Genomic DNA, 54,720 nt, shown 5'->3' on the forward strand with positions numbered 1-54,720 from the left:
ATTTATTAATTAAAATGATTAATATGTTTTATTCTTTAGACAATAATCAGTAACCCTGTAGTTGATATTAAATTGATTGATATACATTAAAAGCAAATTTTATAATTAAAATTTCTTTAAGGTTTGTATAGTCACATGTCTGAATCCACATGTTTAAATAAAAAACAATGTCCTAAAACTAAAGAAAAATAGAAAAACGACATTAAAAGTAATAAAAAAAGTGAATGTCAAACCTCAAAAATATTAGTCTTATATATAATGTTTGAAATTAAATTCATTATATTGACAAAAGATATTAGTAAATAATCTTTCATTCACACATCATTCATAATAAAATTATATAATACAAAGGAAAGACTCAAAAAGACTTTAAAAACCTTAAAATTAAATTATTTTAATATTTTCACATGTTTTATTTTCAAATGAAATAGTAGTAATTATCTCTACCTGAAAAACCTTATAAAAGGGAAATAGTGTATTTATGCAAAAAAAAATTATTATCTTCACAATAATAATACAATATTTTATAATAAATATTTTTATTTGATTTTAAAAATAAAAAATATTTTAATATTATTATATTACATATCATATGTATATAAATTAATAAATTCAGGGGCCAATACCCCTAGCCCCATGTGTCACGGTCTACCAACTTACCATAAATCATTATAACTTTATTAGAAGATAGAACTTTTAAATTTATGATGATGGTCAACTTAATCCATACAATATTGGAATAAATTATGAAACAGTCAGTATAAGCCACTCTTTAAAATATACGAAACATTCAATATTTTATTAAAGTTGATCCTTATGTTTATTTATTTTATAACTTTTTCATAACTTTTGTTTTTTTTTTTGTCTATTTTACTTTTCCAACAATATTAGTTTATAATGTATTAAAACTAATCCCAGTTAGGGAAGATAACTAAGGTGAAAAAGAAATCAATAGGATTGGTAAAATTTTACGTCAAGATAAATACAAAATGTTACAAATTTTACATCAAGATAAATATAAATGTTACATAATTTATTTTTTTTAATTTTTTAAAATAAAAACTTTTATGTTAGACATTATTATGCAACTTGACATCTCAATTATGCTAACACCTTAAGTAACAACAATCATTCGTCATCACATAAAAAAATATTATTAAAAAAAATACAAAAATATGGAGAAATTAGACAAAAACACATACCTTGACAAAAATATACATGAATAAACTATATTTATTCATAAAGAATTTTAAAAACAAACTAGATAATAGTTTATTATACCAATAAAAAGATTCTTTATGAATAAATCCTAAATTAGCCAATTTACTAGCCCACGTATTTCTTTCATGAAAAATATGATTAATCCTGTACCGGTACGGGGCGAGGCCGGGACCCACCTGGCTGCCCGATGCCCAGTCAACCTGACCGAGACCAGGGGAACCTGGCTGACGCCTTAGAAGACTTGGCCGACAGGCCGAGACCTTGGAAGACTTGGCCGACTGTCCGAAAGGTCGAGACCTTAGAAGACTTAACTAAGACGACTGAGACCACAAGGATTTGGCCGATGGCCGACCCACACCACGGGAACTTGGCCGATAGCCGAACCCTGTTACAATTAACACTCAAACAAAGGTCAGTAAAGTTAATCCATCATCAAGAAGTAGGTAATGCAACCCTAAGCGGTATCTACCTCGATAAACGGGCCCAACAAGGTAGGCCCATTAGAATAATATAAATAGCGTGCATCCCAAGGAGTAAGGTATGTCATTATTACTGTTCACCTACCTGAGAGCTAACCACCCGCTTTACTGACTTGAGCGTCGGAGTGCCTTCGCAGGTACCCCACCATCCGGTGTTCACCCGACGACCGAGTGCCGAGTGCCGAAAGATAAGCAGAAGGAAGAGAAGGATCCCAGTTCATCACTCAACCACCTGCCCGACCGAGGGAAAGAGAAGAAGACTTCAACAGTTCTCTAGGTCTCATCTCCCTAGCAGGAACAAATCCTATTTATTTATAAATTGTATACTCACTATTTTCTACAATTTTCTACAATCATTTTCATTCTACTAGACCATAATTTTAGTGATTTTTGGTTTCAAAGAAATTTAATGATGATTTGATGTTGGAACTTTGAATCAGTATAAAAAGATAAGTTAAGTTTTTGTCTTTGATACATCAGACAAGTTAAAACAAGAGACAAGAAGAAGAGAAAAAAATAACAAGTGGCAATTTGAAGTTTAACATGAATAAGTCAACATTCTCGTGGAAATTAAAAAACGAATATGAAAAGGCAAGTGGGGTTTTGTATTTAGGTTTTATTTTAAGACATAGTGATTTTAAAAAATATTATGCGCTGTGGAAAAATTTAACTTTCAAATAATGTTATGACTGAAAATTTAATTATATATAGTTTGAGGTTTAGTATTTGGATATTAAATTCATAAATTGCATTTAACGGTGATATAGTATATATTTATTTCATCCCTAATTCAAAGTTAAAGTAATAAAATCTACGTCAATATTTTATTTTTAATACAAAACTACAATAACAATGAATAAATCAAGAATAGAAAAAATAAGTATTTTTCTTTTGACTTTTTCTTGAGAAGGTGTCACGATGAAACAAAACACATCCATAGAACGCGTTGAAGTGGAATTTTTTTAATGCAACTGTTGAACACTGTTAAAATGCTCTAAACTTCACTCGCTATTTTTTCTTTTCTTTAAATGTTTATATTTAAGATAATACAAACATTACATGTTTTTAATAACTATTTCTTTATTTTAAAAATAATTTTACTGTACTTGAGGTTAACGACTTATTTCACCCCACAGTTTATTTATTTTATTTTATTTGATTTATTCTCGTTATTATAACAAATTATAATTTAGTTTCACTTTTTAAAAAGACAAACGGAATTAAAAAAACAATGTTGTATAAAGGTGATAATATGTGTCAATTGAAAATTAATTTAGGAGTAAATTTAAACATTTAAAATCTTAGGATTCCAAGAGTGTTTGAGTGATGAGAAGAATGTCATATTTTCAAAACTAAATAATTGTTCTTTGGATTGCATTATCTGTTCAACTTCTTCTTAAATCAACAAATACAACATTTGGTGTTTGATCCAAATTAGATGATTTGGAATCACATTAAAATACTAATTAGCTTGATTTTGATAAATGTTTGCATATTTAATTATCCGATCAAAATCCAAAACATTAATTTCAAACTAAAACAATTTGATGTTTATTCTCTTTATGCATTTTTGTAATAAGGCAATAATAATGGAAGAGAAGCAAACAAAAATTAATATGAAAGTGAAAAATAAATAAAGTTTGTCCATACAACATTAGTTATAGTATTCATGCATTGAAGGTATTACTTTGAATATGAAAAGTTATTATTTAAATAAGTAGACATAGTATGTTAAGCAATTAAATTTATGATTTTACTTTTATTGTAAATAATGTAATGTGAATAATATTTTTTTATACATGAAAGTTTAGGTGAATTGGATTTGGTGAAATCATTGTAAAAATTACTAATAATATTAATTGTAGATTTTATTTGACATGGTTACAATGTGGAAATAAAAATGTACCAAACATTGTACTTTATTCAAATAGTTTCTTAAACCTTGCATTGTAGTCTGTCTTTTTAGAGTTGTTAACGTACTTTCAATTTTGTACAATAATAAGGATCATACTTGTTTTTTTTTACTATAAAAAATGAAATAATTATAATTCAGGTACTGTCCTCATAATTATGAATGAGCCCTTTTCTTTCTATACCTTAATAACTCCAAAACTACTCTAAAATTCAAAATATAAAATATATTTTAAATTATAGATTTAGTATGTAGTTTTTAAATTTGAAAATATCTTTTAAAATTTAAATTTCAAAAAATATTTTATATTTAAAATAAAATTTGAAATTTACTTTTTAGATTTAAAAATGTCTTTCAAACTTTATAGTTTTAAATATAAAATTATATTTTAATTCAAAATATAAAATTATATTTAAAATTTAAAATTATATTTTAAATAGTAGAATTTGATATTCTAGAATGTAGAGTTTAAAAATTATTTTCGAACTTGATTTCTAAATGTATAATTTAAAATATAAATTTATTTAGAATAAATTATATATTTTTAAAAAAAATATGAAATTACAAGAATAAGTAAAAGTAACTGGCCCAAAATGTTTGACCTTGGTTCAAGTTACAGACAGCCCAAGTTAGATTAAATAAGACATTGGGTTTAAGAAAACGTTTAGATATTCAAAACTTGAAACCTTCAAATAAACAAAGAGTTTAATTTTGATATACTTTAAATTAAATACAAATTAATTAATTAAGAAACAATTTCACTCTTACTAAGAAGATAAAGTTATTATTAAGATGACTATTAACCAATGTCATACTAAACTTTTGAAATGAAAAGCAAATAAAAATATATTTCTTAATAAATAAATAAAATTACAACATAAAATATCCATCTCTCACTCCCAAGGAAATAAAAGGGGCCTAATCCTAAATCTAAGAGATAAAACTTCAATAAAATAAATAAGTTTGAGTGTAGAAAGTTCCATTGAATAACTTAAAAGAACTTGAGATAATAAATAATACTTCATTCTTGTTCATCAGGAATCAATAATAACATTTCCTAAATGGTCACTCCTAATTAATGATTTTTTTTATAACACAGCTTTTATGTCAAATTGCACTTTCATGTAATCAAAGCTAATTACAACCCTTGAAAGACTCCCATAGCTTAGATGTGCATGTTACAACTAACTACATTATTCTTGGGTAGGCCTTTAATTATATTTTATTGCATCCATTTCTATTGAAAGTGACTTAAAGTACCAATGCTCCATTAGGTTTAGAAAAAAAATAAATTAAAGTAGAAGAAAAAAAATGAAAGTGTGTTAGAAATTGAATGTAAAAAAGTTCATTTGTAAAACACAATAATGATGATTTTTTAAAAAAATATATAAACTTGTGAATTTTAAACTCAACATTTTTCCATCTTTTGTGTGAATAGAGAGATTGAAACGTAGAAACAAGCATATTATATTTTTAGACGTGTTTTGCATGGTGAGTGCCTATCTAACTGTGCATATACTTTTTTTGAACAGATAAAAAGAAAAGAGTAATAACTTTTTGTTATAATATAGTTTTTTAAGTTCCCTTCTTAATTTGTAGTTATTTATGTATTTATTTATCTTTTAATTTTCAAATATTAAATATTTATTTTCATTCCAACATTAACTGAGTTAATACATTTTTCTTTCCTTAACATTTTAAAAGATAAAATAGAATTCTATGTTTTAAACTAAATCATGCATAAAAAATTGACATTAATAATATTCCATTATATCTACATTTTTTAAATATAATTTAAATAGTTTAATCTCCCAAAACTATATTTTAAAAACAAAATTATTTTAAATTAAAAAATATAATAATTCGAATATGATAATTGATTATAAATATACTTTAATTTATCTTACTTGATATTGAAAAAGTTATAAATAAAAAATACTATTCAAATAGTTTCCTTTCAACACATAATTTTATATTTTTTATTAAAAGCTTTTATATTTTCACTATATTACTTGACATAAAATAACGATAAAATTAATTTTATTATAAATCTATAATTTATTTGTTACTTCTTTTACCGATAAAAATAATAACCGATAAAAAAATAATGATTATATTATACCGTGTTCTACTTTATTCTTTTGTTTACATGTGTTCCAGTTTTGTCAGCATATCATAGTTTGTTGAATAATATAATTGAAAATAAAAAAAAGTTAAGCGAGGGTCCAATGTCTGACATGGAATGCGCTGTCCGAAAAGCTTCTTCTAACGTGCGGACATCAAATACCTGTAACCAAACATGTCCGCAGAAAACTGTTCCCAACCAGATAAGCAAGGCCCATCAGCCCATAAAACCACACATTTTGGTTATTAAACATCACAACTCACATCCAGTTTAAAAATCACTCAGATTTGAAAATAATATTTCAGAAAACTGAAATTAAATAAAACTGTTTTTCTTTCCAATAATTTTATTATTTTAATATTATATTTAAATATAATGTTATATTTAAAATTAGTTAATAACTAGTAAACATATGGCGTTTCTTAAATGTTATAATTTGACTGTTTTGTGATTATAATATATTTATATTTATAAGAATATATAGCAATATATAAAGGTTTCCTTTTGGTATAAATACTTATATTTATATTTTTTAAATATATTTTAAAATTAAGTATGAAAATATATACAAAGATATACATTTAATATTTCTAAAATGCTTATATATAAATACAATGCTACTTTTATTAGGATTGTATTTATATATAATATTACATATTTAGAATTAACCAACACGTAATGACTAAACTTGATTTTGTGGCTTGTTTTATGTATTTTATTTATAATAAATTTATATTTATCAATTTTTAATCATGAATTTGTAATAAAGTTAAAATTATAAAATGATAATAATCATGAATACAAAATGTATAACATATTTCTTCACTGGATAATTTTTAACTATTTTATAATAATCAAAATAATGTATCCATGCTGTAAATATTAATTTGATTTGATTTGATTTAAATTTTATATAAAATTACAATCAAATTGCATTTGTTTTTTAATATTTAATTTATATGACTTTTGAATAAAAAAATTAAACTAAATCAAGTTACAAATATTGCTAATGGTAGTGTGTGAAACACCTTTTTAATCGTGAATATTATTACCTTCATTTATTTTAAAGTAGAAAAAAGAAAATATTTAAAAATACTTTATTAATTATTTTAATTATTTCTTAATTTAATGATAATATTAAGAGATTTAAATTGCAAATAAATAATTAATTATATAATTTTATTTGATATCTAGAAAGTTATTTTAACGTTAAGAACGTGTTTTGTTACTATAAGGAAGGAATAAAAAGAATATTTTTTCTTATTTTATTTGGTGTAGATAATTAATGTTTATCTATGAAATTGTAGAAGTTAGGTTCGGTTATATTGGCAGTGTCAGACTGTTAGGTTTCGCATTCTTGCATTATTAATAACTATTTTTACCATAATTATTAGAAAATGTTAACATCAATTTTAATTTTTAAGTATTTGCAACGGTCCTAAAGAAAAGTATTTGAAACTTCAAAGCAAAACATTTTTTACTGAAAAAGAAACCATTCATGGTGTAAACAGTAAAACGTCAGAAAATATTTTTAATAATAATTTAATTGCTAATTATTTTGTAAAAAATAATGAAGAAACTAAACATATTTAAGTATTTTAATACGGGTGGATGCAGATCTGCATATAATATATTATAATAAACTTATTTTTAATTTGATTTAATTTTACATGGGTCACACTATTTGTGTTGTGGGAGAGTAAAGCGTGGGTTGGTAGTGAAGTTGACGATTGCTTTGTTCTGTTTGGCCTTGTCTCCGATTCTTCTTCTTCTTCTTCTTTTTCAAATCCATAGAATAGAATACAAAATTTCCTCACTTAGAAGCTTCTTTGTGCTGTGTGTTTGAACAAAAGTACCTTATTCTCTCCGCAGATTTTTGTCTGCTTTTACACCAACGGTTATTCTTTACAAAAGCCTTTTGTTATTGTTGAGTGAGCTAAGAGCAAGGTTTTGTGGGAAGGAAGAGAATAGATAGATGGAGAGTTACCTGAATGAGAATTTTGGGGATGTGAAGGCCAAAAACTCGTCGGAGGAAGCGCTTCAGAGATGGAGGAAGGCTTGTTGGCTTGTTAAGAACCACAAGAGGAGGTTTCGTTTCACTGCTAACCTCTCCAAGCGATTTGAGGCTGAAGCTATCAGACGCTCTAATCAGGTTTCTTCTTTGTTTTTTTTATTACCTTCACTTTCCTTTACGTTTTTTCCTGCCAGATCAAGACAAGTCAGAACAAAATACACTTTCGCTTCTTCTTTTGGCGTTTTGTGTCCAGGAATCTGAATATGTTTATTTCTTTCTAATTCTTAAATGGTAATTGTTTACTGTTAGTCTGTAAAGATGGAATCTGATATGGTTTGAGTTGAGCCAGGCATTTTTTGGTAAGTGGAATGATCGGAGATTAATGATTTTCCTTAAAATAATTTAACTTCAGCACCAGCAGATAGAGCACTGTTTACTTTGTTCCAGAAATTAGGAGTTGATGTTTGTGGTAGTTCTGATGGAATGGTCGTGGATATTATCATCTTTGCCACGCACTTATGACATTTCTTATGTTTCGCTGTTCTGCTTGGTTGGACTGAGATACCCATCCTTTTAACTAGAATGTGAATTACTTGAAAACTTCCAACTTATTTTCCCCGCATCCTTTTGTTTGCAAAACCGGGAAATGGAATGAATATTTGTTGTAGGTCTAAACATTGTATTTACATTGGTCCATTTTATTTCAAAATTTCACTCCTTTCCTTTTCTTTCTGTCTACCGTTTTAAGACTAGCCTATGTTGTATATCGTTTTGGTTTTGGGGCTATGTCATTACTTTTAATTTTAGGGTAATAAATAATAATCAAATGACAGTGAATAACTATAAAGTACAATCTTCAGTTCAAGAATTACCTATCCTTGATGCTTAGGGGGAATTTATATTATAGGTGATAAATTGCCCATTTTCTCAAACTTGCATTGCCAGTTATTCTCTACATACTTCAGCATTCATACGTAGGTTTGGGCATGTAAAACTCTGAATTCCAATATATGAATTTTCTGAATTTGAATAAGAAAACAAGTCTTGGAAGGATTGGAATATGTGTCCCCTCACTGCTTTGGTGCATCCCAACCCAATATTACTGTAATAGCTTAATTCCATCATCTCTTAATTTCCCTTCTTCCGCTATACGCTACAGGAGAAATTCAGAGTTGCAGTGTTGGTTTCGCAAGCTGCTCTTCAGTTTATTCATGGTAAGGAATTCAACTGGTACGCACTTCAGATTTTTTGTGAAAGTTTAACTTTAAGACAATAAGCAAGTCTTTACTTCCCCAGGTCTAAATTTGTCAACTGAGTACACTGTACCGGACGAAGTTAAAACTGCGGGGTTTGAAATTTGTGCTGATGAGTTGGGATCAATTGTTGAGGGACGTGATGTGAAGAAGTTAAAAATTCATGGTGGGGTTGAGGGTATCACAAACAAAGTCAATACCTCAGTTGATGATGGGATATCAACATCTGAGCACTTGCTCAATCAGAGAAAAGAAATTTATGGAGTTAATAAATTCGCTGAAAGTCCAGCCCGCGGATTTTGGGTTTTTGTATGGGAAGCCCTTCAAGATACAACCCTGATGATACTTGCTATCTGTGCCTTGGTCTCTTTGGTGGTTGGCATAGTAATGGAAGGGTGGCCCAAGGGAGCACAGGATGGAATTGGTATTGTTGCTAGTATATTGCTTGTAGTGTTTGTCACTGCCACAAGTGATTACAGACAATCACTGCAGTTTAAGGATCTAGATAAAGAGAAGAAGAAAATTACAGTTCAGGTCACGAGAAATGGTTTTAGGCAGAAGCTTTCAATATATGATCTGCTTCCTGGTGACATTGTCCATCTAAATATTGGAGATCAGGTCCCTGCTGATGGGCTTTTTGTGTCTGGTTTCTCTGTGTTAATAAATGAATCAAGCTTGACAGGGGAAAGTGAACCAGTGAATGTTGGTGAACTTAATCCCTTTCTGCTGTCTGGAACCAAAGTCCAAGATGGATCATGCAAGATGCTTGTGACTACTGTTGGAATGAGGACCCAGTGGGGTAAACTAATGGCTACTCTAAGTGAAGGGGGAGATGATGAAACACCTTTGCAGGTAAAACTCAATGGTGTTGCTACCATAATTGGGAAAATAGGCCTCTTTTTTGCAGTTGTGACCTTTTCTGTGTTGGTCCAAGGGCTATTTAACCGCAAGCTGCGAGAAGGATCCCAGTGGACATGGTCTGGTGATGATGCAATGGAAATTGTGGAATTCTTTGCTATTGCTGTTACTATTGTTGTTGTTGCTGTTCCTGAAGGCTTACCTTTAGCTGTAACATTAAGCCTTGCTTTTGCAATGAAAAAGATGATGAACGATAAGGCACTTGTTCGTCACTTGGCTGCTTGTGAGACAATGGGATCTGCCACTACCATCTGCAGTGACAAGACTGGCACACTAACTACTAACCATATGACAGTTGTAAAAGCTTACATATGTGGGAAGATTAAAGAAGTAAACAGTTCTAAGGTCTCTTCTGATTTCTCATCAGATATTCATGATTCTTCTCTAGCAATTCTACTTGAATCAATATTTAACAACACGGGAGGAGAGGTTGTCAAAAACAAAGATCAGAAGATTGAAATTCTGGGATCACCAACTGAGACTGCACTTTTAGAATTTGGATTGTCACTTGGTGGTGATTTCCTAAAGGAACGACAAAGGTCAAAACTTGTGAAAGTTGAGCCGTTTAATTCTATAAAGAAGCGCATGGGGGTGGTTTTACAGCTTCCTGATGGTGGTTTCAGAGCTCATTGTAAAGGTGCCTCTGAAATAGTTCTAGCTGCATGTGACAAAGTTGTGGACTCAAGTGGCGAGGTTGTTCCACTCAATGAAGACTCCATCAATCACATGAATAATATGATTGAAACATTTGCTGGTGAAGCTCTCCGAACACTTTGCCTTGCTTACGTGGATATTGATGATGAATTTTCTGTTGGAACTCCTATTCCTACTAGGGGTTATACCTGTATAGGAATTGTGGGTATTAAAGATCCAGTTCGCCCTGGTGTTCGAGAGTCCGTTGCCATTTGTAGGTCAGCTGGTATTGTTGTTAGAATGGTTACTGGAGATAACATAAATACAGCAAAGGCTATTGCTAGAGAATGTGGAATTTTAACGGATGGTATTGCAATTGAAGGCCCTGAGTTTCGTGAGAAGACTGAGGAGGAATTGCTTGACATCATTCCGAAGATTCAGGTGCGTACATGTCATTTAATCGATTTTTGTTGGTTCTCGCTTCTTGTCCTGGACTTGAAAAAGTCTACATAGAGGTTGCTATGACCATGCCAATAACATAAAAGAATAATTCATAACAAAATTCCCATTTGAAGTTTGAGATTTCTATTATGGTTCTGCATTATATATATGCTGTAAATTGCAGTATATAATTGTTTAAAAGATTTCTATTATGGTTTTACATAAAAATGTCTTATAGAATTTAAAAGATTTTGTTAGAATATAATTGTTTTTTAAAAGACTTTTATTTGAGTATGATTTTATAATTTGGATCTCAAAGATTTATGAAATATTAAAATATAAAATCTTAAGATTTGAAACGATTTTATGGATTTACAAAACTTATAAGATTTCATGCATTTTAAAACAAAATCATAAGATTAAGTATCATGTTTCTTTGCCTTTTATGGTGAAATCCAATTTTATCTATTATCCTATTTTACAAAATTACGTTAATCAAAGTGCATTTTAGTGGTAGCCAGCCAATACAAAAAACACTTGATACTAGGTTACTAAGTAGAGGTGACACAACGTGCGGCTTGGTCCATCAGATAATTTTGGTCCACTTTAAAAATTAAAATTAAAATTAAAAAAGTGTATTTTTAAAAATTCATATTAATAAAATTAATTTTAATTTTAGTTGCATATTGCTTTTATTTTTTCAATATCGTTATTATTTTATAAACCGGATAGCTCATAAGCCTAGATGTCAGTAGGCTATGTGATAAACAGGTTGGGCTAAAAATGGTATGATTCGGTTTAGGTCACGATATTTTGGCTTTTGCTTCCTGCCCCCTATCAATTTCTGAAATTTCAGAATTGCCCTTCCACGTTTCCGTGTATTCTGGAAATGGAAATCTGAAATTCAGAAATACATTCCAAAAACCAAAACCTGAAATAGGTTGTTTTGACTTCCGGAAATGAAATTTTGGAATAGAACTGAAAAATCAAAATTTCATTTTAGAAAGGTAAATTAGGAATACAAATAATACCATTCAGAAAAAGGATTCTAGAAAACAAAATCCTAAAACATATTTTGGATAGACTATTCTAAAAAATTGTTCCAGAAAGGTGTTTTGGAAATCCAAAATGTGAAATTTATTCTGGAATACTAAATCCGGAATACATTATAACAGCACTCTGCACCCCTGTTTAAAAACTAAAGAGGACATTTTTGTCATTTCTTATCAGTGATAGGTGCAAGTTTAAATTTGATTGGGTGCAAGAATAAAAGGTCCGCTATTTTTTACCTGGCATGACTTATGTTGCGGTTTTTCCAATCAGTCCATCTGGCCAAGATCATTTCGATATTTCTACTACTAAACCGTTAATGAAAATAGTATGCCAAAAACTTTTTTTTTTGTAACAAAGGGATGCCAGTGATGGACCATTAGAATACACTGGGTGAATGTTGAACATTGAATGTAACAGTTTGGGGTCCTACATTACACTTCTCCAAGAAGAAATTCTTCTACAATTATGTGATGTCTATATCTGCAGGTAATGGCCCGATCTTCTCCAATGGATAAGCATACACTGGTGAAACACTTGAGGACTACATTTCAAGAGGTTGTTTCAGTTACTGGTGATGGAACAAATGATGCTCCAGCACTTCATGAAGCAGATATTGGACTTGCAATGGGCATTGCGGGAACTGAGGTATGCCAAAACAACTCTTGTGGATCTTGTCTTAGTTAAATTCTTTATTTAATTTGTAAGCATGAATGGTTTTGTATGAGCGAGATGTTATTTTTGCTTCTTCTTTTCATGGGGAATTAGGTAATTGGATTTAGCGGGTATGTTTCATCGTCTTTATTTCCAAATGCAACTTGAATGTTTTGGCAGAAATGTTGTTTGAGTTCTCTAATATGTATTACTATATTTAAAGTGCCTATGACTTCCATGTTCGTTTTAGCCTAATTTTCCGATTTTTTTTTTAAAATCTAGTTCAGGGAGTTGATAAAGAAGCTGTTATTTCCTTAAAAGAAGCTGAACCAAATACTTTGCCACGTATTTTTATTACTTATCTGAATTCCTGAACGATTCATTGGTTGCTAGTGGAGGGTCTTGATCTTTGGAATCATTATGCTGAATTGTACTTGATGATATATTTTGTAAACTTTTTTATTTGATCAATTTCAGGTAGCAAAAGAAAGTGCTGACGTAATAATTCTAGATGATAACTTTTCCACTATTGTGACCGTAGCCAAATGGGGCCGCTCGGTCTACATAAACATTCAGAAATTTGTGCAGTTTCAGCTAACTGTTAATGTAGTTGCTTTGATCGTTAATTTCTCTTCTGCCTGTTTGACTGGTAATCATGATGCTGCCCGCTTTTATCTTCCTGATCAAAATTTTCCTTTTATTTTTTTAAGTAATTTATTACTTTTTTGTCTCATTTCCCCCTTTCATATATGAATTACTAGGAAATGCTCCTCTCACTGCTGTTCAACTTCTTTGGGTCAACATGATTATGGACACTCTTGGAGCACTTGCACTTGCCACTGAACCACCTAATGATGAGTTGATGAAAAGACCACCTGTTGGTAGGAAAGGAAACTTCATCACTAATGTGATGTGGAGGAATATCTTGGGGCAGTCTATATATCAATTTGTCGTGATATGGTTCCTACAGACCAGAGGAAAAGCAGCATTTCATATTCATGGCCCAGATTCTGATATGATATTGAATACACTTATTTTCAACTCATTCGTATTCTGTCAGGTAAATCTAAAACCACCGCCGCATTGGACTATCTAAGCTTCTGTCTTTCTTTGCTCTGATATGGTCCTGAAATTGAATGGGCAGAAGTTATATTAATTGAAAATTCTGCCTGGCTTTGGAGACTTCTTTTTTAGTTACTGACTTCTTTTGCTATTATTTCTTTTTCTTGTTAATACCTAATAGGAATATTTGTTTCCTCTTGTCAATTATAAAATATTCTCAATATTTTTGCAAAACCAATGCCCCGACTTCTTTCTTTGAAATATTAAAAATGCTATGGTCAAATATTTTTCTAAATGTTGAATTGAGTGTACGAGGAGTGAAATTTCCTTAATAAAATGTTCTGACTGTAATACCTTCTGATTATGCTTTTTATGATTATATATTGGTAGGCTTTCAATGAGATTAGCTCCAGAGATATGGAGAGGATAAATGTGTTTGAAGGTATATTGAAGAATTATGTGTTCGTAGCTGTGCTCACTTGCACTGTGGTCTTCCAAATTATTATTGTTGAATTTTTGGGCACCTATGCAAACACATCTCCACTTAGTTTGAAGCAGTGGTTCGGTAGCGTTCTATTTGGAGCCTTTGGCATGCCAATTGCAGCAGCTCTAAAGATGATCCCCGTGGGATCTGTCTAAAATCAATGCCGACAAATTAGGTACAATCCCTGTTCTAACTTGTAAATCAAGGGTCTTTTTTGCTCCTAGTCTCTTAAAAGAGACCTATCAAACAAACAGTTTTATATCCATGAAGTTTCCTTAAGCTGACAAATAAGAAGTTAGATTCGGTATTTGTTCCTGGTGTCAAAGTACAAAAGTTATACATTTTGCATTATTATCGTCAAATTAAACTGATTTATTTGAAGTAACTAAAAACATTGTATATAACAACGTGTTGCAGTATAGAGATTCTAATTTCTGTTTGCTTCAGTATCTTATTATTTTGACAACAGCAGTAGCAGGGACGTCCACCCACAATTTCTTTCTATTTAGTCTTTAAGTCATAGAATTGATGAGTTTGCAAAAGGCTTGTTCATTTTCTTGATGCGTCTTTGTTAGATAATTGATTGCTTCTTATGTTTAAATTGCGTTTTTTCGGCTAGACCAAGATCATAATAATAGTTTAAGCTTTTAGTTATCATGACTATCAACAGATCAAGTGCAGGAGCTTATCCTGGTTGGATTCTTCTAGGTAATGAGATTGGAGATCAAAGCTTCTGATATTTCCAATTATGATTTTCCATGAATGAGTATGGTATCAAATTAAAATGCAATGAAGATTTATGCAATAACTTTCTCTTAGTAGCTCATTGTAATTGTGAAAGCAACTTGTATTTCTACGCATTTTAGACTCCAGTTTGCTGAATAAATTATTGGTGTAATTAGTAGAGTTACTTTTGAGAAATTAAACTGGAAGTTCTCGAGCTTTGAAGCTGGCAGGATAACTTCAGTTATGAATATACACGATACTGTTTTGGTGTCTGTCCTAACGAGAAGGAAAAAATCACCAATCTGGTAGTTTGAGAATATTTTCATTGGTCTGGACCAATAAAGAAAACTTGACTTTTGCATATATTAGTGTACAAATTCTCATCAATAGACTGGAGTGGTGAAGTTCTTTCTATTAAGTGTGTTTGACATGATATGCCTCCTCTTTATCCGAAATTATCTCTGGCAGGTTGGTTCCCCTGTCTGATCAAAGTTAATTTTGATTATGCAGTTAGCCAGGAAAATTTGTGGATGCCCATTATTTTTTGAAGACCAGAAGCGCAGTGCCCAGAAGTATAAAGTGCTTCCATTCAATCCTAAAGAAGCAGTGGTGGCTATAGATACAAACTTTGGCTTCTCAGAGTCTTAAGGTACTCAATGGATGGGAGTTCAGTAGGTCTTTTATAAGAGAATTGCATTTGCTCTAGTTCTGCACAATGTACCTTGTTCTGTGAATTGGGCAGCTCCTGCTGTAGCCTAAAGGTTTGATATCTTTTCATCGGTACTCATAATTTTCAGTGCTGAGGCCGTTGGAACATGATTATTTGATTGTTTGAAATTATTGGCTGGTTAAGATTTTAATAGATTTTATTCTTGAACTAACTAAAATACGAAGCCGTTAAAGAATTTCAACACATCTCATTACAAGATCTACTTCGACTCTTTGTGCTTTCACCTGGCTACACACAGGTTGCCTTAAAAGTTACCATCAAATGCAAATTTAAATGTTTACCCTTTCTTGCTTCCTTCATTCTTAGCCCAAACATAGGGTTAATAATTATATCCTGCAATCAACAAAGTAACTTTATTTATTAAATGGGCGAATAAACTTTGTTGGATGGTTAATGGAAAGAGTAAATTAAGACCGAAAACTATGAAGAATAGAGTTTTTATTTTAATATATAGGAAATAGGACACGGTTAAGTGTTGTACTTATACTTATTTTAATCATATCATACTGAAGCCGCATTACACGGATTTTTGTATATACTGTGTCATTTCAAATCAATCTCTGTTTGAGTTATTAAAAGAAGGCATAATAAGGAGTTTATTTTGGCTCAACCATGAAGATACTTCTCCTATGTAGCTTGTTCAGTACAAGTACTACTTTGACCGCTGACACCAATCATTTTTCACGGACTTCAAGTTGACCCTTCAACACTTCTATATTCATCATTCCTTGTTCTGAAACTGAGGATAAGGGAGGAAGCATCAACACCAAGATCTCTCACCCTAGACTTCCAGGCTTATCAAAATCTTAGAAGACTCAATTTCAAGTCTTATAAAACTATGTTTAGATCATTTTTTAAAGTACTTTGAAAAAAGAAACAAGTTTCTAAACTAACTATCAATCTATACTTATAACATTTGAGGGAGCACAATCAGACAACTTTCTACACGTGTCACTCTTATGAGTTTTTGAAAAAAAAAAGAAAAAATGAAATTTACCAGAAGAAGAATGTTTTACAGGTTTGCAGATTGTGAGGCTTTAGTTGAGAAGAAAACGAATCCATGGTTCTGCTGGCCCAAAATGAGTGAACAGGCCCAATATTTATAGATGGAGGAAAAATTAGGGTTTCTGAATGTGTTTTCTGTGTGCCTAGCAATGGCTTTTCCAAAAGCGTGTATGGTTGTGCAAATGTCGATTCCAACAGCTGTGCAGAACAATGACAGAGCACCCTTCAGGTTTTTGAATTTGAATTTGAATTTCCGCTTTCTAGTGTCACTTTCCCCATTCTCTGTATCTCTGAAACCTAATTACTATCCTTTACTCCTTTTCACCAATTCAGCAACTTCAAAGATGCCGTATTTGAAAGCTTTTTCCCCCCAAAACACCATTATTTTTCACTATATATACAGTGTTGTATACAACCATTATTTAATTTTTGTTCGGTTTTGTTCTTTACATTTGCCATCGAACGAGGTAATATGGTAATCTTTATACCGTTTCTAGGGTTGAGTTCGTGTTCTAGGGTTGTAAGCATGTGTTAATTTCATTTCTTTTTATTTTTGCCTTTTTGATATTTTGTTCTTTTTGATTTGTTCATCTGTTCAACTTTTTTAGTGTATTTTATCTCCTTTTTGTTGAGTTCGTGTTCCAGGTTTGTAAGCATGTGTTCATCTTATTTCTCATTTTTTACTTTTTGTTCATCTCATCCAACTCAACTGTTCAGGTTGTATTCTATTACTTTATATTCTATTACTTTATTTTCTGACATGCAAAAGCTTTCTTCAGATTTTTATTTGTTTTTGTTCTCTGTTTTTTTTTATCAAAGTTGCAAACTTTGATCTTCTCTACCATCCTTTCATTTTTTGTTTGTCAATATGTTTTCTCATGTTTTTTTCAATATTTTTTGGTCCTTGGTTTTCTTTTTCTGATAAAAAAAGCTTTCTTTCTCACATGCAAAAGCTTTCTTAAATTTCTTTTTGTTTTTGTTTTCTCTGTTTGCAAACTTTGATCTTCTATGCCATCCTTTCATGCTTTTTCTCAATTTTATTTGTCTTTGGTTCTCTGTTTCTGATCAAAGGTAATTTCTTTTTGAATTTGAATTGTCCATTGTTATTGTTTTTGACTTTTATTAGACTGCATTTGAAGAAGAATAGTCTGAATATCAGTTTGAAGAACACATTGTTGCTTAATGTGTAGCATGCATTTGAAGATCAATGTGTAATTTGAAGATCAATGTGTAGGATCAAAGAACATTCAGATGAGGAGTGATACAAGGATCAAACAATTTTGTAATTGTTTAAAGAAATATTTTTTATACTCTGATGAAAGAAGTCTATATCAATGTAAAATCAATTTCTTTGATTGTGTAAAAAGACATTTTGTATACAAATAGGATTTTATTAAAGTGTTGCTTATAGAAATATGATTAATTACATTTCTTTTATGAATTTATTATTTAATAGTGTACAATTTAAATTTAATGTAATTTCTATGTAATATGTATTTTTTCTTTGTTATTTTAACTTATCTGCAGTGTATTTTATATTTTACAATGTTCACCTTCTTCATTTTCTTCATCCAAAATTTTGGTAACTAATTCATAATATTTTTTTTAAACCATAAATTAAATCACAAAAAAAATAATAACAAATTTATTGGCTTTGATTTTCATTCCATATGATTGTATGAACAAAATATAAATTATAATAATGACAAATTAATGAATAAAATGAAATAATATTGGTAATTAAATAGAAACTTGACAGAGTTATACAATAAATTATTAATTTAAAAAAAGTATTTGTATATTTTTATTAAAGTCAATTGAATTCTTAAAAACTTTGTCTTTCTTAGACAGAATCTAAAATTATTAAATAAAATTTCTAAGATTTTCAAAATCCTAAATAAATAAAAATCATTGAAATTTATAATATCATTTTTAAATCGTATCCTAAATTATTTAATGCTATTCTTGAATAAAAATCTAAAATTAATAAAATTTCTAAATTTTTCAAAATCATAAATAAATACAAATCATAAATTTTTTATTTCCTACTTAAATAAAAATATAAAAGAAATAAAAATTTTAAAATTTTCAAAATCTAAATTATTTAACTTTTTACTTAAATAAAATACCAAAAGAAATTATATTCCAAAAAATTTCAAAATCGTAAATAAATACATACCTAAATTATTTAATATCATACATAAATAAAAATTTTAAATAAATAAAGTTCATAAATTATTCAAAATCATAAATAAATACAAATCTAAATTATTTATTGTCTTACTTAAATAAAAAAATTTAATAAATACAATTTTTAAATTATTCAACCTTCTAAATATACAAATTCTAAATTATTGAATATTCTTTTTAAATAAAGATGTGAAATAAATAAAATTTCTAAATTATTCAAAATCCTAAATAAAATGTGAAGTAAGATTGTTTTTTAAGCAGAGGTTAACATAACAAAAAATGAAATTCGGGTTATCCGAATTTTAAGATGAATAGTTTTTACATAACTCTTTATACATACATAATTATATATATATATATATATATATATTTTATACAGAAAAGTAAAAGAAAATGTGCCAAATAAATCAACAAAACTTGGGGTGGGATTAAATAATTTTATGTTAAATAATTTCAAAGAAGATAATAAGATTGTTTTTGAAGCAGAGGTTATCATAACAAATATTTGAGTTATCCGAATTTTACAATGATTCTTTTTTTACATAATTGTTTATTGTTACTTACTTTCCTCGATTTTTTTTTCAGTTTGTTATACTTGAATTATTTATTTATTTGTATTATTTATGTTCATGGATTGTTTGGATTAATTTTAGTATATTTTGGCTTTTTTATTTATTCGCATTTGGTAATGATTATTTTGTATATATTTTTAATTTTTAATTTTTTTATCATTTACAAATACATTTTTTTATGTTATTATTATTATATGTATATTGATATTTATCTAAATGAAATGTAGATTTATATGTATTCATATTTTTTAATTTTTTTCATAAACTTATGTGTATCTGTATTCTATAATATTTGACAATGTATTTGTATTTTATAGTATTTGACAATGTTTATGTATCTGTATTATTTGACAACACTACACTTATGTAGATATACTAGTGTTACTAACCCGTGCATCGCACGGGAAAGAAATACAGATATAATTATTAGGTACAATTATTGATGAAGTATTATTATTATTATTATATTAATAATATTTTTTACTATATTTTTTACTTTTTTATGGTATTTTTTGGGTTTTTTTTATTGAATTATTGAATAAATATTTATATATACATAAATATAAATATATAAAAAAAAACACACATATATATATATATATATATATATATATTAACAAATACATGTATAATTATTTATAAAGTATTATTACTATATTAATAATTTTTTATACTTTTTTACTATTATTACTATATTACTATATTATTACTATATCATTGGAAGAAAAATGTTATAATAATAATGTGCACATATATGTTCACATATGCACCATACTCTTTAATTAGATTTTGTTTATTTTATTTAGATACTGCATAAAGGTGAATGGATATTTAACCATTAAAAAAGTTATTTATTCATGAGGGTGCATATTACAAATTATTAGAAGTAAAAATACCATAAAGAAAACAGTAAAAGAAAAGTATAAAATGAAAAAAACAGTATCAAAATGTGGACTGGTGTAAGGCACTGTATTGATTCCTTCACATTAATAATGAAATGTCTAATGCATTATACATGTTAAAATCTAATGCATTCACATTATACATCAAATACATGAGGCACTGTGTCAAATTATTAAATTTCAACACTCTTCGGTCCAAAACCTTAGTCTTCCAACATTCTAGTTCACCTCTACAACTTTCCTGTGGCAGAACCTCTATATAATTTTTTTCCATCTTGATCATACAATTCCTTGTCCAAAAAATGAGCATTTAAACAAATTAGTAGTGAAGAAATATTTCATATTACAGACATGGTAGAGGAAAACATAACTTACAAATGAATTGTTATTACCAATGTCCTTGTTACATTTCTCACAATCTACAACTTTCCTATGACAGAAGTTTCTGCATCCTCTCACAATCTTCAACCATCGAATATCAAAATATGCAAATGTACAAAATAGCAATAGCAATACACAACTATACAATGCAAGACATGACATGTCATATATAATAGTATGAAATTGTGGGACATATCCATGTTGTCATTTTGTAATATAAATTGAATGTGACAATATGATTTAACTTCAAATTACAATTCAAGGTGTAACATATAACAACATTGCTTTTCAAATATTGTCAAAAACTTCAGTATAAACAACATTTTTTGTCTTGTTTGTTACATTCCCATCTTTTGTCTTGTTTGTTACATTTTTTGTCTTCTCTACAATCCTTCAGCCCTGCTATGGTGGTCATGGTGGAGGTTTGAAGGAATTCATCTTCAGGAGTTTGCTTTGAAGATTCACATAGCTGGCTTAGCCCCTGGGATGGAGAATCCATACTTTCTAACATCTTTTACATTAAAACTACATTAGAATACATGCAAACCATCTTTTGAACACAACAAATAATGATATTTGTAAAGTACCTCTTTTTCAACAGTAAGGCTTCTTCAGTCAGTACATTATATTCCACTTTTGTGCAATCAATGCAGTTCTGAATATAGATATTGTCTATATAATAATATAAATTAACATGTAAGAAAAATATACTTGGAACCTAATTATTGAAAATAGAAATAAGATACTTTGATTGATCCAAAATGATACCTCTGAACAACTTTACTTTGGCAAATTGGATAGCTATAACTACATTCTCTACTTCCCCAGCAGCGAGGAAGGCATTTAACTGATCTACATAATTGCCGAAGAGCGTGCATTGAATCCGAAAACTACTCTAAAAAAACATCTTTGTTAAAACGTTAGTTTAAAAAAAGGAAACAATGGTGGACTGAAGTTACAACATACCCATCACAATCTATGGAGATGACATTCAGTTTGCTAGTTCTTCCTTCCTTTCGCAATTCGCGTTCTGTTCCCACTCCAGTCAGAACTCCAATTATATCTACATAAAAAAAATTACTGAAGTTAAAAACGGTAATGTTGTATTGAAACACTAAACCCTAAAAACAACATATAATTTCACTAACCCACTAAATAGTTTGTGTCAAAGCCAGGAGCAAAAATCAGAGAGAGAGGTGTGTATTGTGGTGTACTTTGTGGTACCACTTCATTAGCCATTAAAGATACCTTCGTCATACTGAAAGTTGATCTTATACTCATGTTTTGTTGTTCTGTAAGACCCTAAGTTGGAGGCAACAGTAAAAGATTGTATGGAATATACACGATCTTCACATATTTGATTATGAAATTTGTATATAAGAGTCCTCCTCACAGATGCATGTATACGGACTCCCTACAAAGTTAAAAAACAAAACAATCTTTAAACACAACAAATGAAAAATATATGTTTGTTAGAACCGAGAGTTTTTTTGAAAAACTTACTTCTTCATCCTGTAGAACCATCTCCAGTGAAAATGGAATTTTCTGTTTGGTGAAATCTTGCACACACCATAGTCGTAACACTCTGACAACCACATTCCATGTCTCCTTTGTTGAATTAACGTCATTTAAGAAATGAGTTAACGTCATTAGTGTATTCCAACAAATGGACCAAACAATTTTTGTGTATTCCAGCAAATGGACCAAACAGTTTCAGTGACACAACACAATGACAAAAGTTCATTTAAATAGTGACATTCCAAAAAAATGATGCACCATTTTCATTAATTGATTTATTTTTTTTATATTTATTAATTTACTTCGTAGCTGTACAGTAGAGGTTTAGAATGCAGGTTCAGAATGCACTTCTTATGATGCCTTTTAGGATTGGACTTTGCATGTGTCAGCCCAATTTTAACACCGTTGGGGGAAGGCCATTGAATAGCTGCTCTTATAGTCCACAAAACTATATTGTATTGCAGATTTGGCAATTGCTTCAATTCAGAAATACATCATGTTGCCTACAAAAGCTAAACTATATACAAAAGGAAATCTGGAAATAGTTGTTAGACTTCTGGGGTAGGTTCTTCAACTTTATACACTATTGCAGCAAACATTGTTCAATGTGCACTGTTCACCTCAAGTCTAAGCCATATTAAACCATATCTATCTTCTGTCTTCAATACAACCCACTTTTGATTTGATAGCCCAATTTAAACACCATTCGGGCACTTGGTTGACTTCATGCAACACATTAGAATAAAGTTGTGTCATACACCTGTGTCATACAAAAGGGACTTGCCAATGCACAACTTTTTCTATAATACATAATACAACCCACTTTTGATTTGACAGCCTAATTTAAACACCATTCGGACACTTGGTTGACTTCATGCAACACATTAGAATAAAGCTGTGTCATACATCTGTGCCATACAAAAGGGACTTGTCAATGCACAACTTTTTCTATAGCTCACAGAACTTCACAGTTGTGTTATATACAAAAGGAAACCTGCACATAGATCTTGAAGTGTTGCAATAGCTTTATGAACTTTATACAATCCTGCATTATAAAATAGGCAAAGACCCTAATATCCGGATGAGAGAGAGAGAAAAAAAAGTGAGTTTTAAGAATTGGTACGTGGCAAGCTCTGGTAGGTCTAGGTGTCATGTGGTAATTGGTGAAGTTTTGGTCAATTTTCTTCTTTAGGCATGTATTTATTTACGATTTTGAATAAATTTGGAATATAATTTGCTTTGGATTTTTATTTAAGTAGAAAATTAAATAATTTAGATTTTGAAAATTTTAGAAATTTTATTTCTTTTATATTTTATTTAAGTAGGAAATAAAAATATTTAGGATTTGTATTTATTTATGATTTTGAAAAACTTAGAAATTTTATTAATTTTAGATTTCTATTCAAGAATGACATTAAATAATTTAGGATTTAGGGTTTACGTTTGTGGAAGTGGCGTTCTGCAGTGTACATAGTCGCCGTTTGTTGATTTGGCGTTCTTGAGTATACATAGTCGCCGTTTGTTGATTTATTTAAGTAGGAAATAAAAATATTTAGGATTTGTATATATTTATGATTTTGAAAAACTTAGAAATTTTATTAATTTTAGATTTTTATTCAAGAATGACATTAAATAATTTAGTATTTAGGGTTTACGTTCGTGGAAGTGGCGTTCTGCAGTGTACATAGTCGTCATTTGTGGAAATGGCGTTCTGTAGTGTACATAGTCGTCGTTTGTGGAAGTGGCGTTCTGCAGTGTACATAGTCGCCGTTTGTTGATTTATTTAAGTAGGAAATAAAAATATTTAGGATTTGTATATATTTATGATTTTGAAAAACTTAGAAATTTTATTAATTTTAGATTTTTATTCAAGAATGACATTAAATAATTTAGTATTTAGGGTTTACGTTCGTGGAAGTGGCGTTCTGCAGTGTACATAGTCGTCGTTTGTGCAAATGGCGTTCTGCAGTGTACATAGTCGCCGTTTGTGGAAGTGGCGTTCTGCAGTGTACATGGTCGCCGTTTGTTGATTTATTTAAGTAGGAAATAAAAATATTTAGGATTTGTATATATTTATGATTTTGAAAAACTTAGAAATTTTATTAATTTTAGATTTTTATTCAAGAATGACATTAAATAATTTAGGATTTAGAGTTTACGTTCGTGGAAGTGGTGTTCTGCAGTGTACATAGTCGCCATTTGTGGAAGGGACGTTCTGCAGTGTACATAGTCGCCGTCTGTGGAAGTATTCTAATGTACATTACATTAGAATATACATTACATTAATTTTGAAATCAATAAAATTTATAAATTATTTAATAAATACAAATACTGTATTACTTAAAATCCTACTTAATATAACGTTTCTATATATATATATATATTATGATGTCCTACTTAAGGTAATAATTTATACGTTAAAATATTTTTAAAAATATACACTATATTAATTTTAATTTTAATTTGTAACAGTTAAGTCCAAAAAATACTTTTAAATTAGTATGTATATTATATTAATTTTAATTTATAACAGTAAGTCATTAAAATGCTTTTAAATTAATTTTCACTTGACTTGTCCATGCAGAAGTTTATTGTAAACTTTAAATTATAATTCCATATTTCATATTATTATAATTATATTTTCTCTTCATGTATTTTAAAAATATACATTATATTAGTTTAGGGTTTAGGGTTTATGGAGAAATGGAACATAATAAACAAAATACAACAGAAATAATTAAGAAAATACAAAATAAATTCTACAACATTGACTTTTGCTTCTATTCGTATATCCATACCCATTGTACAACATAAAACATATTCTGTATCACCAAACCAAAATACTATGAGGAACTTCTGCTTACATGCACAATGCCACCAATCATTTGCATTTCTGTATGCATAGTAACAACTTTGATAAGAAAACATTGAAATATAGTCGCCGTTTGTGGAAGTGGCGTTCTGCAGTGTACATAGTTGCCGTTTGTGGAAATGACGTTCTGCAGTGTACATAGTCGCCGTTTGTGGAAGTGGTGTTCTGCAGTGTACATAGTCGCCGTTTGTGGAAGTGGCGTTCTGCAGTGTACATAGCGCCGTTTGTGGAAGTGGCGTTCTGCAGTGTACATAGTCGTCGTTTGTAGAAGTGGCGTTCTGCAGTGTACATAGTTGCCTTTTGTGGAAGGGGCGTTCTGCAGTGTACATAATCGCCGTTTGTGGAAGTATTCTAATGTACATTACATTAGAATATACATTACATTAATTTTGAAATCAATAAAATTTATAAATTATTTAATAAATACAAATACTGTATTACTTAAAATCCTACTTAATATAACGTTTCTATATATATATATATATATATATATATATATATTATGATGTCCTACTTAAGGTAATAATTTATACGTTAAAGTATTCTTAAAAATATACACTATATTAATTTTAATTTTAATTTGTAACAGTTAAGTCCTAAATATACTTTTAAATTAGTATGTATATTATATTAATTTTAATTTATAACAGTAAGTCCTTAAAATGTTTTTAAATTAATTTTCACTTGACTTAGGGTTTAGGGTTTAAATTTTCACTTAACAACTTTGATAAGAAAACATTGAAATATAGTCGCCGTTTGTGGAAGTAGCGTTCTGCAGTGTACATAATCGGTTGACGCCAGGTTGGTGTCATCGTCGTGTTAGATAACGGAAGATCAGGTGGTCTGGCATCGCCGCAAGAAGCACATCGCCGAAAAAATAAATAATTTATTTGAAAAATAAATAATTTATTTATAACTTTTGAAAAACATATAAATTTAGTTAATTTGGATTCTTTTTTAAGAATAACATTAAATTTTTTGGGACATATATTTATTTAGGATTTTAAATACTCATAACTTTTATTTATTTTAAATTTTTATTTAAGTAGGAAATAAAATAATTTAATATTTTGTATTTATCCGTATATTAGTTCTCAATTTTATATTAGTATATTTTAATGAGAATAAAAAACAATTGCATTAAGAAAGATCTATGATAAATCTTTCAATTTTTATAGATTTTCATAATATCAATATAGAAGAGGTGAGATTAAAATTACAACATTTGTTAATAATTACCTACAACTCTTCATGATACTAATACAACAACTTTTATGCACTCACAACAATTATGATATTATTATCAACACAAATTACAATCCATTCTACAAATTCAGATGATACAATACTTCAAATTGTGCCTGCACAGGATAAATAAAAATAAGTTAGGACAAATAAAAATAAGTTTTCAGTTATTATACTTTATACTTCAAAAAGTAGATGAAGAGAAAGAGTAGTCCAAGAAGAGAGAACAATATTCCATGATGAAGAACATCTATCACCTTAAAATACTAAAAATAAAGCTCTAAACTTTATCAAAATTCAATTCAGATTTGAAATTTGATTACCTTATTTATGTAACTGTTTTTTCTTCCCAAATTCTCAGATTTTGCAACAGCACCTCATTTTTTGCTTCCATTACCTTCTTTAGTTGCTTTGTGATTCTGATGTAAAATCTTCAGCAAAAACAGTTGCAAAAAAACCCCAAAACATTGTCAATTGAAACCGTAATTACTCCATTCAATTAAATTAAATAAAATAAATAAACAGATGGAAACAAAAATACACTTTCAAAAGAGATGAACATTTGACAATACAAATGGAAAAACTGAGAAAAATGGAGCTAACATTTTGGACAAAAATCATATAAATGCAAACAAAACTGAACACGATGAGAATACTGGAAAATCCCTCGATTTTTGCTTGCATTACCTTCTATAGGTGCTTTGTGATTCTGATGCAAAATCTTATGCAAAAATGATATAGAATACTGGAAAACGAAACAAACAGAAAAGTAACAATATTAATACCAGTGGAGCAAAGGAAATGCAAAAAGATGAAGAGAATAAATATCAAAGGCAAGCAACTTTGGTAAGAGAACCCAAAGGTTGAGACCTTTCCTGAGAAACACGAAGAACAAAGAAGAATATAACAAACAGAAAACCAAAAACATCAAAATAACTACAAAAATGAAAAGGAATGATAAAAGACTAACCTTTTATTCAGAAGAATGTCCAGTTTATGAGAACTTATATAACCTCAAAAAGTGATTTTCAAATTCAAAAATCGCGCCATAAGAAACAACCCTAAAGGAAGATATCTGAGTTATTGGTAAGGCAATGACCAGAGTGTGTGCAGTGGCCAAATCGGTGAAAGTTGAGGAGAGAAAGCTGAGAAGAGAAGGGTTCAGCCATCACGAAAAAGGGAAATACGTTGGTGCAGATTAAAAATGCCTTTCAATAAGGCATGTAGGCAGTTGCCGAATTGGTGAATATCAGTAAAGAGAAAAAGGAGAGAAGGAATGAGAGAATGGCTTTGAGAGAGATTAGGGTTTTAGAGAGAATGGGAAATCAGAATGAGAGAGAGAGAGAGAGAGAAAAAAAAAAGTGAGTTTTAAGAATTGGTACGTGGCAAGCTCTCGTTTGTCCAGATGTCATGTGATAATTGGTGAAACTTTGGTCAATTTTCCTCTTTTGGTAAATTTCTTTTTCATTTTTTTTTCCCAGAAAACATCAAAATAACTACAAAAATGAAAATGAATGATAAAAGACTAACCTTTTATTCAGAAGAATGTCCAGTTTATGAGAACTTATATAACCTCAAAAAGTGATTTTCAAATTCAAAAATCGCGCCATAAGAAACAACCCTAAAAGAAGATATTTGAGTTATTGGTAAGGCAATGACCAAAGTGTGTGCAGTGGCCAAATCGGTGAAAGTTGAGGAGAGAAAGCTGAGAAGAGAAGGGTTCAGCCATCACGAAAAAGGCAAATACGTTGGTGCAGATTAAAGATGCCTTTCAATAAGGCATGTAGGCAGTTGCCGAATTGGTGAATATCAGTAAAGAGAAAAAGGAGAGAAGGAATGAGAGAATGGCTTTGAGAGAGATTAGGGTTTCAGAGAGAATGGGAAATCAGAATGAGAGAGAGAGAGAGAGAAAAAAAAAAGTGAGTTTTAAGAATTGGTACGTGGCAAGCTCTGGTTAGTCCAGGTGTCATGTGATAATTGGTGAAACTTTGGTCAATTTTCCTCTTTGGGTAAATTTCTTTTTCATTTTTTTTCCAGAAAACATCAAAATAACTACAAAAATGAAAAGGAATGATAAAAGACTAACCTTTTATTCAGAAGAATGTCCAGTTTATGAGAACTTATATAACCTCAAAAAGTGATTTTCAAATTCAAAAATCGCGCCATAAGAAACAACCCTAAAAGAAGATATCTGAGTTGTTGGTAAGGCAATGACCAGAGTGTGTGCAGTGGCCAAATCGGTGAAAGTTGAGGAGAGAAAGCTGAGAAGAGAAGGGTTCAGCCATCACGAAAAAGGGAAATACGTTGGTGCAGATTAAAAATGCCTTTCAATAAGGCATGTAGGCAGTTGCCGAATTGGTGAATATCAGTAAAGAGAAAAAGGAGAGAAGGAATGAGAGAATGGCTTTGAGAGAGATTAGGGTTTCAGAGAGAATGGGAAATCAGAATGAGAGAGAGAGAGAGAGAGAGAGAGAGAGAAAAAAAAAGTGAGTTTTAAGAATTGGTACGTGGCAAGCTCTGGTTAGTCCAGGTGTCATGTGATAATTGGTGAAACTTTGGTCAATTTTCCTCTTTTGGTAAATTTCTTTTTCATTTTTTTTTCCCAGAAAACATCAAAATAACTACAAAAATGAAAATGAATGATAAAAGACTAACCTTTTATTCAGAAGAATGTCCAGTTTATGAGAACTTATATAACCTCAAAAAGTGATTTTCAAATTCAAAAATCGCGCCATAAGAAACAACCCTAAAAGAAGATATCTGAGTTGTTGGTAAGGCAATGACCAGAGTGTGTGCAGTGGCCAAATCGGTGAAAGTTGAGGAGAGAAAGCTGAGAAGAGAAGGGTTCAACCATCACGAAAAAGGGAAATACGTTGGTGCAGATTAAAAATGCCTTTCAATAAGGCATGTAGGTAGTTGCCGAATTGGTGAATATCAGTAAAGAGAAAAGGGAGAGAAGGAATGAGAGAATGGCTTTGAGAGAGATTAGGGTTTCAGAGAGAATGGGAAATCAGAATGAGAGAGAGAGAGAAAAAAAAAAAGTGAGTTTTAAGAATTGGTACGTGGCAAGCTCTGGTTAGTCTAGGTGTCATGTGATAATTGGTGAAACTTTGGTCAATTTTCCTCTTTGGGTAAATTTCTTTTTCATTTTTTTTCCAGAAAACATCAAAATAACTACAAAAATGAAAAGGGATGATAAAAGACTAACCTTTTATTCAGAAGAATGTCCAGTTTATGAGAACTTATATAACCTCAAAAAGTGATTTTCAAATTCAAAAATCGCGCCATAAGAAACAACCCTAAAGGAAGATATCTGAGTTATTGGTAAGGCAATGACCAGAGTGTGTGCAGTGGCCAAATCGGTGAAAGTTGAGGAGAGAAAGCTGAGAAGAGAAGGGTTCAGCCATCACGAAAAAGGGAAATACGTTGGTGCAAATTAAAGATGCCTTTCAATAAGGCATGTAGGCAGTTGCCGAATTGGTGAATATCAGTAAAGAGAAAAAGGAGAGAAGGAATGAGAGAATGGCTTTGAGAGAGATTAGGGTTTCAGAGAGAATGGGAAATCAGAATGAGAGAGAGAGAGAGAGAGAGAGAAAAAAAAGTGAGTTTTAAGAATTGGTACGTGGCAAGCTCTGGTTAGTCCAGGTGTCATGTGATAATTGGTGAAACTTTGGTCAATTTTCCTCTTTGGGTAAATTTCTTTTTCATTTTTTTTTCCAAAAAACATCAAAATAACTACAAAAATGAAAAGGAATGATAAAAGACTAACCTTTTATTCAGAAGAATGTCCAGTTTATGAGAACTTATATAACCTCAAAAAGTGATTTTCAAATTCAAAAATCGCGCCATAAGAAACAACCCTAAAAGAAGATATCTGAGTTGTTGGTAAGGCAATGACCAGAGTGTGTGCAGTGGCCAAATCGGTGAAAGTTGAGGAGAGAAAGCTGAGAAGAGAAGGGTTCAACCATCACGAAAAAGGGAAATACGTTGGTGCAGATTAAAAATGCCTTTCAATAAGGCATGTAGGTAGTTGCCGAATTGGTGAATATCAGTAAAGAGAAAAGGGAGAGAAGGAATGAGAGAATGGCTTTGAGAGAGATTAGGGTTTCAGAGAGAATGGGAAATCAGAATGAGAGAGAGAGAGAAAAAAAAAAGTGAGTTTTAAGAATTGGTACGTGGCAAGCTCTGGTTAGTCTAGGTGTCATGTGATAATTGGTGAAACTTTGGTCAATTTTCCTCTTTGGGTAAATTTCTTTTTCATTTTTTTTCCAGAAAACATCAAAATAACTACAAAAATGAAAAGGGATGATAAAAGACTAACCTTTTATTCAGAAGAATGTCCAGTTTATGAGAACTTATATAACCTCAAAAAGTGATTTTCAAATTCAAAAATCGCGCCATAAGAAACAACCCTAAAGGAAGATATCTGAGTTATTGGTAAGGCAATGACCAGAGTGTGTGCAGTGGCCAAATCGGTGAAAGTTGAGGAGAGAAAGCTGAGAAGAGAAGGGTTCAGCCATCACGAAAAAGGGAAATACGTTGGTGCAAATTAAAGATGCCTTTCAATAAGGCATGTAGGCAGTTGCCGAATTGGTGAATATCAGTAAAGAGAAAAATGAGAGAAGGAATGAGAGAATGGCTTTGAGAGAGATTAGGGTTTCAGAGAGAATGGGAAATCAGAATGAGAGAGAGAGAGAAAAAAAAAAGTGAGTTTTAAGAATTGGTACGTGGCAAGCTCTGGTTAGTCCAGGTGTCATGTGATAATTGGTGAAACTTTGGTCAATTTTCCTGTTTGGGTAAATTTCTTTTTCATTTTTTTTCCAAAAAATTGAGGTTGCGACACGTGTCAAAATAGGCCTGTTTGTGCTCCCTCAATTGTTATATATATAGATATAGATATAGATATAAATTTATGAAAATAAAAATAAAAATATAGATACAGACATTGTCATACTTGTGTTTTCACTAATTTTATAATATTTATGTTAAAAATCATATTGAAAATTTAAAATTATTAATAAATCAGTTTGATTTGAAAAAAAAAAAATTCAACTCAAATCAAATTAAATAATATGTAAAACTGTTAATAAAATCAAATATAAAAATTGATTATTCAATTTAGTTTTTATTTTAATTAAATATAAAATTAAATTAAATTAAATATTTTAAAATTCAGTTTCACACCAAACATTGGATGGACACTAATAATTAAGATGAAGCGTTTATTCAATTTTTTTTTTGTTTTACCTATTTATTTATTCTATATTTTACTGATTTAGGCATTAGTATATATGAGAAAAAAGAAAGTTCATTAGTGTCTTTATTTTAATTATTATTAGTATATGTTGGTTCTTGTTATTAATAGGGTTTAGAAAAAACATGAGTTTACTCCTATACAACTTAGGCTTTAAAACATTAATTTAGTCCCTCATCTTATAATATAAAATATTAAAAAATAACTAATCATAATTAACCAGTTAAAAAAAAATTAAAAAATAATGTTTACAAAGATATATCTTTAATGACATAATAAAAGTAATTTCTCTTAGCGAGTAATATTTTAATTTTCATTTTCCACTGGAATTAAGTTGCAAATGAATCATTCATCATTAAATCTACCATTGCTTAAAATAAAAATGAAATATCTTAGGAAATTGGTATTGGTATAAAGTCCTTGACGATAATAGAATTGGAACTTTAATGCTCCATCATTGTTCACCATTTACCTTTAAGTTGCAAATGAACCATTCATCATTAAATCTATCTCACACAAAGTATTTTACATTCCCCTTAAGCCAAAAATTTAGTAAGATAAATGCAATGTACTAAGATAAAAAAAAAAAAACAAAAAAACCACATGTCTCCACCACAGTACCAACAACATGGCATGATTATATATAGTTATTGTGCATAATGTATTTCTTTATTTGAGTGAATATTTAAAATATATAAATTTTTAACAAAATAATAATATGTAAAAGTAAAAGTGAATCTACTTTACACCATAAAATGGAAAGACTAATCTCGGTAATATTGGTAGCATGTCAATTTCCATTGTAAATGTTGTTGTGATTCTACAAACAACTTTTTCGCCCAAACATCTTTATCTCAATTTGGTCAATTTGGCTTCCATCACGACTCAATGCAAGGTCTTTTTAAACATTGAAAAGCAAGTAACTACAATGACCACACACCAAATTAGTTACAACAAACAAATTCACCTCTCACAATATAAACAATATTAAAATTGCAGTCACAGAAGGAAGGAATGAATAAGGTGCAGACGTTGTTTTGTGTTGAGAAGAGTTGGTATAATAAACTTAAAAGATTGAAGGAGAAGTAAAAGTATGAGCGGAAAGTGACGAAACAAAATGAAGAAACGACTAAAGAAAAAGGCAAAACCATATATGGAAGGGAAATTAAAGGGATAAGGGAAAACCTGGGTTGTGTAAATTTAGTCCCAAATGCAAACAGTTTCAAAATCTGCACATCAGAACAACACAACAACACATCTTTATCTTAAAAGCATAAAGCTCCAATCCAGTCCACCCATAAACCCCATTTTTGGTATGTACACTATTCAAAACAGAAAAAGCTACCAAAGCAACAAAGCAACCAACAAAGCAATTATCAAGCACAACGACATAAAAAATAAAAAAAAATAAAAACTCTGCAATGAAAAAGTAAACCTTGAGAGAAAGATCTTACGGGATGAGAGGAACCAATTCAAAGCTTCAAGGCCTCACCAGTGGCCTTATTGACCGAAGAGGCAGGGCACCCCTCGATCCTTCCTAGATACTCAAAGAAAAAATAATTAATGTATTGCAAAAAAAGATCACATTTTCTTGTAAGGGAGACACGTGAAGCTACCTGATACTCATTGGTGGGATTGGAGGGTGCAAGGATAAAAAGTGACCAATGCTTTCTTCCTGATCCTTATTCTTTTTTTTTTCAACACTTCCTTCTTATCTTCTTTGTTATTTTCTCTAATATTTTTTTTTCTCTCCTTACTCCCTTTATTTATGCAATTGATCTTGAAAATAAACTCTGATTTTGAAAATAAACTCCCTTTCTTTATGTAACTGAATTTGAAAATAAACTCTCTTTCTTTATGTAACTGATTTTGAAAATAAACCATCTTTTTCAATTCATAACCACTCCTCCACCTTTCTTTCAATTCGCCCTACTACGTATACCAAATATTGTAGAAAAATTAAGAAATGACACAATGACCATAATACAATAATAAAATTAAATATTAATATAAGGATAAAATGGAGAAAAAAATTAAGAGCGGTTAAGAGGGGAATCCCCTTTATATATAGGTATAGATATATATATATATATATATATATATATATATATATATATTTGGAGAGAAGAAAAAAAAAGGAAAGAAACATTTTTGTAAGCCAAATCAGTTTATCCGTAACTAGTTTATAGAAACATTTAAATTTTATTAACTTTTACTTTTCTAAATAATAAATTAATTGTAACTTGCAGAAAAAAAAATACCTTTAATTTTTTTTATAAAAATATTTATGGAGAAGTTTGTCCAAATATCTTTTATATATAAATTAGTCTGTAAGTGTTTAAGAAAAAGTTTGCTCTTAACAGTTTTCCCACTAATAATCAAATAAATGAAATAACCAAACAAACTTTTGCATGCAAGCATCCTATTTTTTTCCAAAAAACAAAGTGGTGAATTCACAAATATTCTTCTCTTATCTCAACCAAGTAAGAGAAGAGCTTGTTCTGGACAAAACCGTTTGAGGCACCAATTTATTTAGTTTCAGATTTTTTTTTTCCTTTTACACCGTAAATGATGTCGTGCAATCCTAAACAAGAGTACACCAAGTTACGATGTTGTTAGAGTAAACCTGACAGAGTACAAAAGTTCGTTGCTTCAAAGCATAATCAACATAGAAATCCTTTTGATTCCACAAACACTATCTGAGGTTTCATGACCCATGAACACAACGAAGCCATGTAAAAATTTGCAGGCAAAAGGGTAGGTCCCGCCTTAAAAGCAGTCAGACATTCAAACAAATCCAATCACATTCATCCTTACAAAACTTTTGTGATGGCCATTATGCAACATAGACCATGCACCCAAACACACCAACACAGTTTTTCCCTTCCCGCTTTCAGCCTTTTTCAAGACATTACCAAAGCATCCCAAGCATCAAAAGGTAGTTTGCAAGAGATATGACAAAACAAAATCCACTATGAAGAGGCAATGGAGGTTAAAAAGATTAACCAAAACAAAAAAGAAAAAATAATAATAACAGGAAGAATGGAAAAAAATCACAATAAATTATAAGGGTAAAAGAGGACAAGTAATGGCCTAACTCCTAACTGGCTGTTTCTAATTCTGCAGCTTTCTAGATCAGCATCTGGCTTTTTTTTTACCTTGTGATTTGATTTGAACACTTCAACTAACATATGTATCCCAAACCCTGAAATTTTATTCTTGCTTCCTCCTTTTTCATCTTTTTGCCTTGCTGGTTTATGAGGAAGACACCAAATCAATACTAAACAACTTTTCTTGCAGCAACAATCAATACCTTTGTCACAGGGGTTTAACTTTCACTCATCTATCTCTGGTTGAGATTAATGCTAGAACTAATCAAGAATGTCAATACATAAGCTTCACATTACATTAAATAATTAGAAAAAAAATGGATTTTTCTAGCCCTGTCCCTTCCCATGACTACTTCCTTCATCATCATTGAATGTGAGTCTTCTTCTCTTTGCCATTGCTGCGGAAGAAGTAACTCTAGAGCTGTCAGTCACGTCAATTGGCGTGTGCGTGTCTCTTTTGGTATCCTCCTCATGTAATCTTTGAATTAGATTGTAGTACTCGAATACATCTTTCTGTGAAGAAAACAAAAAGGGCCAAAGTTAATTCAGAGTATCCATTAGCTTATATGTTATGGGGTTAGTTCTAAAAAATAACACAGAACTTACAGGTTCTAGAAGCCAATGTTGTGGAATTGAACTCATCTTCAACTCCACCGCGTCCATCGTCAATTTTTGATCCATTGCCACCAATGTAGCAGCCGCTGCAATAACTGATGGTTTTTGATCCATTAAATTGACCTCTGCACAGGAGAACAAATATCTGCTAAATGCATATGGAAATGTGACTCATTGAATTTTTTTGTCAAAAAGTTCATTTAAAAGCCAAAAGATAGAAAGGAAAGTCCGGTGCTCATATTCACCTTTCATTGTGGTAAAGATGAGTTGCATGGTCTTGGAAAAAGTAGGACTTGGTGGGGATTCTTTGCATAACTTTGTGATGAAACAGGAAAGAAAATCAAAGGGAGTGATGATACCCATTTTCCACTCCAATGTGCTGAGCACCAAGAGCTCCATTTTCTGAATCACTTTTCCCTCAAAGGAATAGTCATCCAATTTGAACTCTGATAGCGCTGGCACATTGCACTCCTCCATCTTTGCAGCCAGAGAGAGACATGCAATTGAAAGCAACTGAATTGCCCAACACTTTTCACTCTGCACAAAAATGAAGCATTCAACAAAAAGGGTAAGTAAGGAATAATCAAGATCAATGAAGAAGAGCGATCAAAGATTCAATGCTGTCATTAATTGGAAGAGTAACATAACATTTTAGCTTACATACATCAATGGACCGTCTAGAAAGAAATCGATCGAAGTATGTGACTGACAAATAAGCCGTTTCGAAGCAAAAACCCAATGTTGCTCTTGTCTAATGAACAACAAAATTAAAAAGCAAGAAACAAAAGAAAATCAAGATCGAGTTTCCTAATGCAGTTTCATTAATGAAGCTCAATCGAAAGTACAAGTAAAATGGGTCGTTGGACTAACTTTGAGAATCCAATTGATTGCTTCCATGCGTGCACGCTTCATCCAGTCCCCAAACACCAAAGTTTCGTCCGTTCTGAACCCAAGAACGATCTCTCTCTCAACCAAAATCCCCACATACTCATCCTCCGAAACCCCACAATCATGCCGTGATCCAACCAATTGGTATTCTAATTCATCACCTCCTTCTTCCAAATACGCATCGCTTTCTTGGCATAGAAGGCTGGACGAAAGATCATCCATTTGGGGAAAAAAAGAGTTTACTGAAAAGAGACTCGACGACCCAATTGAACAAGAATGCAAAAAAAGTCGTCTCTGAAGTGTTTTATATGATATGATGTGAAGTATTAAGCCACTTCACCTAAGAGCTTAGAATTAAGGAAGAAAGATGAGACTACGATTTAGGTGGAAACCTTAGAGCTGTTGTAGCGGTTACAGTTTGGGAACATTGATTATGTTGTCTTGGACAATAAGGATTAGTAAGAAAGGCGAGATTTTAGTTCCGAGGAAGTGATAGAGTGAGTGAATGAACGTGTTGTTGTTATGTTTCGGTGTTCATGGTGTGATGTTGGGTTGGGTGAGTGTTGAGGATGATGAGGTTTTTATTTCAGTTTGACCCATAAAGTCTTTGCGTTTTGAGTGCCACTGTCTCTAATCACGCGCGCTTCTTCAGCGCGTGGAAACAAAAAATCTACCGGGCTGTGTCTGGGTCGGGCCGGGTGAAGCCTGTGTGGGCCCTACCCTGAAGCTGAAGTCTAAGAAGCGGGCCGGGCTTTTAATAGAAAGCATGACGGAGGGTCCGGAAGAAGAAACAATCCTTAGGGTGATAACTTGACCGGTCAAACATGGCCATTTCTCTTTCAACAAAAAACTCAGAAAACTTGTTCACTCATCACAACTTACGATGCTCCACCACATCCATCGCATACACCATTCTTAAGTGCCAATTTTCCCACAATTTACTTCATTATGTACTATATCATTCACTCCAATTTTTAAATATACACACTCTGATAATCTTATTCAAGAACCATGTGTTTGTCAGAGAATATAGAAATAAATAATTAAATTGATAAAATAAATAGCTAAATACAAATAAAAATTTATTTATTCAATTGAAAAGATAGAAATTTGTGTGCAAATCATTCATTCTCTTCTCTCCAAAAAGAAAATATATAAGTATTTAAAAAGAAAATGAGAGACACAGCATTTAAATTTTCGTGCTGAGATGAGCATAAATGAATGATGAGATTCTTTTGAAGTTTGACGTTTTGTGATAGTGTAATCTATAGCTGTTTAAATCGTTGTAAAACGCTTCACAAAACTAACTTTACTGTTTTTTTTTGTTACAGCTTTTTTTTTTGTCAATAAATGACATTTTATTGCTGGTTAGAAAAGTGTCGGTTTATTGCGTTTTTTAGCGGTAAAATCATTCTAAAGTGTCCATTGTCAACTATTTTTTAACAGAAAATAAAAATAAAAATATATTTTTAAAAAAATAGTTTATTTATTATAACATCCCATTTAATCAGAAATTCCATATGTTTCACTCCACCATAAACTTGATCCATATAAAATATCCTCAAATGATAAAGGGTTTATAAAAAAATTAATAATATTTCAACGAGGCACCTGAAAATCTACTAAAAATTTAAAATAAAATAAACTAATATTTTTACCCTTATGATGTGGAATTATAAAAGGTTTTCCACAAAAAAAAAAGATAAATTTCAAAATCAAAATAATAATATTTAAAATGTAACAGGTAACTATAAATAATTCAAACTCTTAATTCTTCATTAATCATAAATAAACACATGAATTTTTATACATAAAAGAATATTCAACTATGAAGACTTATAATATTTTTTGAAATATTTATGAGAGAATAGCACTACTTGATATGTTGTAAGTTTTTAAATAAGTTAATATGAGTTTAAGATAATCTTTTTCCTGACATGTATGTTTATACTTGTAATAAATGTTTGAGGCCTTAATTTACATGATTTGAAAAGTTGGGGTAGTTAAAATATTGCTATTAACATACTTACATGTACTTGTTATATAAGTAAATATACCTAATCCATACATTAAAATAAGTGTTTATACATATAGGCATCTTTTTTAACAATTCAACTACATTTGAATTAACGTAACATCATTCAAATTTATAACATCATATACCTTACATAATTCAACTAAATAATAAATTAACATTTGAAAATATTGCTTAGCGGCACAATTTTATTTTAGAAAAGTTCATTCAAAGAATAATAGTTGTTTTCTATTTTATTTTTATTTGAGCAAGAAAACTATATAGACAAATATCAAACCATCTATCTTATTTTGTATGCCTAAAAATATATCGTTTGAGAAAAAAAATAGTATGTTCTAGACAAAAGGACAAAAGGGTAGGCGACCTTAAGTTCATAACGCAGGTAGTTAAGAGTGAGTGCACCCTCAACCGATATGTAAAAGATGATCTTTCGCTCTGCCTTCTGAGGTATATAATGATGAATTCTTATTATGTCCATGGTTCTACCTTAAATGATCTTGATGACTAATTAATTTAGAATCCCATGACCATGACCCACGCCCAAATAATGTCGTTTGGGAATAAGATTCGGAAATCGATCGTCTTCATTATGAGTCGGTTATAGGACTATCACCCTACATGCCCCCCCCCCCCCCCCCCCCCCCCCCCCCCCCCCCCCCCGCTTCAAGCGTAGGCTGTTAAGGCTGTTATAAATGCTTCTTTATTGTTGCCTCATTCATCGTCTGACTCTATGCACTTTATAGATAAACGAGCTTGCATTTATTACTTCTTTACTATGTGTCACTTCATCTTCGTCTTGTATAAAAAACGGTTTCCCACACTTGCGTCTCTTCATCTTCCCGCTTGCCCCCTCTTCTTCCTCGCATTGCTTTGTCTGCTTGCCCCTCCTTCTTTCCCCCATAGTTTTGTGTTTTCTGCAACTTTCTACCCATCTCGCATTCATCTCTTTCGCACTCACCTCGTATCATTCTCCTTCTTCCTATCAATCCCGCTCCCAGGTACGCCCTTGGATTTATCTGTTATTGTGCTCCATATCCTTTATCGTGACTTGTCTTGTATGTGTTCCACGTAACTTCCATTCATGGATTATTACTTTATGTATCCCTAGGCGAAACTTGACATTCTTCGTGAATTTTTTGTGTTTACTTCTGTAAAAAGAATCTGAAAGTTGCGTCATGTTATCTCTCTGAGTCGTACCCCTTTAGAAAAGGATGTCGTCCTCATACCCTGTAAACATGAAGAATCTATATGCAAAGTTGTATAAATGAGTCTCCCTTTTGTTTCTTTTATGAAACACTATTTACCAAGATTGGCGTCTGACTACCACTTCACCCTTTTGAAAAAGAAATCCTCCTTACTTTGAACGTTGCCCCTACCCAACTTCATCCTAACAGTTGGGCTTTTGTCCGAGTCTTTCATATTCTATGTGGGCAATTAGGCATTGTTTTGAGCTCCAATATGCTTTTCTATTTTTTTGAATATAAAACCTCAAAACGGACTTCTTGGGCCTCCTTTAGCATTGTTAAAGGTCATGCATTTTTATCTCTATTCTAATCTTCATATAAATCTTTCAAAGGAAAATTTGTTAAAGTTCATAAATCCGATCATAACCCTAACCTCTTAGACGAATTTCCTCTGTACTGGTCATCCCATCCTACATGTCAACCTTCCCAATCTCCTGAAGACCTTGACAGTAGTGAATTAAGTGACTGCAAAAATCTTGATGACCTAGGGGTTGTCTTTGAAACTTTGATCCTTTTAAAGCTCGAGTACCGACCTAATGACTTAAAAGTCTACATTGGTACATTCTTCTACCGTTTTTCATTGTTTTTTTATCATATTCTGTCTACTCACCCATATTCCTTGTTTCAGACAACACCATGCTCTTAACCAAAGCAGAGATGGCTCGTCGCACCTGCGGTGCCTCGACCAAGTCTAGCGCCAAACCTGTTGTGGTTGACTCTGAAAAAAACACCACCATGCCCATCGAGAAGAAACTTCCTTTTGAAAGTCACCTACAGGTCAACCTTATCGACTTGGAGGAAACCTCCTCTCATCACCAAGGTTCTTCTGCCGCAAAGTTGTCTAGAAAGGAAAATAGAGAAGAAGACAACACTCGCCTTCCAACTGACCAACCCTCCTCTTGGTCTGAGCTAGTCTCCTTGTTTGACTGCATGGCCCATAGGCTGCAGAAAGATACTGAAGAGGCTCAGAAGTCGGCCAAGGAGCTAGCAAGATTTGAACAAATGTCTATAGAGTTGCAAGTTGCTCGTTCAGAAATTTCCCAATACGAAAGCAAGTTAGCCGAAATGGCTCGGGATAGAGACGATGCTTTGGGCAAACTCCAAAGAACCATCGAAGATTATGCCCGACACTGCGAAGAGCGTCAAGCTTCCAACCGAGCCTGGGAAGATACTGAGACTATGTTGTAGAACAAGATATCCACCCTAGATGCTGCCTTGGAAGCTGCGAAGGACGAGATTTCCAAGTCGTTTGTTGACGACTTCAATGGTGCTCTTGAACAATTTCAAGTTGTTCAACCTGATATTGATACCTCGGTATTTAATCCTTTCAATAGTGTAATTGATGGAAAGATTGTCGATGAGTGAGACCCAACTTGAGATCCTTTTTTTTAAAAAAAACTTTCAGCATATATTTAGTTTGTAGATGTAGCCTTAACTTTTGTAATCTATGTATGCACTGGACTTATGTGATTTGTCAGCATGCAGTGTTCATTTATCTTTTAACTATTATACTTGTACGCAATGACTCTCTTTTTGCGTTATTCTCTTAACAAACCATACCCTTTTTAATAGAAAACAGAGTTTCTTGTGACTTCATGCGTTCTTATTCGACTCTTTCGAATGCACCAATAAAATTTAGTATTTCGAATGCACCAATACGACTCTTTTAACAAAGCCTTTCTTTTCATGATCTTCTCTTGACAAACTGTTAACGCCCTTCCATGATTTTCAGTGGACCAACCTCTAGCTCGGTACCATGGAGGGTGAACACCCTTCCATGGTTTTTAGTGGACCGAGCCTTTTGACCATGGAGGGTGATCACCATTCCATGGTTTTTGAATGGACTGAGCCTCTAACTCGACACCATGGAGAGTGAACACCCTTCCATGCTCGACACCATGGAAGGTGAACACCCTTCCATGAATTTTAGTGGACCGAGCCTTCTGGCTCGACACATGGAGGGTGAACACCCTTTCATGGTTTTTGAATGGATAAATCCTTCTTTATAAAACAACATTCATGATAATGACATAAATATTATAAGTTTGTCTCCATATATAAAGTAAATAAAAATGAAATTTAAAACGTTCCAACATTTTAACTGTAATAAAACCATAGGTTAGCTATATTCCATGTTCATGGAATGTTCCCACCATCCAAAGTCTCCAACCTGTACGCTCCTTTCCCGACCACCTCACGTATTTTGTAAGGTCCTCTCCATCTTGTTGCTAATTTGTTATGCATCTTTGCCTCCCCCGACCTCCTTAGAACGAGGTCTCCTTCACCGAACTTTCTCGCGTGTATCTTCCAATTGTTCTTTTGAGAAATCCTCCACCCTCTTAGATATCATTTCTATTTCAATGGGCAATACAATATCGCCTCCATAGACTAACCCAAAAGGCATCTCTTTCGTAGTTGACTGCACCGTAGTGTAGTACGACCAAATAACTCCAGGCAACATCTCCACCCATTTGGCTTTAGCCGCTCATAGTTTTTTCTTCAAACCCTGCATTATTACATTGTTTGTCGCCTCAACCTGCCCATTAGATTGATGGTGCTCCACTGATGAAAATACCTGTCGAATACTCAACTTCTCACACATGAGTCTCATCTTCTGACTAGTAAACTGCATTCCATTATCTGATATCAACTCCTTAGGTACCCCAAACCTGCACACTATTGACTTCCAGACAAACTTGGAAACGATTTATGTTGTGATGGTTGTTAAGGGCTCAAGTTCCATCCATTTTGTGAAATATTCAACAACCACCACAATAAATTTGAATTGCCTTAATGATATAGGAAACGGTCCCAAAATGTCAATCCCCCATCTAAAAAAGGGCCATGAGGCGATTATAGAGTACAAACGCTCGACTGGAACTTTATATCATCTGAATGCTTCTGACACTTATCACACTTCTTAACATATTTTAGACAATCCTCTCTTATTATATAGGTCAGAAAAAAACCTGCTCTTAAAATCTTCACAACTAGAGATCACCCTTCAATATGACTTCCACACACCCCCTCATGCTCCACCTGCATTATCCTCTCCTTCTCTAACTCGTTCACACATCTCAATAACAGCATTGAAAATCCCATAACCCACGCCCAAATAACGTCGTCTATAAATAAGATTTGAAAATCGATCGTTTTCATTATGAGTCGGTTACAGGACTATCACCCAACATAATAAAAAGGTTTTACGTAGCAATTCAAACAATTTTTAAACCTAATAAAAAAAACTATTCTATCAATTTCAACATCTTTAACAATATTAGAAATACTAAATTGCAACCATCTATTGCTTAAAACCCATGTCTGGATCATTTTAACTAAAAACAATCATTCAAAAATCAATATATTATTCAATTTTATTAAATCCTCAATTCGGTGAAACTAAATTAATTATTTTACCAAGATTTGGAACTCAATTAAATTAATTTTATCATTCCAAAATGCTTCAAATTCTCCAGTCAAACTAAACATGATAGTTCAAAATAATATCACATAATCCTTTTTACAAAAGTGTCATTAACTTAAATAATAAAGATTAAAAATAATAAAAATTATGAATAATCTAAAATAACAAAATTCGGACTCGACCATATTTAAAGAGATTAAATATACACTTAAACCTATTTTAAAACATAAAACCGCATCACACATGAATGGGTTGTTTGCAACGTGGGGCTATATTTACTATGAGTGGTGATAATTCGAGACCATTAAAATACAAAATACATTCATTTGATATCACTAAAAGATAAAACTATTCATTTATTTTTTAATATGAAATCTTAATATATATTATTATATTATCAAAACTGATTGTTAGATGAAACTAATTTTTTTGGGAGTGTCAAGGTAATCTCTCTGATCGACTATATGCTTGTTTCTTTGCTTATTAAAGTTTACAGAAAAATGCTTATAAGGAGGACGTTTTAGTTTATTAAATGAAGACTAATCCCACTCCAAAAGTGCCAATAAATTCTTATGTGAAAAGAGTGCTAAAATGCAAGTTCTAATTAAATACTACTATAACATGTTGTGAAGAAAGGAAAGAGAAGTTACATATATGAATTCGTGGAGAGACCTTGGGTTTATCAATGTACCATGTTGACCTATATTGGGTTTATCGATTTAACATGTCTCCATCTTATTTATTTGCAAAGTTTCAGATGGCATCCACCAAAAGTATAATTCATATTTATTTTGGATGATGTTCATCAAAGCCATACGTGCATATATTTAGCGTTCCAGAAACAGTATGAATGAATATATATATATCTGTAAACTGATGAAGTTGTGTCTCTTTGAATGAAGATTAGTCCAAGTTGCAAGCAAGTTTTGAAAAGATGCTAAAGTAAACTTAACTGCATTGGTGTAAAGACGTTAAACGAAGGGTGCATGGAAGTGGATATCCATTAATAGTGTTGTTTAGGCATAGTTTATGGAGAATAATTTAGTGGTAAGAAGTAGGAAGCAGAATGGTCCATCCCTGCCATAATGGTGAAGTTTGTGAAATGTGATAGGTAAGTTATTGTCCCCGTGAGTGGGGCTTTGTTCACTTAACTACAAAACTTAATTATGCAAGTCTTCTCCTCTGCGCAAAACGTACTGTGCTCTGCTCATGCTATGTAATGTTGCTATCCTTCTTCGTCTCTTTCCCACTTCTTGGACTCATATTACCACAAAAACGAAATTATAAACATCCACATGCATTTTGTTCCCAGCCCGGAAGCAGTGCAAAGAAAACGATAAATTCAAACTATGCCTTTTTCTTCAATTTATTTTCAAACACCTAGCCAGCTACCATCCATGGATCCATGGTTTGGTACCCATTCATGTTATATGCTAAGCTTTTTCTGCAGTTAATGACAATAAAGTCTATCTGCAATATTTAACGTGCTCTTACTTTTCTTTCTTCTTTTTTCAAATTCACAGCTGGAAAAACTAAATAAGTCCAAAATGGAGGCATACATACATATATATATATATATACGAAAATAATTACTTTTATACATTAATTCAATCTCAGTGTGTGCCAACTCAAGCCTTACTATTTTTTTCTACTCATATTTCAAGAAGAGGAAAAAACACACATACCCTTTTGCAGATTGCTTCTGCTGAACGTGGACTCATCAATAACAAACGTACGTGTTACCAAATATGCGGATAATATTTTTTTGAGTTATTAATGCAACTCTTAAAAGAAAAAAAAACCCTTGATGCGTTTGTTCATTGTAAACAATTTTTTTAATTTATAACTTTTTTGTTCGTATTACTGACATAATTGAGACTGTTAATATAGATACAAATCTGGGATGTTTATATTAATATATAGTATATTAATAATATTTATATCAATAAATTGTTAATTAATACAATAGTATTGATGTGGAAATGCTTACAGTAACATTTTAATTTGTTTACACATATAACTGCAATGTCTACTTACTTTATTCTTAGTTCTATAATGCATATTGTATATACTAGTTATAAGAACTAAAAGGCCCTAATTTACTAAAAAAATTGTGAATTGTGATGGTCAAATAGTGCTGATTATCTCTAGTTGTTCACAAATCTCTCACTAGGGATCATTTGCTCTTAGGTCACCAACCAATGTAGATACATAATCCACAGGGAGAATTGATTGGTGTGGAATTTTGGACTGCAAGAATTTAAGTCGAAGTGAAGACTAATTAAGATAAGCAACTCTGATGGGTGTGAAGAAATAGCTTGAAAGAGCAGAAAAAGGTTATATTCATACGTCACACGCCTTCTTTCTGAATTCTGATCCCATTTGCATTATGAATAATAGCTTAGCATTATTGTCGTATAGTCTGTGTTTTTATAGCTACTTTATTCCCCAACCTTTTTCTAATTCGCCTTATTCATTCATAAAAATTACACTGTTTCGTTAATCTCCTTAATTATTAGTTAAAAACATTGAGGCTAAATTAATGTTTCCACACTCTGTGAATCCAACGTAAACTGATTTGTTTGCATTACATTTGCCAATTCACAAAAGTTTTAATTCTTTAAGTTGTTTACATATTTGTTCTCCATATATTAGATAAAGAATGCTTATTTATAAGTCAAAGTCTAATAAGTCCACATATATATATATAGTACCTTTTTATTCAATACTCAACAACAATAATTAAAACCTCAATGATGGTCACCTGCCGAGATCTAGATACATATTTCTGGACAGGTGTTTGATATATATATTATTGGTCTGTAGACTGTTGTAATATGCATGTAGCTGAACAAGTTTTGAACATACATAAATTATTAATTAATGACATAGTCTCTTTATATATATAATTGATTACACGTACCATTTTGATCTCTCTTATTCTAATTACACACATTATTTTAGGTCCCATTATTTTACAAATTATTCTCATTGTTGTAATTAAAACAAGGACTGCTTGTTCTTATATTGTCCTCATTTTTGTACAAAATTTAATCCTTGTAGAACTTGTTATAACGATAACTAATTAATATCTTAAAAAGGAAGTAGAATAAATAATTATTTACAGGTACTTTATTTGTTTAGATATTAAGCTTTTTAGGTTAAGTTGTTTATTCGGAGTCAGTTAGATTAGACGGGCACATTCAGAATGGGACACATAAGAATATATTTTTGAAAATACACTTGAAACAAATTTATTGGTTGAGCACATTTAAAGAGAAAAGGTTTTCCCTATTATATACGACTACTTTTTTATTTAAAGGGAAAGTGTTGGTAGGTATTTATTTGATCAGTTTGTAGGTTCGGTTATTGGAAGACTCTTCTAATAAATTGTAGGAATTTGATATTTTTTAGTTTTATATTATTTTTTATTTCGATTTATTTTCAGTTGGAATGATGTTGGATATATTTTTTATTTTTGAATTGTATGTTTATTATAAAAAAATTCTTTTGTATAAATATTATTTTTAATTTATTAAGTTGTAAAAAAGTAGTCTGATTCACTCTTTGGTTGGTTTTAAGCACCTGCAAGCACATTTTGCTTTGAACAATAATAATTTGACACTTCTTGCTCCAAATTACACCTCTTCAAATGATAAAAATATTTTTTTACATTTCATAACCTCTATCATTTAAAAGGTGTAATTTGGAGCAATGTAAAAAGTGGTGTCAAAATAATATTTTTCTTTTTCTTTATAGAAAATATGACAAAGTTTGTGAATAGCAGGAAGTATATATTAGAAAAATGTGATAGCATAGTTGATGTTAACGAGTGAAAAGGGTGGGAAATAGCATAGTGATGATATGGTATCGATGGAGAGTGAATGTTTGAAGATGGTTAAGGTAGAGTTTGAAAAGGAAAGGGTGGCGCAAAACTCTTGGGACATTTTTATATTTAGATCTCAGTACATGTCTGTAAGTAACTCTTATAAAAGGAAATGTTAGGTACGGATATGATGGGGTCGACTTCCCCAACCTTACCTCCTGGCCCATGCATGCAAATCTTTAATTGCAAAACACTATATAATTATCATTCTTTTATTGCTCCCATGCTTGTTATTATTCATCTCAAAAATTCATCCCTCAAAATCTCCACTCATTTCACTTCTGTGTCAGCATCTTCTTCATATAAAGCATCTACTACTTATATTAATACGTGTTCAATACTTGTCTGCATATTTCTCTTTTTTTTGGGTATTTAAGTTGAGATCTGAAGAACCATAGTCAACTTGTGTCACTACAATAAGAGAACAACTCATTTATGGTCTTCCAATGACAAAACATTTTTTCTTATGTTATTACTAATATTGTCATCTTGTATGTCCTTAATTTTAAAGCTGTCTCCTATAATTAAACTACTTTGTATATATCCTTAAGTGTGTCATCTTGTATTTGGTAAAATCTTTTGGATAAAGTTTTGTTTCTCATCAATTTAGAATTATGTTTGTATCCCTTTGAATTTATTTTGACACATCTCTTTTTTTAATCTGTTAAAAAAATCTAATGAAATAAATAATTTAATAATTTCTTATCTTATGTCTATTTTAATATCATGTATCTTTTCTTTAATTTATACTTTGGTACACCTATAACTTATTCATCTAATTGTTGATTAAACATGTAAAAATTACCTTTATTATTATTTTCATTGCCTCGAAATGCCTCCACAGTTGGGTCTCTACAAGAACAATGACGAAGAGAATTTATAGAAATTAAGCAAGAACAGGCTTATTGCGTAATCATCTGCATAGCTATCTATGGATGATGAGGAAGAAGATGACACAGCGCAGGTATTAAAAAAAGTATATATAGCCAGAAGGAATCTGTGCCACTCTTTCAATATCTTTTATTATATTTCAATAGGTACGTGCAATAAAAGAATTCTTCTCTTTTATTAAGATTATCTTACGGAAGCATAGTTGGATTTGGAGCAGATATTCAGGTATTCCACCCTGCAGAAAAAGAGGATCGAAATCCAAAACAAACAACTCGATTTGGAGCTACTATCCTGATGAAAGCTGCATCGTGTAAATCTGTCACACTGCAGAAAATACACATTAATTTACCCTCATTGTCTGGTCAATGACACTGCTTTGTACGAAAAAAATAAGCACATACTATTGATTCACCGCATTATGTGAGAATGAGAAAGCATGCACTAACCAATCACTTTAATTTGTATCACTTTCTAGATTACACACGTACGTACCATGGTCAAAAAGCATGCTGTATTTAATATCTTTAACTTGTACCAATTTGTAGATTATACATGGATACACACAAGTTTCTTTCCTTATAGGATTTATATAGAGAAAAGAGATCACTATCTTGATGACAGTAGTAATAGTTGCAGTAACGCCACCAATGATTAGAAAAAAAAAGTAGGTATAAGATGAAAGAAAAACCTGAAGAAAAATAATAGAGGGTAGAGATTGTAGGTGAGTAGCATGGAGGTTGGTGAATGTGGGAAGTAGAATTGAAGGTGGAAAGAGGTGGCATGCAGGGGGAGACCGGGAGGAGCGTGTGACTGTGGGTGGAGGGTGGTGGGTGGCTTATAAATAATCTGACATAGAAAGGGAGGGTTATACCCCACACCCACTAACTCCCATGCCATTTCTTTCAACAAAAGTCCCTGTGTCATCTTACCTTGTATTTCACAGGGCACTGAGAGGGTATAGGAGTTTGGTATTTCCCAAATCCCAATGCTTTGACTGTCCCTATCTATCTCTTACCTTACATTACCATTCAAAATTGGGACTCCCAAAACAAAACCCACTGGGCAGTGTGCTCACATGCCGTCTCTTCCCCTTCCCTTTAGGGCCCAACTCATCCAACACCCGGGCCTTCACGTTTTGACGTCTTTGCATGTTTTCTAGCACCACAAAACAACAACAGCATGCTTCCCAAACGCTTAGGGCTTATTCAACATAGATAAGAGAAACCCCTTCCCTCCCTAACCACCCATGCCATTGCCATCATTTACTTATCATTCATCCACCCCTATCACCCTCATTGTTTATGTCCCACCCTACAACCCCTTTTCTTCCCAACTGTTACTTTCATTTTTCATTCAATCAAAATATGCACACACACCCACAAAATATGTAACATCTATGTTTAAATTGTTTGTTAGTTAAAAAACTTGATAAATTTTCAGAGTTAGGAGGAATATCATATATAACCAAAAGTTCTTTTAAAAAATGTTATTTTTAAAAAAAAAAAAATTAGCGATTAGAGGAAGAGAATGACATATTTACTTTAGTAATTTTCTTATTGACTATGTCTGGATTGATTGGTATTAAAAGAATAAGTGGATTATAAATCTAACTGAACTTATTTCATGAGTTTTACATCCATTTATATATTATAAGATATTTTTATTTTTAATCAGTTTTTTAATAGTATCCATCTTTTAAGTTTGTCAAAATTAAAATTTTTCTTTCCACTAGGAACATGTTTTGTAAATTATTGATGTAAAATCGATAATATATGGATTGTGCATGAAATAACAATGATTATATGCACATTGGCAAATGCAAACATGGACAACACTATTTTGCTCAAACTCTTTCAAAACCATTCCAATTCTTAGTTTCGATATAGTCTCTCCCAACTAAATCACTAGTTTTTTGGTCTTAGATTTTCGTTTATATTAAGAAAATAATAATTATCAAATTATACGCAATTATTGTATGTAATTATTGTATGCAATTAATTTAATAATGATAGAATCTCATGATTAGTGGATCCCTAAAGCTTGTAATTAATTTGGAGAGAGAAAGTATCATACACTTGTATATATATTTATTGTACGGAGTTATGTAAATACACACAAGTAAATCATATATTTTCTATTAATGGTTTATAAATGTTGCAGGTTTGTTTGCCCATAATTTGTCTATTAATTCTGCTTTTATGAAACCATGGACTTTTGGATAGCGGAGCAACCAATCACATTGCATTTGATTCACAATTTTTAACACACACTTCATCATCATTTGTATCGTTTGTCGTTACGATGGTGAACTAGTGCTGTGGGATGGATGTCCCTCTTCGTTCCACCTGAAGTGTTTAGGTTTGACCCATGTCCCTGATGGAGATTGGTTTTGCCCTGCTTGTTCTTGCAAAATATGCAGGCGACCCAGATGCAGAGAAGATTGTGCTAATAATGTGGGTGGGTGTTAACCGTGTTTTAGTTTGAGTAGTGGCATCGTTTGTGATTGTCGTGACGTGTTTTTTTTCTCCCACTCGCTCGCTTTGAGGCTCATGCCGGATGTCAACTGCACCGACCAAATTCAAGCATTTTTAGATGGAAGATCATTGTTAGATTGTTAGAAAACAATGATTATTAACCTAAGAATGACAAAAAAACAAGATGAATGACATACAAAGTCCTACATCCTATTAGTTGTCAATGAAATTAATATATAGTCTGATAAGTTTTGAAATATAAGCTAATCTAATTTTATTTATGTGTGAGACCAACCAGTTACTTGGGAAGGACATCATTAGTTTATTAGGTATGAATGTAAAATATCATTAGTTTTGAACAATAATGCACATGATCATTAGGATCTTATCTCACGCTCTATGTCATGGGAGTCATATTATAGAAATTAATTTACATAATTTATTACATTGCGTTTACATGTACTACTATATATTCATTCCTTTTTAATATGACTCTATAGAGAAATTTATAATAAGTTCAAACATAATGTCATTTTTCATCAACAATAACATAATTTATTAGAAAAAATAATAATTATCAAATTATACACAATTATTATATGCAATTATTGTACGTTATTGTACGATATTGTACGCAATTATATGCATTTAATTTAATAATGATAGAATCTTCATTATTAGTGGATCCCTATATAAATACACATAAATAAATAAGAGATCTTTTTTTTTTTACCATCTTCTTATATAATTTTCTTATAGTTTAATTTCAAACCTTTACTTTGTTTTATTGAGAGTTCAACAACACAAATATAATTTTTAACCTGCATTCACATTTTTTATTTTCTAAAAATATTTTTCATTCTAAAAATAAAAATCTAAAAATAGAAAATATATATTTAGAAAAGAAAATAAAGAATAGATTATTGTGTTTTGGAAATTAAAATCTAAAATAAAATTCAAAAGTTTCATAATGAAAAAAATAGGTTCAAAAAAAAAAAGTGAAAAATAGGAGTTCGGAATGTATTTTTTTGGGTACCCCTTTTTATTTAAGAAATTTTTTGTCATTTCAAATAAAAGAGGGCATAGGTTTTGGGCAGTTTCTTCCTGCACCACTACATTTTTTCTTCTGCATGTCCACAAGGTTGCGCAAAGACAAAAATGTCCCTATATAAATTGTATATTTATTTTTTTTGTATTTCGAATTATGAAATCCGATAAATTTTTGGATTGGCACTTTCAGTAAATTTTTGGATTGACGCATCCGATAATCTCCTTTATTGATGCTTCTGGTGGTACATGAATGATAATGTTAATCCAAAATAATAAAAAATGCAAAACATCCATAATTGAAAAAATAATTCTGGATCTGTCAATCCATAATTCAAAATATGCATTCCGAATTCAGAAATCCATAATTGAAAAAAATCATTCCGGATCCACCAATCCGTAATAAAAATTAGGCTTCCAAATTCAGAAATCCAGAAATCAATAATTTATGCAAACTTTGCTTCCGAAACATCCCTCATCCGGAATGCAACATGATTCACTTCTAGATTGATGAATCCGTAGCACACTCCGAGATTCCAAAATTGTAGAGGTCAGTTTCGGAATTTACAAAATTGTGGGGTGCAGGAATAAACTGCCTAGGTTTGGATAAGGTGGAGTAAGTAATTGCCCAAAATAGTGCAGACAGTTTCTTCCTGCACCCCTATATTTTTCTTCCTATACCCCATAATATTATGCACCGATCAAACTGTCCATATTATTTTTTAAAAATCCTAAAATGCACTTGAACTGTATTTATTTTTTTGCATTCTAATTTCGGATTGACATCTAGTAAATTTTCGGATCCACCAATCCATAATTCAAAATATGCATTTCACATTCAAAAATACATCATTCAAAAAAAGCATTCTAGATCCACCAATCCGTAACAGAAATATGCATTTCGGATTCAAAAATCCATAATAAGAAAGAAAAAAAAAAAACATTCCAGATCCACCAATCCGTAACAGAATTAGGCTTCCGGATTCAGCAATCCATAAATCAATAATTTATGCAAAATTTGTTTCCAGAACACTCCCTCATCTTAAAAAAAATGATTAATTTCTGAATTAATGAATGCGTAGCACACTTCCAGATCCCGATTTCCGGTAATCATGGTGCCTTTTTTAAATAAAAGGTCAAAGCCAATTTCAGGATTTGAAAAATTATGGGGATGCAAAAAGAAAAACGTAGAGGTGCAAGAAAAAGAAGCCAATAATGCAAGCAGAATAATTTGAAAAAAAGGCTCAATAACTATTGGAGTAGGTCGACCATTTTATATCGAGGCACATTCTTTGAAAGCATGGTGTCATATTCCCTGCACCCAATCTTTTTGAACCTTCATTAGTTTTAAATTTTTGAAATAACCTTTCAATTTAAAAATAAAAATCTAAAATTAAAAATAATACATTCCAGAAAACTAAATCCGAAAGAAATTATTATGTTGTGGAAATAAAAATCTAAAAACAAAAATCAAAATTCCATTCTAAATAAAAAAGTTCATAATACAACAAAAAAAATCCAGAAACATATTCTAAAAAAAATCCAAAATATATTTTTATATATATTTCCATTTTATTTAATTTTATTTAAGAGTATTTTCTTCTTTTCCTACTCAGATAGAAAGTTATTGCCAAGTATGGTTGTGAATTGCGTGATGTTCCTAGAACGATAAAAGGTAAAAACCGTTACCTGGCAAAAAAAAATCTGACCGAAAACAATAAGTTATTAATCAATGCATAATTAAGAATAATTTTAAATCTTGAAAAACATCGTCTTCCTATTTTATTTTTATTAATGGTAAATACTTACATGTTTTGAAAACACTAAGTACATTTATTTTTTAAATGATTCCTTTGTATATCATCATGTTCTACCTTAGGTAGACAGTCGTACAAGTAATCTATATAATCGAACAAATAATTAACCTTAATTAAATTTATACACTTTTTTTTGAAACTTAAACATTAGATTTCAAGATTTCTTATTGGAGCTTGACTCGTATGAAACTATCAAAGATTCACAACTTTACAGAATATTACTTGCCAACATAATAATATAATAATAGTTAGTATTATCTTAAATGTTTTGAAAAAAAAAGTAGATTTAAACTAGAACTTAAAAAAGGCATGTGTTCAAGTGGTTTATTAAAATATAATGAACTGAGAACCATTGTTTATAATTTTATTTCATTGTGCCTAATGTTGGCAGGAGTAATTTAAATTGATTATATTTTTTTAGAGAAAATAGTCTTAATTTATATCAAGTCTATCGAATAGTACACGCGAACAATTAAATACATAAATCAATTAGTGGGACTTTTCAATTTAAGTGAGATCTCGAGTTTAAAATTCTTAGAATGTAAATGCATTCAAAACTAAAAGGAAAAATATGGTTACCTAAGTTGAACGTTTAATTTGACATTTGAATAGAGTGACAAACAAGTATATGTATCTATCAAATTTCATAAAAGATACTGATTTTAATAATATTTTGAAAATATTAATTCCAATAATAAAAAATAGTGTTTTAGATATTAATTATTTGAAGCCTTTTTTTAAATGAAATTCAAAATTTAAGTATTAATTATTATTTTCATATGTTACATCAAATACTCAATTTTTTCGTAATTTTATTATCTGTTAATCTTAAATTTTGAAGAAAATCTGATATTAATCATATTCAAAAGTTTATTAAATTAAAACGAGCTGTGTTATTATAACCCGTAACTTTTTAATAAATTAATTGCTATGCATTTTAAAGCAAGTTTTAGAAGATAAATAATTAAAACACAGTTGTTCCCCTCTTTAATGTTTATATAGTCACATATTTGAATTCATGTATTTAAATAAAGGGATGATGGAAAAAATTGCTAAGTCTGAAACCTGAAAAGTATTAATCTTATATATAATATCTGAAATTAAACTATAAAAGGTCAACAAATAGTCCTTAATTCTCAAATAATTTACAGTATAGTAAACAAACTAGAAAAATCTTGAAAAATAAATAATATTCAGTTTTTTTATTTAAAATAAAATGATAACAAATATCTAAAGATGAAAAATTATAAAATGAAAATAGTCCATTTGTGTAAAAAAACAAAAGGACATTTTTATCTTGTTTTAAATATTAAAAAACTATATATATATATAATTTAATATAAAATATTTGTGTTTATTTCAAAATATAAATTTTAATATTAAAAATACATATTTTATATTAAATTATTCACGTATAATTTTAAATTCCAAAAATTTGAGTCCTAGTCCCTAGGCCATGGGATTTATGCTCCGTTTGTGAGAAGAAGATTTATTATGTGTGAGTAAAAAAAAAACGAGGTATTAAATAATATAAAAAGAGTTTTCTGTTTAAAATTCGCGTAGTAAGAAATAATTGTGACTTCCTTTATAGTTTTAGTTTAATTTTTTTTATAATTAAAACTGAATGAGAATGAGATTTTTAAATTAT

General features: G+C 30.8%; 3 protein-coding genes and 1 long non-coding RNA gene across 8 annotated transcripts; 2 read left to right on the forward strand and 2 right to left on the reverse strand.

Annotated features, from left to right (window-relative positions):
* The first annotated feature begins 7,389 nt into the window (after positions 1-7,389).
* Positions 7,390-15,859, forward strand: LOC137820057 (autoinhibited Ca2+-ATPase 1). Of its 3 annotated transcripts, none has more exons than XR_011082533.2 (9): positions 7,410-7,889; positions 8,911-8,965; positions 9,048-10,996; positions 12,536-12,694; positions 13,178-13,349; positions 13,462-13,760; positions 14,153-14,421; positions 14,898-14,954; positions 15,483-15,859. XR_011082533.2 is itself a non-coding variant. In XM_068623837.2 (8 exons), the coding sequence occupies exons 1-7, from the start codon at positions 7,713-7,715 to the stop codon at positions 14,399-14,401; spliced, it is 3,060 nt and encodes a 1,019-aa protein (XP_068479938.1). In that variant the 5' UTR covers positions 7,390-7,712; the 3' UTR covers positions 14,402-14,421; positions 15,483-15,859. The 3 variants fall into 3 exon arrangements, 1 of the variants encoding a protein (XP_068479938.1); XR_011082532.2 differs by having other exon boundaries at positions 14,917-14,954; XM_068623837.2 differs by lacking the exon at positions 14,898-14,954 and having other exon boundaries at positions 7,390-7,889.
* Positions 15,860-16,872: 1,013 nt separating this feature from the next.
* Positions 16,873-18,176, forward strand: LOC137820059 (uncharacterized). Its single transcript, XR_011082534.2, has 2 exons — positions 16,873-16,936; positions 17,834-18,176. It is a non-coding gene; the product is annotated as an uncharacterized LOC137820059 (long non-coding RNA).
* Positions 18,177-20,601: 2,425 nt separating this feature from the next.
* On the reverse strand, positions 20,602-22,402 carry LOC137822230 (uncharacterized). The gene is made up of 7 exons (XM_068627126.1): positions 22,256-22,402; positions 22,001-22,166; positions 21,712-21,815; positions 21,521-21,647; positions 21,340-21,424; positions 20,747-20,891; positions 20,602-20,661 (listed from the first exon to the last, which is right to left on the reverse strand). Exons 1-7 carry the CDS (start codon positions 22,400-22,402, stop codon positions 20,602-20,604), a joined length of 834 nt encoding a protein of 277 aa, XP_068483227.1.
* A 12,194-nt stretch (positions 22,403-34,596) lies between these two features.
* Positions 34,597-36,828, reverse strand: LOC137822531 (cyclin-D5-1). Of its 3 annotated transcripts, none has more exons than XM_068627425.1 (5): positions 36,237-36,808; positions 36,031-36,117; positions 35,612-35,903; positions 35,358-35,491; positions 34,597-35,264 (listed from the first exon to the last, which is right to left on the reverse strand). In XM_068627425.1, the coding sequence occupies exons 1-5, from the start codon at positions 36,474-36,476 to the stop codon at positions 35,079-35,081; spliced, it is 939 nt and encodes a 312-aa protein (XP_068483526.1). In that variant the 5' UTR covers positions 36,477-36,808; the 3' UTR covers positions 34,597-35,078. The 3 variants fall into 3 exon arrangements, 2 of the variants coding, with proteins under 2 accessions (XP_068483526.1, XP_068483527.1); XR_016515895.1 differs by having other exon boundaries at positions 35,083-35,264; positions 35,358-35,511; XM_068627426.1 differs by lacking the exon at positions 36,031-36,117 and having other exon boundaries at positions 36,237-36,828.
* Positions 36,829-54,720: the final 17,892 nt, after the last annotated feature.

The sequence above is a fragment of the Phaseolus vulgaris genome, chromosome 9, assembly GCF_051622355.1.
Source record: "Phaseolus vulgaris cultivar YP4 chromosome 9, ASM5162235v1, whole genome shotgun sequence".
In the NCBI taxonomy this organism is placed as follows: Eukaryota; Viridiplantae; Streptophyta; class Magnoliopsida; order Fabales; family Fabaceae; genus Phaseolus; species Phaseolus vulgaris.

Coding starts and splice junctions, on each gene's coding strand:
- LOC137820057 (XM_068623837.2), top strand. CDS start 7,713: ATGGAGAGTTACCTGAATGAGAATTTTGGGGATGTGAAGGCCAAAAAC. Junction 13,350..13,461: donor CTCTTCTGCCTGTTTGACTG/GTAATCATGATG, acceptor ATGAATTACTAG/GAAATGCTCCTCTCACTGCT. Junction 13,761..14,152: donor ACTCATTCGTATTCTGTCAG/GTAAATCTAAAA, acceptor ATATATTGGTAG/GCTTTCAATGAGATTAGCTC.
- LOC137822230 (XM_068627126.1), bottom strand. CDS start 22,402: ATGACGTTAACTCATTTCTTAAATGACGTTAATTCAACAAAGGAGACA. Junction 22,167..22,255: donor TGGTTCTACAGGATGAAGAA/GTAAGTTTTTCA, acceptor TTAACTTTGTAG/GGAGTCCGTATACATGCATC. Junction 21,816..22,000: donor CAACTTTCAGTATGACGAAG/GTATCTTTAATG, acceptor TTTTTTATGTAG/ATATAATTGGAGTTCTGACT.
- LOC137822531 (XM_068627425.1), bottom strand. CDS start 36,476: ATGGATGATCTTTCGTCCAGCCTTCTATGCCAAGAAAGCGATGCGTAT. Junction 36,118..36,236: donor CAATCAATTGGATTCTCAAA/GTTAGTCCAACG, acceptor GTTGTTCATTAG/ACAAGAGCAACATTGGGTTT. Junction 35,265..35,357: donor AACATTGGCTTCTAGAACCT/GTAAGTTCTGTG, acceptor TTTTCTTCACAG/AAAGATGTATTCGAGTACTA.